Here is a 72089-nt window from a genome sequence, read left to right as displayed (position 1 = left end):
TCCCAAAGTGGTACTGTCTACATTTATTTTGGCTTTGTATATGCATACATCTAAATGTGCTAAGCTTCGGTTAAAAGTCCCCTTCTGTTTGCTGCAGCTGCCTTATTCCTCTCTCTAGGAAATAGTATTTTAAGAAGGACAAAAATTATTGCTTAATAACCATTTCTGTTTGAAAGTTCATTTAAATATATAGTTAGATATATTTAATGTATATGTGTGCATTATATTTACTTATTTCCAAATACGTTTTCTAACAACCACAAAAATGTGAAATATAACATATCAGATGATATAACAACTGAAAAGTAATTATTTCTCACCCCAGTGCTTGTGTCTTTTCTTCTGACATGAATAAGGTATAGAGAAGTTTGCTTTCTTAAACATGTTCTTTTTTGACTCACAGTTATCAACTACTTGTAGTGGGAAGTAAATGTAGATTTCTTTATTTAGAATATTGACCCTTGGGGGAGGTATATTTCAAAGGCAAAGCTTTTGCAGGCTTGAGTAGCTCCAATTTTAAAAATATAATTCCAGAGATCATTTCTTCCAATTTTCTTTCTTCAGTTAGGGAGAATTACAATGCAATTTCAAATTCAATTCAAGTCTCTGACCTGATCTACTAGAACATAAATATATCCAATCCAATTACATCAGTGACCAAAGAACACTTCTATTTCCTTGGGGATGATTCTTTTCATTGTTTCCCAAGAATAAGAGAGACTTAGTGAGTGGAAGACCTGATATATGGAGAGAAATAGCTAACAGGACAGGTTTTCCCCCAGGTTTTCTTCTATAGGAAGACATCACACTTTGATGATGACGTGAAACAAGCATTTCAGTCCAGCTGTTCAATCCACTGCTCCTTTTAACACATTAACCTCTTAATGTAATGGGGAAGCTTAGAAATTAACAATATTTTATTATTACTCAAATAAATCAATTTCACAGTAAATCAATTACCCGGACAGCAATATTCCACATATTTTCATTATCTACTAAGCACTGAAACCCAGAGAGTTATCTTGTGACAGAAAATAAAAAATACATCAAAGATAGTTTTAAAGGCTTCATGTCCAAACTACGGAACAGATGAGTTAAAAAAAAATACATCAGGAAGGAGAGCAACATGATACATGGGCCTATTTTTTGTTTTGTTTTGTTTTCATATTTTCAAAATATTTTTTGATACGTGGAGATTGCTTTTAAATAGCAGCATTTTTGTTTACATTTTAGAATGCATTTCCTTCAAATGGTAATTGCAATGGTAAATAAAGTTAATAGTACAATATGACCATTGAAATCCAAGTGAGGGTTCCAGCAGAGTGAGCCTTTGAAGAGTCTCTTGTGACTAAACCAGGACAATCACAGGTATGACAAGTAATATGTTCTGAGAAAAGATGGCCCATGTGTCCAAACGTCTGGACTCATTGGGTGATCTCTTTTCCAGGAATGATGAAAGTAGCGCATTCTTCTCTCATTTACTACCTATTTGACCTTTGTCCAATCACCAGGCCTCACTGTACTATGATTCTCTTCACCAAAAAATAAAATACTAACAAGAATATATATATATTCTTTATATATATATATATATATATATATATATATATATATAATATACATATAAATATATATATGAACCACTTTGGTGAACCCCTGAAACTAACACATTTGAAAATAAATTATACTTCAATAAAAAAATAAAATTAAAAAAAAGAAAAGAAAACTAACTTATTAATAAGAGACCAGTGAGAAGAACAATGAATGTTAGCAAGTTAAAGTGTATTGCAGGAGCATTGTTAAATAATGAATTATCTATTTATATGTGAATATTAGGACCCTTGAACGTCAACTCTAAACATATCCAGAATTTCTTTTATAAGACATAGGCCTACTGTTTCTCCCTTGAGATTCAAAAATCAAACACTCAGAAATCATATGAGAAAAAAGTTTTCTTTGAGAACATACTTTTTTTCCCTTTTTATAGAGTTCTGAACGAGTTGGAAATTCCAGCTATAATTGAGCAGATTACTACTATGCCTATTGATTTGAAGGACAAAGTCAGTAGGCCCTTTAGGTCCAACCAGATCAGTGATGACTTTGCTTGTGCATGGTTTTAGTTAACCAAGATTGTTTTTAGGACAGTAAGCTCCACACTTAGCTTTCAGTGGAATTTGACTTGTAAGAATAGATAAGTGCTTTGGAAACGTCATGTTCTTATTTTAATGAGTTTATAATTAAGCAGAACACAGGTTGTTTTCTTCACAGAATCTCACCCACAAGGATTCTATTGATTTACTGTTTCATTATATGAAATAGTACGTCAGGGTGAAGGTGAGGCAGAAAACAAATTATGATCTCATCTGAGATGTAGATCTATATTGGAGTGAGACTGCTGACGTGTGAAATACATGCAAGGAGTATTTATAAAACCATTCCTATTGTCAAAATGATGAAAGGAGATCTTCTTCAGTGTGCAGTCTGGACTGCAAAGTCAGGAAGTTTCTAAAGGTACTCCTGAACTTAAAATGCTAAAATAATTTGCATATATTTGCATTGACAAGAGAGGTTTTTATTTAATTGAAGATGGAATAATTTAGTGTCTCTTTATGTGTTTTTATGTACAGAAAAAAAAAAAGGTTTGGGAAGAACAATGTTGCATGGAGAGGAACTACTAAAATTAAATATATGTATGTTGAAGACTATGGTTTAGCTTTGTATATATTTTCAAATATCATTATTGTCACTAAAATTACTTTGGGACTATTATGTTGCCATGGACCTTACTCACATGGCAACCTTCCTCAGGCAAAGAATCTTCATCTTTATCAAAGGAAATTAAGTCAACCTATAGACAGGCATTTATAACTGTAAAGCAAGAAATTAGTTATCATTATTCTTTTATTTCTTTAATTATTTAGCCAACACCACTGAGTACCACTTTATATCAAGATATGTATAATTCCTGGTAGGAATTAGAATAAAGAAATTAACAAAATAGTTCCTGTCCTATAGAAGTTCATAAAATTTAACAATTTAAATGTAATTTGACATAAAGCAGAGTATTAGAAGACTACTGAGGAAGATCAAAAGAAAGTGTACAACTACTAGAAAAGCAACAAGCTTAGGAGTCAAGAAAACTAGATTCTATCATAAGTAATGTGATTAAACAATTCTAAGAACATAGATCATTTTTCTCATTTATAAAATTAGTTTGAAAGGACTATTTATAGGATCTTGAACCTTAAATATCCTGTAATTCTAGGATATTACACCTGCATCATAAAATTACATTTGATAAAATAATGTTTGAAAGTAAACTTATATCTGTGATAGAATAATTGATATTTTATTAGATTAACAAATGCATTTTACCTGCCCAAATAAATTTCTGATGTTATTTCTACTTCATTTAAAAGTGCTTTAATTAGATATATATGAGCACATTCTCAAGTTAGTTCTTGTTTCTGAAACAAGATTTGGGATCCATCCACAAATATATACTATTCCAAGAAGGTGCACTCTTGTCTTTACTTGTTTGTATTTGAATTGGAACTCTGATCAATGTAGAACATACAAATTAAAGATGTATTCATGGAAAAAAGAAGAAAGAGAAAGAAAGAAGGAAAGAAAGAGAGAAAGAAAGAAACAAAGGAAGAGAAGGAGAGAGAAATTATAAATTCTGTGTGATTCTCAGCTCAATTTATACAATCTATAGATTGCAAAAGAGAAAAACTGCTATTTTGTAACAATATTGAAATTAAAGATTTAGCCTATACTCAGTAATTTTCATGATAAATCAAGTTACAAAATTTTATTTGCAATCTTCCAAGGAGATTGTAAGGAAATAAGGGAGATATAGCATACTTAGGATTGAGGTGGTAGAGTCTCATTTGAATTTTGATGAAAAGCACCTGTATCGGGATATCTTTACCTTAAGTATAATTTTGAAAGATTGCTTGCTGTAGATATTTTTGATAAGATATCATGAGAATTCCACTTAAGTTTTATATATGATAAATACAAAGAAATTCCAAAGAGAAACTAATTATTATTAATTTGCCCTCTTGTGGAATGATGACTATAAATTTAATCGCAGATAAAAACACATAGAAAGAATATTATTAGTTTTGAGGAATCTGGTACCTCATATACTCGCCACAGATAGTTATCATCTGTGGGTTAAATGAGCTTCACCACAGAGAATGTTAAACATGTAAATTAGCATGTATTATAAAGATAATGTTTAATTAAAATCCCAGTTTGAAAATCAGTTTTCTTTAAAAACATTTAAAAAGATATTCTATTTGACGCATCTTTAAAACAGAAATTTATAATTTCCTTTAGTTTAAAAATGATTATTATAATAAAGTATATCATTTACTAAGAACCTTCTAAGTGCCAAAAATAGTCATTCATTCATTCATTCAAAAAATAATTATTTAGTACTTATTGTGTACTAGTTACTACCCTAAGCAATAAATAAAACTGTATCCAAATTCAAGGAGATTACATTCTACTGGGAGAAAACAGATGATAAGTAAATAATAAATATATATTGAATATGTCAGTCCAAGTTTTATGTAGAAGAATAAAACAGGATATAGGGAGGGAGACTGAGGACATGAGGAGGGATGATATTTTAGATAAGGATAGCATCTTAGCTTGGGCTGCCACAACAACTTAACATATACAGGGTGGCTTAAACAACAAATATTTATTTCTCACAATTCTGGAGTGGGAAGTCCAAGATCAAGGTGCCAGCAGATTTGGTTCTTGGTGAGGGCTCTCTTTCTGGTATGGAGAAGGCCATTTCTTGTTATGTCCGCACATGGCAGGTAGAGAACAAGTTTGCTCTCTTCCTCTTCTTATAAGGACACTAATCCCATCATGGGGACTTCACCTTCATGATCTAACTACCTCCCAAAGGCCCCACTTCCAAATATCATCACCTTAGGGCTTCAACGTATGAGTTTTGGAGAGACACAAAATTTCAGTCCATAACAGACAAGCAAAAAATATCTCTCTGATGAAGTGACATTTGTGCAGATATATGAAAGAAAGGAGGGAGTCAGGCCTATAGATAACTGGGAATGATTGTTCTGGAAAAGGTCCTGAAGTATGAGGTATGTTCAAGTTGTAGGAAGAAAGTCCATGACCAATGAATGGAGCCGGGGAGATTGACGGAGGGTAGTGTAGACAGGTAGTGAGCTTGCCAAAATGCCTATGGTTTTGTAAGCCAGGGAAAAGGCCTTAGACAAATAGGAGGTGAATTCTGGTTACATATTTAACTTAGAAAAGACAACTTAAAAGACTATGAATTGTGAGATTTGAAATAGATTATCCAATGATGCCTCCAAGGTAATGGTTGTGAAGCAACTGGTCAAAGGCAGTTACCATATACTCAGGTTGGGAGGATTAGAAGGGGGGCTAATTGGAAAAGACACTGAATTCAGCTTTGTAAATGTTGTTTTGAGATATCAATTAGATATCCAGGTGGAAATTTCAAGAAGGTAGTTGCACATGAGAAACTTGAGTTTTGAATAAGGTCAGGACTAAAAGGGTATATTCATGGATAAAGTCTCACAAAAATTATTAATGAAAATATTATTCTCCCCAATATGTAGATGAAAAAACTGAGGTCTACGTAGGTTAATTTATTTTTTAAGTCCACCTAGCTTGTAAATAATGGAACTATAAGTTGATGCAGCTCTGTCTGATGGCATAAGCCATGGCCTTTCTTTTAGAATGGTTTAAGTTACACAGATTAAATATTCAAAATGATAAAACAACTTCAGTATAATGCTGAGAAAAATAACACCTTAAATATTCATTCTCCTTCTTTGTGGAAAATCTGATCCGAAGGAACTTGAATTCATTCAATTAGTCAATAACAGTATATATTGAGAACCACTATATGCCAGACATTATTCTAGATAGTAACAATTTCATGGTGAATAAGACATATCTTCCTTCACGAAGCTTATGTTCTATAAATGCATAGCTAATAGTATACACTTTTAGATTCAATTAAGTGCTTTCATATCATTGAGAAAACGAATGCAGATTAGTGGTCAGAGAAAGCTTCTACTTAAGCAGATTACCAAGTATTGAGAAAAAACAAACATTTCTAGATTCAGGAGTGGACGTGAGAGAGTGGTTGAGGATGGGTATAAGCAAGATATTGCAGGAGTTAGGGATGACGTGGAGGGGGCAGAGGACTTATCAAACAGATGGAATAGCAAGTGAAAAGTTCCTGAACTAGAAGGTAGCTTTGTCAGCTGTAATTCACATTTATTTGCTGCTAAATATTTTTTAAAAATTCAGCACCATTCACATCTTTCTGGTGTATAGATTTTTTATTAAGGTTGCCTCCGATAGGTTCACAGACAAATTCCCACACCAAAACGCACATGTACATATCTAAGAAACATTACCACAACTTGTGATCTTCAATAACATGATATTAATCTTTACTCTAGCAGTGTGAGATGGTTGGAAATATTGAAAATTCAGGATCGGTATATTGTAAGTCGTGGAAATCAGAAAGCTGATAAAGCTCAGCAGAAGAAGGAAACCCAAATCTTGCCTCCTGCTGTGTTACATTAGGAGAGAAAATGTTTCTGTGACATATGTAATCTTGGGTCAAAATGAACTTCTTCGAGAAGATTGTGATATGTCACATTGCTCTCTGTGGAGTCCCTCTGGTAAATGAGGGCAATGAAATTCTTCTAGTTCTCAGCAGCCAGAGAGAAGTTTGTCTTTTCTGGATTAACGTAGGGGCCAAAGAATGTCAACAACTTCCGGGAGAAAGGGCACTGGACTGAAAATCCTTTCCGTTAGATTTGGAACCCTATCTAAATTTTCCTCCCACTCAGATATTTTGGATCTGGAATCTATGCCTTTGATTACAGTGCCAATTGAAAAGGGAACTCTGAAAAAAATTTTATAAAATAAATTGTTAGTAATGGATAAACATATCAATATGTACGAGTAACCACCTGAGAAATACATGGAAAATATATACTGGGTTGGGACAAGGTTCGTTCGGGTTTTTCCTTAACATCTTATGGAAAAACCCGAACGAACTCTTTGGCCAGCCCAATATATTCTGGGTCACAAAGAAGAAGACAACAAAGAAGACATCCGTTATTTCATACATCATTGTAAATAAATGTACCTAAATGTCAGTTGAATTACCTCAAGCGTGTTTACAGTGCACACTGCCAATAATTTTAAAATCAACTCTGCAATTTTTCCTTAGGTCAGAATATAATTAAATATTTCAAGCCTTATATGGAGAGGAAACAGAAGAAAATGTCAAGAAACCCAAAGACAATCTACAATTACAGAGAGCCTTCCAAATAACAATGCATGTGTTCATGTTTTATCTCACTAAGTTTTATAATAACACTGGTAAATTATTAGTCTCAATTTAAGATTCAGAGAGCATAACCAAGCTTCCAGATTTGAGAAAGTAGTAAATGATAGATCCAAGATGCTGGATTGGATCTTAACACAGAAGAATTCTAAATTTCACAATTCCTTCCATGGAAGAAAACCATTATTTGTTAATTGCACTCAGCATGCCACTTCACCGTGTTCTCTCTTCCTTTTCATGTTATATTGAGTAGGGGAAAAAAGGAAAATAAACACTGTAATGTTTAATTACAGTTATCTGTTACTTCCATTATTTTGTACATAATTTATAGAAATTAAAATATTATAAATTTGATAAACTTTATCTTTCATATTACACAACGGCATCCAACTTCTTCAGGATTTAGGTCATATCTAGATAAATAATTTTTTTCAGTTGATCATAAGAAATAATATATGATGCTTTCCTTGAAGAAACTCTTCATGTATCCAAATTAAGAATGCCAACATCTTGCTCAAACATAATAACATTTCAAAGTCAAATGAATCTTAGCATTTAAAGAAAAGGCTATTCTCTTAGGAGAATACCTGGAATTGTACAGAAAAGCCTACACAAACTAATAGAGAAACCAATTATATCCTAAATTTAAATTGGACTTTCTTTATAAGCTCTACAGTGGAGAAAAACCAAAAGCCAAAAAAAAAAAAAAAAAAAAACTGGAAAAAGAATAGGTCCTAGAAAATTTCTTTCTAATGAGAATGAATCTTCCATAAAGATTCTATTCTAGTCACATACAGGGACAGTGTGTGCGTATCGGGGTTCTATTATACTCCATCCCCAATTTTTGCAAGAAAAAAGAAACACAAAACAGGTTCTCCTTTGTAGAAAGAGGAAATAAAAGAAGAGAGCTAGAAGGGAGCTGAATGCACTGCAGGGAAAGGTGGTATATGAGGTTTTTTAATAGAACTGACAAAAACTAATTGCCTTTCTAGATTAGAGTAGGCTGAGTAGAAATTCTGCATATCAAGAGCAATTCATATTCAAGCCTAACTTCCCTTAAAATTTGAGGGAAAAAAGTTTATTAGTAATTGGATACCGTGGTAATTTTTCTTGGGTATATATATAGTATTAATCTTGTTTCTGTAAACTTATAAGTGTGATGTTAAACCTTTTGAACTTTGTGCTACTTATGAACAAATACGGATGAATTGATTCTTTCCCTATGGCACCAAGACAGTTTATAACTTTTTTTAGCATTGCATAGTCCTACTGCACTGGTTGCCAAGTATTTTCTGAACTAGGTTTCCAAACCTTTTCAATCCCACTTGTAATTTTTTATTTTGATTTCCTTCCAATCAATCCACTTAAAATTCAAGAGACTAATAATGGCATCGACCAGTTTTCTAAGACCCTGTCTACCCTGGTTTCAAACAGGGTATTCTCACAACCCAGACATTCTTTTCTTCAGGCGGCATGTGACTGATGACCAGGGTGATGTTAGTGAATTCTTCTGGGCCAGGATTAGGCCCATGAATTCCTAACTTTTTCATCTTGGTAAAGTCAGAAAAGAATGACCTGAACATTACCTAAAGAAATTAAACTGAAAAATTTCTTCCTCAGCTCCCACCTTGCCCCAGCTTTCAAGACAGAGCCAACTCCTGACTGGTCCACCTCTCTGCCAAGCTGTAATATAGGAAGCAGAGGCTCCTGAGTAATCATTCTATGTCCTTGTAAAACTAAGCCAGAGGAGTGGGTGTCTAATTACTATCTAAGCTCAATTGCTTTATTTTACTGATTGAGACAAAAAATACCTAAGACGAGAAAGAAAACTTTGATCTCTATAAAGTTATCTTAGAATCCCCCTTTTTTTTTTTTTTTTTACTTTAAAATAAAATATGCTCAATAGCTGACCCCAAATATAGCACTACTTTTATTTCCTTTTGACCTAAGTGGAAGTAAACACAATAAAAATATGTGGTAAATTGTCAGTAAACAGCTTGCCAGTTTGAATTGGTTTTCCATCTTCCTTCCTCAAGCTGCGGTAAACACAGACATCACACAGAAGAGGACTTCCCAATCTATCTGTGATAAGGGACTATTTCTTGTATGTTTGTTTGCTTTTTTAATTCCCTGTTGATTACAGACAAGACCAATACTTGTGTAAATACAAAAAACAAAAGCAGGCTTGAATTTTGAATTTTGCCCTTATGCAAAATCACTCTAGACGTTTCTGAATGCTCCCTCTCACAATCTGTACTAATCCCATGGCAGACCAGTAAGAGTTTGCAAATTGGAGTGAGGTCATGCACCATACTGTTAATTGCACTGGCAGAGAATATTGTAATGATTTGCCCTTGTGCTTCTCCCTACCATAGGACTATGGCACCTTGGAACTGGTTAGGGAGGGATTATATCTCATTTGTTGCATCCATAATAATAGAATAATGCCTGGAACATAGTATGCAACCAATAAATATTAGTGCATTTAATGTATGAGTTAAATACTCAAAATCCTTTCAAAATACCCAAGAATTTTGGACTTCCCTAACTTGGGAAAGCCAGAAAAATAGAATCAAACACCACGGTATTTTAAAAACAAGAATAAAACTTACATATTTACTCCCTTATCCCAAGTTCCATGTCCCTCAAGAGCACTTGATTAGAGCAATTCAGCTCTGAAAGAGCATTTGTAGCTACCAACCCAGGCTGTGAAATCAGAAACGCCTGGGATTGAGCAAGCCTGGACTGATTCTCATAGCAGGCACTCATGGGGAATGCTAGACTGAGCTTTGACAGGCTAATTTCCTTTTCTTTCAAATAGTCACATTGACCCTTACCTTGTGTATTAGTCAGCTAGTGCTGCCATAACAAAATACCACAGATGGGGTGGTTTAAACAGCAGAAATTAATTTTCTCACAGTACCGTAGGCTGGAAGTCCAAGATCAAGGTGTTGGCTGTTTTCTATTTTTCCTGGGTCCTCTTTTCTTGGCTCACAGATGGCCACCTACTCCCTGTGTCCTCATGTGGCCTTTTTCTCTGTGTGCACGCTCCTAGTGTGTCTCTTCCTCTTCTTATAAGGACTCTAGTTCTATCGGATTAAGGCCCTACATTTATGACCTCATTTAATCTTAACTACCTCTTTAAAAGCCCTATCTCTAAATACAGTCATATCAGAAGTTAGGGCTTCAACATATTAATATGGGGGGGGGGGAGAGCACAATTCAGTTCATGATACCTTGTCACATTATTGTGCAAAGTTAGAGATAATCTATAAGAAGCAAGTTTGATAGCATTCACCTCATATTGAGCTCTCATTACTAACAGCGAAATTTATTGTTACACTATGTGCTGGTTGTTCACCAATGGCAAAGTCATGTTCTATGTATTTTCAAACTCCCTTAAAACCAATATCCAATTAAATGAGTGCTTTAGCAAGGAGGAAACAAGGGTCACTTTTTATAAAGAAGAAATATCATAGTGACTGCAAGGATACATAAGCACTGTCATACATTAGAAACACCCATGGATAATAATAATATTATAATCATAATAAAAGCACTGGTTTAAATTGACAGACTTTAGAGGGGAAAGTGATGGTCTAGGTCATCTGATCTCATAGTTAATGACATTGACATCTTAACCTTCCCTTAGCCTGACACATTAGCAAGCATCTGAACCCACCAGGGATTTCATTTTGACTAAAGTTTTTTTTTTTTTTGAGAAACCATGATGATTACTAATCAACAATCATATTTTAATAGTGTCTTCATAGTGGTTTTCTGATGCAGCATGAATAATTGCCTACCATCTGTATCACTTGACTTTCATAACAAACCTCAGCTACTGAATTGAAAACTAAACGTGCTAATCTATTCACTGCCCTGAGCTCATGCCTGAAATACAAGAGAATGTCAGAGAAGTTATCCATTTCTTTACATAGCCTTTAATTTTTTTCTTGTCCTCTCTTAAAGCTTTTCAGGATGTCAATTCCATCACTAACTACCAATATGGTAGGTGACAGCCTAGGCTTCTAGCTGATCCTATTTGTGGACCCTTGATATCAATAGTTCTTGACTCATAAGCAGAAGTGAAAATTATTGGTAAGCCCCAAACTTTGCCCTGGAATAAATGTGTTTGCACCCCTCTGGATAATTTGTATTTCTTCACTCAAAACAGGACAGTAATTGTAAAGGTCGAGTAGCTAAGGCCAAACGTCCGAGCAAAATGGTGAGTGAGTACTGAAAAATTACTTACCGATGTATAGGGTAGTTTCTTCAGTTCAGAGCTATCAGTTTTTCCATATTACGAGTACTAAATTGACATAACTTTCAGGTGATAGCTGTGATTTTCTCAAAAATTGTTCATTTTTACACTTTGAAATGATAAAACTCCCTCTTTCCTGAGTATATATTTCCAGTGCATCTGTAGAGTCCTCAGAAAGCAGGGGGATGATCTTCAGAGTAAACAGTGTTTATGGATCTAAAAATACTGTGAGCTGTAGGGTATAAAAAATAGGTATTATGATCTAGTGATGAAAGTATCAAGTGCAGGGCTTCACCAAAGGGATTTGGGGCACAGAATTTATCGAGGACCAAACTAAAGGGCAGAGCCAAGTAGAATATTTGGCAGGGTGGGCTAATAATAGCAAACTCCCTTATGGAGCATGTCTTCTGCAGATTTTTGTCCCCTCACTTTGCAGTTTCATCCTCTCTCTGCTTACTCCTCCCTGAACCCGCCTCCACTTCAATAAAGAAGCTTTTCCCCATAGTAGTTTCATTCAGTGATTCAGTGTGTTTGGAGTCAATCAGGTTTAAATCATAGCTCTATCTATGACTACCTGAGTGACTTTGGTGAATTTTTATTGTTGTTATTGATCTTTCAAAGTTTGTTTCCTAACTTGGAAAATGTTGATAATTGTAACTCATTTATATAATGATAAAGAGGATGAAATGGGTTATTATATATGTAAAGTACTTACAAACTGCTTGGTATATAGCAGGTACCCAGTAAGTAGTGTCAATAAATACTTGACCTTATCTTGTAGAGAGAAAAACAGAATTGTCTATTGAAGACCTCAGTACACCTGGGGTTACCTAGCTCTAGGCTTTCTTGGTTTAGTGGCTTTTATTCTCATGAGCAAGAGTCATGGAATATTCTATTTCCTATGGGGTTAACAAGTAATATCAGCATTGGTTTACAACTTGCCTGGACAATTGGAATCAAGCTGTAAGACGTTTGTCTTTCTAACAGAAAACAAGGTCACTTTCATTAAAACAAATGACATAAGCTCAGACAAATGTCACCAGCACTTTTACAAAGTTCCTATAAAAATAAGAAGAAGGGTAGATCTCTCTCTTGGTGAACATTCTAAAGTGAATCCAGCTGTGCCTGGCCCCTGTGCATCTCTCCAAAGTTGATAGACTCCATCATGTTACCTGCAACTACAGACTGTGTCTGAGGTTACAAATGTGTACCCTTAGCAGTTACATTGTTACATTGTTGGCCTAAGACGTTTGCTGACCTCATTGTGATACCATTGTCATCACCATCAGCAGCAGCTGCAAAAAAAAAAAAAAAAAAAAAATCATCATTAGTATGGTGTTAAATATATTAAGAATTGTGAAAAGAATAAAAATGTGTAGCCCCTTTGTTCCTGCCTTCCAGGTGCTTATAGTTTAGGTGGCTATATAAGGATGAAAATGTATAACTCCAGACCAAACCAGCTCCCTATCTTCCAACTCCAATATGTGTTTGCCTATTCAGCAATTCCACTTGGCTTCCTAAAAGGTAATTCAGACTACACAGAGACAAAATCAAACTCTTAATCCCTTTCCATACCTCATTCCTGTTATCTTCTAGTTTCCCATGTGAGTAAACAGCCTCCCATTCGAATGAGTGCCCAGATCCAGAACCATGGGCAATCCTTAATTTCTCTAGTTTCACTATAATACACATTGAATCAATCAGAAATTGCTATTAACTCCAACCCCAAGGTATATTTTGCACACGTCTAATTCCCTCTATCCCCACTACCATTATCCGAGCCCAAGTCAACATCATCTTCTGGTCACACTCCCTGTTTTCATTCTTATAGCTATTGGGTTGGCTAAAAATTTCGTTCGGGTGTTTCGTAAAAACCCGAACAAACTTTTTGACCAACCCAATACATAATCCATTCCTTAACTACTAAAAATAACATTTAAAAACATATTTCCTGATTAAAACAGTATAATAAATAGCCATTACACTTAAAATAAAATCCATTACACTTAAAATAAAATTGCATTATAAATGCCATATGACCTGGCTCTTTTTCCATCTCCAAATCCATGTCTCGGTAGCTTCTCCATATCTTAAGAGAGCCTGGCCATGCTGGCTTCCTTTTCGTATCTCAACCATATAAAGCTCATTCTTACCTCAGTAACTTTGCACTTGCTATCACTCTTTTTGTCTGGAATGCTTTTATCCCCAAATCAAGCCGTTGGGCTCTTTCTCTTCCTGGTATTGTGAGCTCAGATGCCACTTCAACAGGACATGTTCTCCTGACCCCACCTTCCTGTCTAAAACCTACCTGTCCTCTGACACACACACACCCTTATCACATCAGTCATCAGAATGTGTAATTATCTTTTAATGTATTTGTTTACTTCTTATTGTAGGCGCCTATACTAGATTGTGGACTCTACGGGAAGAGAGAATTTGTCTGCCTTATTCAATGCTTTATTTCCACTCCCAGCAAAGAAGTGTACAACAAGCAGGTGAGAAAAACAGAAACCAAATAATACTAATATAGGAGATCACTTTGTTGTCAATAAACGCATGTTTAGGACTTACATATCAAAATGGCTTCCGTATTAGATAAAAACTCTTTAAATACCTTAAAATATGCAAATATCCATGGATGAGAGCTTATTCCCTTTGACATCAGCATTTGTTTTGTATTCACAATACGTGATCCACCTGAAATTTCAATAAAGAGCGCTTCAGAAGCAGCAGAACCAGCCAATAGAAAAAACCCTGTAACAAAATTGAGATCCAGGCCTAATCCTGGTTTTACCCCTACTTTTTAACCATGAGTAAATTGTTTAATTTGTAGAAAAAAAAAATTGTTTTGCCTAAATTAGTCTTTGCAAAATGTGCATATCACATTTGTATTGGAGGGTATTTTATTGTGTTTTTTTTTTCCTTGCTCTAATATATCAGATTCAAAAAAAATCTCATAGCAATTTTATCTTCCCACGTCCGTTTTCCAAGAAAAGTCATTCTTTAGAGCACCTCAAAGTGACTGGTTGGAGGGTGTGAAAGGAGGATTAAAAATTTCTTTATACTTTAAAAGTCTCATAAGACAACCCTCTAGCTAGATGCTTAGAGAGGAAGAAGTGAGTGGTCCAATACCAAAGGTGGGAGAACTGAACATTCAAATCTTCCTTGGCTACTGTAATGAATGATATTTTTCACAAAATTGTGAGTTCCTCATTTCCACTTACATACAATATCCTAGGTGCAGGATGGCAGACTTTGTGTTCTAAGCTTCTTGACTTGCAGACAGAATCCATGGCCCATTGTAAAAGAGTCTACAGTCAGAGAGTAGGGTTCCTGGGGGGCCTTCCCAGTTGCTTGCCCTGGGAAACATTGTCTGACAGTATGTGGAGGACCAGTTTGACAGCATTTTGCAACAAAAGTATATCAAGGATGGTGACCATCACGGACTAAGAACCATGCCCAGTTCTCATTCTTTTGAGATACATATAATTTCATGCAGTTGGAGGAAGAGTCCAATGATGACTAAATACTGGACTTCTCATCAAGTCTGGTGAATAGAAACTGAACCTGATATTTGAATAAAATTTAAAAAAAATAAAATGAAATAAAATAAATTTCTTTGATTAGTGAAGTCAATGAAAATAATTTTCAGTTCTGAATTTATGCCAGGCAACCCACTAAACATAGAGGTATCAATGGGATGTAATCAATAAAAACATACATAGGTCCTGTCCTTATGAAATGTATAAGTTAATAACAATTTCTCAGTTTATTTTTATCCAGTGTGCCTGATCCCCCCAATCCCAGATTTATTATTCTATATTTATTCAATCAATAGTTGACTTTTTTTCTACCTAATATTTTAAATAATTACTTCAGTAACCTTTCTCAATCAATTCAAATCTGTCACTTAGATTTCAAGATTCTCCATTAGCTATCTTTTGATTTCACTCTTTTTTTGTTTTATCCTAATCATCACTCTAATAAAGAGTTGGTTTCCATGCTCAGTGTTTTCATTCTAGTTGAAAGCAGTTTTGTGACATGCTTTGTTAATTTATGCCTTTCATAAAAAGTCTTTTCAATCTGCCAACATTTATCAATCATTTACTAAGAACAATCCTGTAGGTGAGATTATCTGTGGGACCCAATCTTAATTTTTTCAATGATTTTTGATTTATTGGTTTCTGGCATTGAATAAAAATGCTCAAGTGCCTGTTGTAGATTGTTATAGCAATGCCCCCAACTTATTCCAGCCACTTTCTAGCCACATCTTAAGGAATATCTCCCACACTGATTCTGAGCTTGACAAGTGATTTTGATCAATAGGACAGTAGAAGAATTGGTGAAAGCAGAGACTTGAAAAGAGATTTCTTATTGGTGTTGTGGACAAGGCCAAACTAGATTTCTGGAATAGGAGAGGCCACAGGGAGTAAAACGCAAGGCCCCCTGCTAACTGTCAGCTAACCCCCAGATAAACTGGAAACCACGTGCAGATATAAGATTGAGACCCAGCGAAGATCAGCTGAGCCTGGCCCAAATCAGCAGAACTGCCTTGCTGTGTCCAGGCTAACTTGCTAATTCTCTGAACTGTGAACTAAATAAATGTTATTTTGTTAAACCACTAAATTTTGAGGTGACTTATTATGCAACAAAAGCCAACGTACAGAAACCAAGAATTTAAGATAACACTATACAATGCCACCATCATGGAGTTCTTATGGAAATTAAATTACTACCAGGCTTACGACCTCTAGAGCCTTGAAGCTTCAAATATAATTTGATACAGTTCAGATTAAAATAAAACAGACTGAATAATTTAATGCATGATTTTTTTCCTAAAATAAAACCTGAATAAAATTTTTATAAAATTTAACCTTTTATGGCTTTGAAGTATTTTTCAGGTCTGAATGACATTTTTAGAAAGAGTTGTTTTTCATTATTTGTCTTTGTACTCTTAAAATAAGATGTAGACATTACAAGTAATGTTTAAATAGTTTATAGTTTAGCTTCACATTATTTGTCTTTGTACTCTTAAAATAAGACGTAGACATTACAAGTAATGTTTAAATAGTTTATAGTTTAGCTTCCTTAATACTTAAGATAGATTTTTCCCCACAACTCTACATTAAGTTATGTGTGTGTGCTTTTTAATATAATTGGGAGGAGTTTGAAAAAGCTTAGAAATATATCTTAGGATAACTTCAGCTCTTATATCTTCCAAATAAGTCCCAAATACCACTAATATCTTAGAACTTTTGTTTTACTTTTCTATTTTAGATACTAAGCAAAATTAAAATCCTTTAACAACTTCTCAAGTCTCTTGAAAATATACAGGAAACTAAAAATAACTCTAGTCAGTAAATCAAGAGTGAAATTTTGCATCTTGGACTCTCCAGAATGGGTTTTACTCTTTCAAATATACACAAGGCATATTAAAAAATGCAAATGCACAATAAAGTTCTGGCTATTTGGAACCAAATACTATATTTTAGAATATCTTTAAAATAAAATCTTGGTTTCTTTGATTTCCAAAATAAATCATTATTTAGTATTGGTATGTAATAAATGTTGTGAGGTTTGTTTTTGAGAATTAATAAATTTCAAATAATAAGTAATATATTTCACTTAAAGGATAAACACATTCCAAAACACTGCCAATCTAATGTCATAATTATCTAGAACTCATTGTTATTGCAAACCTTTTGGCTATCTGTCAGAATTTTTAAATTCTACACCAGTTTTCATGGCACTATATTATGAAATCTTAAGTGTGTTCAAACTATTGTTTTGCTTTTATTATCCTGCTTTTCTGAGAGTTTTTCTTAACCTTGAATTCAAGAAACAAATACATACTTAAAATATTTTTATAAAAATAGTTTGAATTCATAACATTGAATGTGAGGTTTTAATAATGACACTGGGTAATACACAGGGTAGAGTTCTATAGTATTTTTAGGCACCAAAGGGTTTTCTTTTACAGAAAGTCATATAGGCTGTGTTCTCTTGAATTATAATTATAATTTCTTGGGAAAAAAGTAAGTGGGTTTTGTGTATCTGTTCACACCATAATCTATAAAAGCTATTGGTAAGAAATTAGTTATAGAGATTGTGTGATAGATAGTCTGTAGGAAGAGTTTAAGATTTATCTCTGCCTTGTAGTAGTTTTCTGTTTATGATATATGTATATATGAAATAGTCAAAATGAATGTGCTAATGTATCTATATGTAAAACATTCTATTTATTTGATAGACCTTTCTATTTTTGGCCATAAAGGTAACAATTGACATTTAAGTATTACATGCCAACTAGTGTGCTAAGTGCTTTACACCTTATAAATGTATTAAGTTGTGCTATCATTACCATTTTACAGTTTGGTGCTCAAGGCAACGAAGCTAGTACTGATTGGATCAGGAGTCAAACCCTGGTTGTCTAACACAAGAGTCGTACCCTGGAATTTGTAGAGATGCAGTAAAATACTCATTCAAAAGATTTCTATAGTGTCAGGCCACTTGCTCTATATTTATACTATTACATATGTTAAACTTCATTTGACTTTAGATCATACAGAGACAGAAAAAAAAAAGGCAATGAGCATATAACAAGGACATGATTTTGTCATATGTTAAAGCTAATCAAGTATTTGCCACTCGGGTAGGCATTTTTTTTTAATTGGCTTGGCATAAGACTGGGTATAATGTCTAAATGTTTAATTTCCCTAAGTTGTTCATCAAATCTGGTAGATTCAATCTGTCCTGTATCCAGATAAGCCATCTACAGGCAGAACAATTGTTATTTGTTGTTACTCATTTTATAATATAATCCAGTATGCCAAGAATAGAAAAGTACATAATTTTAGTTCATTTTGTAAGAGAAGATTAAGAGGAAGGATCCACAGGCATTTCAGGACTACCTGAGACAAACAAGTCACAGATTGGATTTCTTTACTGGTAAGGCTTTTTAGATGAAATAGGATTTTAGAAGCTTTTAGTAACATGATGGTGATGATGTTTGTAAAGGCAAAGTTAGGGAAAAGGAGACATTTCACAGATGGGGCAAAAATTATCAAGTTTGGTAGATTTGGCTAGAGTATCATTCTGTGTGATGCTTTGAAATTCAGCCTGTTTTGAGTTTGTATTATAATTAAACAGAAAGTCATTGCTGATCTTTAATTGTGTCACAAGCAAGTTAACAAAATGATGTAGCTCAAGTAACTTTTGTACTAGTATTAACCACAATTATTAATATGGAGAAAACTGCCAAAATATGCTGAAATAAAGGGAAACTTTTTCTTTTTGGTCTTGTTTTTGTTTTCATGTAATGATCTTAACAAATTCTCTTTGTAATTTAAGTATAAATAAAAGCTATAAAACCCCTTGAGGATGTTTAGGTAGAATTCTTCAAAATCCTCCAAAATCTGTTCTCTATAGCCAGTTACTGTTCAAAGAATCAGCTTTCTAGCTCGAAACATCTATGATAATACTGTGGATTATTTTTAGTCAATTCTAACTCGTTATTTTTGAGAACATAAAGAAAGTTTATTGTGTGATAAAACTGGAAATCACAAGATGTGTATTATGTCAGAAAGTGATGGCAGATAAATGTCTGATAAGAATATCTAATATAAAGAGAGATGGAACTGAAATATAATAGACAAGAGCCATTTTAAAAAATAAATTACATCTTATTCCACATTCTCATGTTCTTCCCCTTTGCTGCAGATATTATATGCTCTATTTCTGTTCATAAAATGTTATTTAATGTAGTATAAAGGTTCACATTTACCACTCCATATTCTTTTGCATCATAGCGCAATATTAACTGAAGAGTGCCTAGTGATTGATAGGAGAGCATGTTCGTTGAACTTTTCAAGCAATTTCATTTTCTTTCAGAGATGTGCAAAAAGAAGGCAAAGATTTAGAGACACTTATTTGTCATTAGTTCACTTGTCACTGTTAAAGATGACACTCTCCAGGAGTTATTGCTGATTATGGATCATGACCTACTTTGTGATTCCAACTTAACCCTTAGGGTGAACTGGTCAACTGATCAACTAGCACCTACCTAAAAGTCAGTTTCAAACTGATGAGACTGGTATGTCATCATGATAATTCCAGAAATATATTCTAAATGAATTTATAACGAAGCATCTGGATTCAGTCCCTTATCACTAATTTTGATAATGAACTTTGCAGATTCAGCTTAAAAGATATGTATGTATTCTTTTCTCTCGTTAAATCCTGATGCCTTAAGACTGGCACAGGTTCCTATTATAGATTCTCATAGTACCTGTGCTTACCGAAGATTTGTCAAGTTGTGCAGTTGTAGCCTGTTTATTTATCTGTCTCCCCTACTAGACTGAAGTTCTTGGAGGGATTTTGTCAGTCACAATTGTTGTGAAATGAAGGAAGGAGGGAGTGGAAGAAAATGGAGTGGATGAAAAGGAGAAGCAGTGAAAACAGAGATGAATATGAAGAAGAGGAATGAATCAAAGTCTATTGCTTAAAAAAAAGAAAAGGAGTAGGCAACTTTTGATGAGGAGAACCAATATTAATCATTTGGACACAGGTGCTTCTGAAGGTAAGTGTTTGGAGAAAGAAATATGTAATGCTGGTAAATAAAAGCAGCTGTAATGAAAGATGGAGCTGGTGATGGTTGATTGTTGACACAAAAATGATGATGATGATGATGACAGTGGTGATGAAAAAGAAGAAATTTAAATAATAGCTTTGATTTTAGGGTAGTAAATTTTTCTGTCAGTAAATGTTTTATGAAATTTCCAAAACCTCTGTAGTCTTTTTAAAATATATTTTAAACTCTGCTAAGTATAATAAATTAATTCATACTCGGAGATCTTGGAGACTAAGACTCTTATATTTCTGACTGTTTTAAAGTGCGACAATATGCTTTATATACAGAGATAGATATAGAAGATTATTGAATCGCAAAATCAGAAAAGAAAATATTTCAAAAGCCTTTTAAAAATACTAAAACCTGGGGAAAGCACTTTTTCTACTTATGCACACATCTTATTAACATACTCTTATATATTATATACATATTATTTTAAGCAAATACATATCAATGATATCTTTCTTTCCCATTTAAATAAAGCAGTAATTCTGCAGACAAATTGTCAAGGCCACCAACTAAATATAATTGTATAATAATATAAATATAATTTATATTTTATAAAATATATAAATATAATTGAGGGAAAAATGTACTATGATCTTATTAATGAGTGTGTCAAAACATACTCCTGTAAGATGTCACTGTGCTGTCAGGAAAGGGCTGTGAATGACTCAACTAATTTTCTGACTAACTTATAGCAGAGAGGGGCTTGCAATGATGGGCAATGACAATGAAAATCAAAAGAAAGCAAAAGAAGAAAAAGAAAAATCAAAGAAATTTTAAAATGCATGTAAAGTCTCTTAAAATATGTTTTCTTTATATCCTTTTTCATCACATCCCTGTAATCCATTTCTTAGAAGAATTTGCAAACTAGTATGCTTTTCATTTATATTTAAGGACAAAAATAAGTCTTCACTAGATCAACTCCACCTAACAAACACAAACTTGCTCGCATCTTCCATCATATGACAAAATAGTTTTTTTGTAATGAACTTTCATCGTTACTTTTTGTTAAGGTTATTCACATTTAATTAAAAGAGTTTTTTGAATTTTAGTCTTATTTTTTTAAAGAATCCGTTTCCAGTTGCATCACTTGCAACAGGAATCTCAAAGCACCATCTTCCTAGTAAGATGATGGTTACCCAAGGACTAGCAGCCTCTTTTGTCCTTCTTGACTTTCAAAACAACTCAGATCCACAGGTTTTTCGATGTCTTGGCTGAAATCATCTTTTATTTTTTTGAAGTAGGTAAGAAAACATCTGAAATGACCTAAATGTGCTCTCATCTCTGAGGAAAAATTCTTCTACGTCATGACAAAGTTTTTCTGGGGCTAGAGAAACTCAGTAAGGCAAAAATATAAATTGTTTTGCCTTCTGAACCTAGTATATATATACAAATATGAGTCAATATGAAGCAGGACAATATAAGAGTTAATGGCATAGAGTGTGTGATCATACACCCTGGGTATGATTCCTGACTCTACCACTACTAGCTGTGTGATCTTAGGCAAGTTACTTGGCTTTTCTCTGCCTCATTTTTTCATCTAGTTCTTAGAGTTATTATGAGCATTAAGTAAATTAGTACACATTAGATGAGTTAATATTTGGAACAGTCACTGGCACATACTAGGCTCTCAGTAAGGGTCTGCTGTTATTTTAAATACAGATATGTTTATTAAACAGTATTAGTGGCAGACCATTTTTAAAACTTTTAGTGGTTAGCTGAATTTTGGTGCTGAATAACTATTAGTTCCTTTTCACTCTTTTACTCTTCTGCTCCGCTTAATAACAAATACCAGTTAAAAGTTAATGGACATGAAATCTATTTTATAATGGTTTGTCTCTCTGAAATAACTGTATCCCAATGACCCATCAACAACTGATCAGATAGACTTAGAAATATTAACTATTATTTCTGTGCTAGATTTTAAAACATTAATATTTTCAATTTGTTTACGTGGACAGTTTTGGGGGGGATATAATGTAAATAATTTGCTTATGGATTTCTATTCAGTTGGTATATAAATACTTAATTCTGGGGAATTAATAATAAAATAAATCCAAGTTTGTATATGCAGATATGCATGTATGTAAAGCACTCTTAAGACTGTCACAAGCACAGCTAAGTTGTAATAAATCACTCCCAAAATGCTAAATTCCACAGAGAGAGGAATTTGTCTCCGTGTAAATTGCTCTTTGCTCCTGATTTGGAATTCCCAAAGAAGACTATTCTAGGGTCTAGCTGGAGAAGGTCACATCCATAAATCATGGATTTCCAATTCAAACTCTCAGGAAACAAGATCATCTAACTTGGGAATAAAATTGCACCACAACTAGTAATTTTCAGTTAATATTTTCTTCAGCTTCTATAGCATACAAAGCCCAGACAAGACCTAAAGAGCAAAGCATTTTAGAATGAAAGTGAGAGATGAAGGAGATGAAAAGATAGAATTGGAGCAAAAGGAGGTCAAATACACCTTAATTTCCACATTCAAGCTACTTTCCTTTTCTTCAATCTTTTATAGCAGCTAACATCTGTAATCCTTAATCATACTGAGATAATTTTCTATTTCTGTTTTACTCTTTAACAATAACATTATAGGTAGAGCGGGCCTTCTGTATCCTTGGGTTCATATCTCTGGATGTGGATGTCCAACTGTACTACTCCATTTTGTATAAAGGACTTGAATATCTGCTGATCTTAGTGTGAGGGGGTCCTGGAACTGTAACAGGGAAGAATAAATCTGACCCATATTGGATACACTTATTTTACTTTAATCTTTGTATTCTATTGCTTTTGCTACAAGTTAATCACTAAAGTGATGTTGCCTGTAGTTTAAAGTATAAGTAATGGCCCATCTCTGGGAACCCTGCCTCCCATGCTTGAATGTTAAACTAAAATATCTTTGTTTAAGCTCACAGGGAACATCCTAACCAGGCCCTCCTGTGAATGGTTGCGGGGAAGAAGAAACTAACACATCCTCTCCAGAGTTTGACTGGAACCAGAAAATATCTGTAACAACTTACTGCCTTTTTTACTTGACCTCCTCACCTCTCCCTCTTTGTTCTATAGAAGAAACTAGCATCCAAACCTGGGCAAGATCTTTCTTTGAGACAGTAATCCATCATCTTCTGAGTCTACTGGCTTTCCAAATAAAGTCACTATTTCCTGCCCCAACAACCCATCTTTCAATTTATTGGTCTACTGTGCAATGAGCAGTATGACCGTGGACTTGGTAACAGAACTATTGCTCATCTAGTTTTACGTCTCTGGAACAATAAACACATGTATTTCCTTTTAGTTAATTCTATACCATATCAATCCCTTGACTTCTAAAATATCCTCAGAACAAATACTAAATAGCAGATTCTGCATCATGTTATGTCCTCTTTAAGCTGACCAATCAAACTATTATATTGTATTTAGGAATAAGGCCATCAGTGAACTCTTTGAATTTGGAGTGTAGTAAGGGGTGCTCACTTCACTAAAAGCACGTATTTGCAAATGTGCCTTGAAAGTCTAGTGTTTTAAAGACTTCATAAATATTATTTACTTAGTAAGTTCTTACAAAGTTCTTACTATATGGCCATCTAAGTAATAAGTATGTTATTAACATAACCTTTTTTCCTCATTCAATCTTATTAAATTATTAAGATCTTATTATCTTCAGTTAATAAATGAGGAAAACAAAGCACTTGAAGATTAAGTCCTTTGCCTAAGTCCTTGGTAGAGTTAAGATTCAAAACTGGGCAGCTTGACTCTGGTTTATACCCTTAAGGTACTAGCTATATCCTGTAATCAAGAAATGGGAGACACAGAAAGGCTTTTGCGCCCAGGAACCCCACAGGGTCCTGCTTGGTATCATTTCCAAACTTAAAATTCAGTCATTTTATAGTAAGAAATGGTAGGCATGAGAATGAAAATAAAATTCAACACTAGCAAAAAAGTGACCAGGATTTTGACTGGCTGAGAAACTGTATGAAAACATGTTAAACTGAGAGAGTAAAAGTAAAGCCTGTTAAAAGATAAACTGAAGCAGATTAAAATTTTTAAGTTTATTTGAGCAAAATCCATTCCCTTTGTGCAGCACCAAACTGGAAGTGGTTAGGAGGGCTCTGCAGGCAGGAGCTGGGTGGGATTGGGGAGCGGGGAGAGACTTTTATAAAAAAAGGCAGAAGCAAGGTAAGAAAACTATTGATTGACTGTAGCTTAGAGCCTAGTTGGATATTTGTGATTGGTTGTACTTAAGTTTCATTTTGTAACCTTGAGGCAATTTCAAGATCAGATTTTTATTTTCTTCTGCAGGTCACCATGGCATTAGAGCAACCCCAGTCTAATGTCCTCCTTGTTTAATTGGTTTAACAAGCCTTTATAATATTAAGGAACAGTGAGAAGCTTACTTTTATAAAATAAATTATCACTTTAAAAGGAAGCATCTACCCATGTCACCAGACTACCTAGAATTATGAATAACTTTAATATTAAAATATAACTCATATTGCGTATTAATTGAGCACCTTAAAATTAAAGTTAGTCCCACATAATCCAGGCTTACAGGTTTGAGACTAGTTGCTCTTGTCATTAATTTTAGAAGAAATCCTGAAAGATACTTGGGGTCAATGACTTGCCACCATGATGTATAGGGTTATTATTTTTACTTGTCTCATCAGCAGTAAAATGGACACACCTTAATAAATCTGAATTAGTTGAATAGCATTGAAATGCATTTGGAAGGCTGTCCCCTAAAATTTCCCTGCCTGATTTTTTTGCTTCCGTGCTGGTTAATCCATAGAAAGCTCTGAACATAATTATTCATGTGTAAAGGACAGAAGAGATGGGATTGCATGAGAAAGGACGTTGTGACTGCCTCTAAATGTCTCACTTTGCATACCTAAAATCTGTTTTGGCCCATATCTCTCAGAGTTATCTAAAAAATAATTGAAATGTTTTAGAAACACCTACCCATTTCAAGTTACAAAGGCTTTATTACATTGGCAAGTGCTCCTTTGGCTACAGCAAATCTAAAATGTGAATTGGAGAAATGTGTTAGTGTTTGCAAAACTTGTCCTGCTAAATTGTTTCTTTAAATAAAATTGAAGTCAGCAAAAATGTGCTTCTGCAGCTGCTATTTCATAGTGCGTTCCACTACTTACCAAATTTGAGGAATTCTAAGCTTTTAAAGGAGAATCTACCTCTGTTTTGTTAATAATTCCTTTCTTTCATATTCACAATGGAAAAAAAAGAAACCTAGTTTTTACAAATATTTGACTATCTTGGAAGCTGATGACACACAGAAAAAGAGTAGTGTTTCTGTCTGGGATATCTATAAAGTCAAGTTTTAATTTTTTGCATGGAATTTATGTGAAAATTATATCAAGCTTTTTAAAAATGTGGTTGGCACTAAGTCCTTGGTTTATTATAAATTGGTTTCCACATGAAATGCTTTATATAGTATAATAAATAGATTGCCACTGTATATTGGTTTGTGTTTATAATATATTGGATTGACTGAATAATAAATCTTTCTTTTTAGCAATTACTTTTATTCGTGTGAGTAAATTATACTGGTTTCACAGTGAGCCAAAATGTTTTGCATATAAATTATACTGTCTTTGGTCAGGTGATGTTGAGTTTAACATTTAATTTAAAGATTGGAGAAATATATATAAATACACATATATATAGAATATTACATTTCTTATGACAGTTACATCATTTTTTGCAGATAACAATAGTTCACTCCAAAGTCTCATGTTAAACTTGAAGAGATTTGATTAAGTTATATAAATCTTTTCATTCTCTATGTCAGTTTGTGTTTCAGTGTTTGATGTAAAAGCTGCACTGTATGTAATTTATTGTTATTCTGAACTCCTATCAAGGTGTGTAGAATATGGAAAATCACATTTCAGTCTAATATAAGGAAGAATTTTCTAAGAATTACAGCTTTGCAAAAATGATAGGAGTTTCCTCAACTTTTGAGATAGTGAGTCTTTGATACAAAATGGCTATGTTTGATAACAATATCATATTTTATTACAGCTCAAATACTTGCACTTGTTAAAAGTTTGGTTTAGGTGGCATTTTAAGTCCTTTAAAATGTGAAAATTGTATCATTTTCTGCAGTTTATACAAGTCCATAATTCCTAAATATCACTATGTATTTAATTATTTCAACCAACAGTAATTAAACAACTTTTTTGTGCCTACTGTATTGGATATCACAGAGAGAGAATATTTCCATTGTTGCAGAAACTTCCATTGAACATCATTCATTAAAAACAAGGAATTTTAAAAAAAACAACAGATTTGTTTTATTATCTTATCCTAATCTAAGTCTGTATACTGCAAAGTATTTTTCCGTGGAAGAATTGTTCCATGGCATGTTACATAAGTGTTACATAAATGATGGGTTTTTTTTTTGTAGTAGAATAATGGAATTTTTTTGAAAAGACTATGCTAGACAAAGTTAAATAGTTTTACTAGAGCAGGACTCCACTGAGCCTTAATAAATTTCACATGTTTGAGCACTGTGGCTCTTCAAGAGGGGTTATATTATATAATGTTCGCTAAGTTTATATGACTATAGGAGTGTCACATCTCCTGTTTCTTTTTTGAAGGGTCTCTTTTAGAATAGTATCTGTGAAATATGTTATTGTAACGAGTATCAAAGAGAGAATTTTTTTATATTTTGGAAAATATTTGCATCAAGACATTTATATTATGCTCATTTTAGGCAATTATGATTCTATTTTATAAAATTCTTTATTGCATTAATGAAGATCTTCCTAACTACTGTAACATTTAGCAGAAATCTTTTATCAGATTAGAAAATGAACGGCATCAAATAGAAGCTAACTTATTACAATGTGCTACTATTCATTAAATAGACTAGATTTCTTTTTTTATTGAAGTATGGCTGACTTACAATGTTATATTAATTTCAGGTGTACAATGTAGTGGTCAATATTTTTATAGATTTATCCATCGACTATATTTCTAATGGAATATGATAATGATTTATTTCAATTTACAGAATTAATAGTAAGAATACATGACTTACACATCTTCTAATCAATTAATGCTTCTCTCTTTCTTCCTAAATTTCCTCACAGGTTACTTCTTCATGAAATCTAACTTTTTTTTCTCAATAACAACTTAAATATTTTGTTGTTATCAGTAGCTAATATTTATAGACATTTTTTATGTTTTAGGCAATGTACTCATCTTTTTGTAATATCGTTGCTTTATCTTCACAATATTCATCATAAAATTGTGTCCTTACCCATTTTATGGATCGTTAATCTGGTACTTGAAATGGTAAGTGTGCCTCTCTTTATATGTGCGTATATATATTATTATTATATATATTATATATTATGTATATATACAGAGCTAGTCAGTGGAAGTTATGGGTTTTGAAACTAGATCTTTTTGACTCCATGTATTTTCCACCCTTATATAGTGCATCAAGTCTTATGTAATTATTTCCTTTTTGCTGATACATTTTTATCTGGCTAGATAATATATTTCTGAATTATTCCAAAGTTTACATCATATTTTCACTACTCCTATGTATGCTTCATGCTTTGAGGCTTTGTGACTCTATTCTTGATTGTTCTCCCAAAAAGTATGACCACCATCCTCCATCTTAACCTTTTTCACACTATTCAGCCAGATGTGTGTAACTCCAAGACCTGGGCACTGCTTGCCTCATGCTCCTCTCTCTCCATCTTCAAAGCCAGCAACAGCAGGTCGAGGCCTTTTCTCATTGCATCACTCCAACCTCCACGTCAGCCTCCTTCATCCACTATGGAAGAAATTTATGATTATGTTAGGCCTACCCAGATGACCCAGGATAATCTTTCCAAGGTAAAGTCAGTTAATTAGCAACCTTCATTCCATGTGCAATCTCAATTCAGGTTCCAGCAATTTGAACATAAACATCTTTAGGGAGCCATTATTCTGCCTAACACAGGGTGGAATGTGTGTGTGTTTGTTTTCTGTCTTTTTACTCTTGAATAAAATATCTAGAATTTGGTGTATCTATTTAGTCTGCTTCCTTTCCTAATGTAGTAAACACGTTTGGACAAACTCAGGAAAACCTGAATATATGCCATACATTTTTTTTTTATTAGGCTTAAAGACTAGATTAGTGACAGAGAGTATACAATCCATGAGTCATTTACTTTCCATCTGACTTTGTATGTGTCCATGATATGATTGCATAGGGAATACTTATTTTAAAACCTCATATTGCTATTCCTTATTTATGTCTCAGTATTAATGTATGGCAAAATGCAATATCTATTTTCTCATTGGAATGCTTCTATTTGATAAATTAGGTAATCTAAGTTGTGAGAGTATTTTCCTCAGGAAGCAAAATAAGTCATTTTTATTTTAAAAGAAAAATATGTTATATGCGTATTTATTTATAACAAACTAGAATTTGGCAAAAATGTGTAATCTTTGCTCTCCGTTTTCAAGCCCCTTTGGGAAATGTCTTAAAATGTGCTAATGTAACTGAGATAAGTTGGATTCTACATTTACAGAATCCCTTTCAATGTATGTTCCTGGCTTAGAACTGGCCATTAGAATTTATGCAAGATTAAGGGATGGAAACAAAAGAGTGGCTCTTGATGTTAGGAATTTATTTCTAGTGATTCATGGAAATAGAGTGCTGCCGGGAGTCTTCAATGGAAGCCTTTGTTGTGGTTGCTGAGAAGCTTGCAATATGGGTACCTCATATTCTCTTTAACCCAACTTCTTAGTTGCTTCAATCTGTGGGAAAAGACCTTGGCGATTGAAATCAGAGCACAAGCTGGGTAGGAAAGAGGAACTTATCCAGCCCCGTTCTGCCATGTACTATTCTTCAACAAGCACTGTAAAGGTTATCATAGGTCCTTATACTGTTCTTGGTATTCATCATTTTTGAAACTGAAGCATCCTAATAGATAAATAATATCTAATAATAAATACCTGACTCTTCAACAGGTATTTGAGGGTTTTTTTCTTAGTTGAATACATCTGCCTGCTTTGTATCTTTAAGGAATTTTCATTTTCTAGTATTTATTTAGTTTTCCCTGAGAATGTACTTTCCTGTTTTTTAAACTACTATGCTTTTAAAAAAAAACCTTCTTTCATTTCTAGGCACTTTCAGAGAAACAAGAACTACTTTTATGTACCCTATCTTTCTAAAGTTCAATTTCAATATTTATTGACAAAACACTCTTTTCTTTTTAAAAGTGGTTATAAGAGGAAGTAGCTTTAGTATATGAGGTGCCCCACAGCCTGCTAAGAGTCCTTTAAATTTATGATCATTTGGGCAAAGTGTTCAGCTTGCTTCTTTAAGTTGACTGTATTTATCTCCAAAGTAATGTATACAAATCAAAGTGAAAAAATGTTTTTAATAGTGACTTTGTGATTTAACTTCATTTTGAATACTTGAGATAATCATCTATTTATTATTTCCTCCTGATTTTCATTGACTTGAAGAATTTAAAACTGATTAAATCTCATGTGGAATATTGTGTTTCAAACACCTACCTATATAAATTGTATCTCTGCAGACGGAAAATTGTACTGCAATCATGGATTTTTTTTTTTTTTTTTTTTTTTTTGTTTTTTGTTTTTTTTTTAGCGATGCTACTTAATGCCAATGCAAGTTCACTTTATATTGATTTTTGGGATCTGGAGCTCCTTCATAGATTGATATCTCCACAAAAGATTAGCTGTAAAGTCTTATTTAGACTTTTAAATAAATAAGATTACCATGTTCTACACCATGCTCAACTACAGGCATTTATTGTGAATATATAGATCACACATTGTAAAAATCAGTATCAGAATCATATACTTTAAAGACTATAGATACCAAAACAACTGCAGACTTACTAAATCTAGCTGTAGTCATTATCATTTGATCTCTCTGTCATCTAATTTCTGATCATTTACTGTTAAAGGTAGTGGATCACTATAGACTTTAGATGGATTGTATAGAAATATAAACGTTCCTCAGTATTTCCAAAATAGGGGTGTGACTGTGTATCACACGTTGACTGAAAAGAAGCGATGACATCTCTCATCCTTTCCATTCTTTCTTCCTTCTTTTCTTCTTTCCATCCTTCTTTCTTTGTTTCCTTTATTCTTTCATCGCTGGCTTTTTTTTTAAAATGAAAATGTTCTAGAATTTTCCCTACAGAATCCCCTTCAGGTTATATTAGCCAAAACTGGGCCAAATACTCATTTCCAGTACATAAAATGGAACCATGCTGATTGGCTTAAACTTAGGTTAAGCATGGTTTACGCATAGACCAGGGACAGGGGTTACCTTTCCTGAGTTATACAGAGGAAACCTGGACATACAAATGAGAAGGGCAGCAAAGAAAGCAGGTAAGTGCATGATGACAACAACCAACGGCGTTGGATGTACATTTTTTCATATTCGTATCACCAACGTCTACAAGCATGCATAGCATAAGTGAAAAGCTTATTAAATCCATCCTTCCTCAATCATAAAGACATGTTCACGCTGCTCTGACTCATGGTATGGCAATAGAATAGAATTCACCATCAATTTCTTTTTTAACATCTTTATTGGAATATAATTGCTTTACAAGGGTGTGTTAGTTTCTGCTTTATAACAAAGTGAATCAGTTATACATATACATATGTTCCCATAACTCTACCCTCTTGCATCTCCCTCCCTCCCTCCCTCCCCATCCCACCCCTCTAGGTGGTCACAAAGCACCGAGCTGATCTCCCTGTGCTATGCGGCTGCTTCTCACTAGCTATCTATTTGACATTTGGTAGTATTTATAAGTCCATGCCACTCTCTCACTTCGTCCCAGCTTACCCTTCCCCCTCCCCGTGTCCTCAAGTCCATTCTTTACCTCTGTGTCTTTATTCCTCTCCTGCCCCTAGGTTCTTCAGAACCTTTTTTTTTTTTAGAGTCCATATATATGTGTTAGCATACGGTATTTGTTTTTCTCTTTCTAACTTACTTCACTCTGTGTGACAGACTCTAGGTCCATCCACCTCACTACAAATAACTCAATTTCGTTTCTTTTTATGGCTGAGCAATGTTCCATTGTATATATGTGCCACATCTCCTTTATCCATTCATCTGTCGATGGACACTTAGGTTGCTTCCATGTCCTGGCTATTGTAAATAGTGCTACAATGAACATTGTGGTACATGTATCTTTTTGAATTATGGTTTTCTCAGGGTATATGCCCAGTAGTGGGATTGCTGGGTCATATGGTTAATTCTACTTTTAGTTTTCTAAGGAACCTCCATACTGTTCTCCATAGTGGCTGTATCAATTTACATTCCCACCAACAGTGCAAGAGGGTTCCCTTTTCTCCACAGCCTCTCCAGCATTTATTTTTCGCAGATTTTTTGATGATGGCCATTCTGACCTGTGTGAGGTGATACCTCATTGCAGTTTTGATTTGCATTTCTCTAATGATTAGTGATGTTGAGCATCCTTGCATGTGTTTGTTGACAATCTGTATGTCTTCTTTGGAGAAATGTCTGTTTAGGTCTTCTGCCCATTTTTGGATTGGGTTGTTTGTTTTTGTGATATTGAGTTGCATGAGCTGCTTGTAAATTTTGGAGGTTAATCCTTTGTAAGTTGCTTCATTTGTAAATATTTTCTCCCATTCTGAGGGTTGTCTTTTCGTCTTGTTTATGGTTTCCTTTGCTGTGCAAAAGATTTTAAGTTTCATTACGTTCCATTTGTTTATTTTTCTTTTAATTTCCATTTCTCTAGGAGGTGGGTCAAAAGGGATCTTGCTGTGATTAAAGTCATAGAGTGTTCTGCCTATGTTTTCCTCTAAGAGTTTTATAGTGTCTGGCCTTACATTTAGGTCTTTAAGTAATTTTGAGTTTATTTTTGTGTATGGTGTTAGGGAGTGTTCTAATTCCATTCTTTTATATGTAGCTGTCCAGTTTTCCCAGCACCACTTATCGAAGAGACTATCTTTTCTCCATTGTATATTCTTGCCTTCTTTATCAAAATAAGGTGACCATATGTGCGTGGGTTTATCTCTGGGCTTTCTATCCTGTTCCATTGACCTATATTTGTGTTTTTGTGCCAGTATCATATCGTCTTGATTACTGTAGCTTTGTAGTATAGTCTAAAGTCCGGGAGCCTGATTCCTTCAGCTCAGTTTTTCTTTCTCAAGATGGCTTTGGCTATTTGGGGTATTTTGTGTTTCCATATAAATTGTGAAGTTTTTTGTTCTAGTTCTGTGAAAAATGCCATTGGTAGTGTGATAGGGATTGCATTGAATCTGTAGATTGCTTTGGGTAGTGTAGTCATTTTCACAATGTTGATTCTTCCAATCCAAGAACATAGTATATCTCCCCATCTGTTTGTAGCATCTTTAATTTCTTTCATCAATGTCTTGTAGTTTTCTACATACATGTCTTCTGTCTCCTTAGGGAGGTTTATTCCTAGGTATTTTATTCTTTTTGTTTTGAGGGTAAATGGGAGTGTTTCCTTAATTTCTCTTTCAGATTTTTCATCATTAGTGTATAGGAATGCAAGAATTTTCTGTGCATTAATTTAGTATCCTGCTACTTTACCAAATTCACTGATTAGCTCTAGTAGTTTTCTGGTAGCATCTTTAGGATTCTCTATGTATAGTATCATGTCATCTGCAAACAGTGACAGCTTTACTACTTCTTTTCTGATTTGGATTCTTTTTTCTTCTTTGATTGCTGTGGCTAAAACTTCTGAAACTGTGTTGAATAATAGCGGTGAGAGTGGACAACCTTTTCTTGTTCCTTATCTTAGAGGAAATGGTTTCAGTTTTTCACCGTTGAGAACAATGTTGGGTGTGGGTTTGTCATTTATGGCCTTTATTATGTTGAGGTAAGGTCACTCTATGCCTACTTTCTGGAGGGTTTTTATCATAAATGGGTGTTGAATTTTGTTGAAAGCTTTTTCTGCATCTATTGAGATGATTATATGTTTTTTTCTCCTTCAGTTTGTTAATACGGTTTATCACATTAATTGATTTGTGTATATTGAAGAATCCTTGCATTCCTGGGATAAACCCCACTTGATCATGGTGTATGATCCTTTTAATGTGCTGTTGGATTCTGTCTGCTACAATTTTGTTGAGGATTTTTGCATCTATGTTCATCAGTGATATTGGCCTGTAGTTTTCTTTCTTTGTGACATCTTTGTCTGGTTTGGTATCAGGGTGATGGTGGTCTTGTAGAATGAGTTTGGGAGTATTCCTCCTTCTGCTATATTTTGGAAGAGGCTGAGAAGGAATGGTGTTAGCTCTTCTCTAAATGTTTGATAGAATTCACCTAGGAAGCTATCTGTCCTGAGCTTTTGTTTGTTGGAAGATTTTTAATCACAGTCTCAATTTCAGTGTTTGTGATTGGTCTGTTTATATTTTCTCTTTCTACCTGGTTCAGTCACGGAAGGTTGTGCTTTTCTAAGAATTTGTCCGTTTTTTCCAGGTTGTCCATTTTATTGGCATAGAGTTGCCTGTAGTAATCTCTCATGATCCTTTGTATTTCTGCAGTGTCAGTTGTTACTTCTCTTTTTTCATTTCTAATTATATTGATTTGAGTCTTCTCCCTTTTTTTCTTATGAGTCTGGCTAATGGTTTATCAATTTTGTTTATCTTCTCAAAGAACCAGCTTTTAGTTTTATTGATCTTTGCTATCATTTCCTTCATTGCTTTTTCATGTATTTCTGATCTGATCTTTATGGTTTCTATCCTTCTGCTAACTTTGGGGATATTTTGTTCTTCTTTCTCTAATTGCTTTAGGTGTAAGGTTAGGTTGTTGATTTGATGTGTTTCTTGTTTCTTGAGGTAGGATTGTATTGCTATAAACTTCCTTCTTAGAACTGCTTTTCCTGCATCCCATAGGTTTAGGGTCATCGTGTTATCATTGTCATTTGTTTCTAGGTGTTTTTTGATTTCCTCTCTGATTTCTTCAGTGATCTCTTGGTTATGAAGTAGTGTATTGTTTAGGCTCCATGTGTTCGTAGTTTTTACAGATTTTTTTCCTGTAATTGATATCTAGTCTCATAGCGTTGTGGTCAGAAAAGGTACTTGATATGATTTCAATTTTCTTAAATTTACCAAGGCTTGATTTGTGACCCAAGATATGATCTATCTTGGAGAGTGTTCTATGAGGATTTGAGAAGAAAGTGTATTGTATTGTTTTTGGTTGGAATGTCCTATAGATATCAATTAAGTCCACCTTGCTTGATGTGTCATTTAAAGCTTGTTTTTCCTTATGTATATTCATTTTGTTTGATATGTCCATTGGTGAAAGTGGGTTGTTAAACTCCCCTACTATTATTGTGTTACTGCTGATTTCCCCTTTTATGGCTGTTAGCATTTGCCTTATGTTTTGAGGTGCTCCTATGTTGGGTACATAAATATTTACAATTGTTCTATCTTCTACTTGGATTGATCCCTTGATAATTATGCAGTGTCCTTCTTTGTGTCTTGTCCTTCTTTGTCTCTTTAATTTAGGGTCTATTTTGTCTGATATGAGAATTGCTACTCCAGCTTTCTTTTGATTTCCATTTGCATGGAATATCTTTTTCCATCCCCTCACTTTCAGTCTGTATGTGTCCCTAGGTCTGAATTGGGTCTCTTGTAGACAGCATATATATGCGTCTTGTTTTTGTATCCATTCAGCCAGTCTATGTCTTTTGGTTGGAGCATTTAATTCATTTACATTTAAGGTAGTTATCGATATGTATGTTCCTATTACCATTTTCTTAACTGTTTTCAGTTTGTTATTGTAGGTCTTTTCCTTCTCTTGTGTTTCCTGCCTAGAAGAGTTCCTTTAGCATTTGTTGTAAAGCTGTTTTTGTGGTGCTGAATTCTCTTAGCTTTTGCTTGTCTGTAAAGATTTTAATTTCTCCGTCATATCTGAATGAGATCCTTGCTGGGTAGAGTAATCTTGGCTGTAGGTTTTTCCTTTTCATCACTTTAAATATGTCCTGCCGCTCCCTTCTGGCTTGTAGAGCTTCTGCTGAAAGATCAGCTGTTAACCTTATGGGTATTCCTTGTATGTTATTTGTTGTTTTTCTCTTGCTGCTTTTAATATTTTTTTTTTGTATTTAATTTTTGATAGTTTGATTAATATGTGTCTTGGTGTGTTTCTCCTTGGATTTATCCTGTATGGGACTCTCTGTGCTTTCTGGACTTGATTGACTATTTCCTTACCCATATTAGGGAAGTTTTCAAGTATAATCTCTTCAGATATTTTCTCAGTCCCTTTCTTTTTCTCTTCTTCTTCTAGGACCCCTATAATTCGAATGTTGGTGCATTTAATGTTGTCCCAGAGGTCTCTGAGACTGTCCTAAATTCTTTTCAGTCTTTTTTCTTTATTCGGTTCTGCAGTAGTTATTTCCACTATTTTATCTTCCAGGTAACTTATCTGTTCTTCTGCCTCAGTTATTCTGCTATTGATTCCTTCCAGAGAATTTTTAATTTCATTTATTGTGTTGTTCATCATTGTTTGTTTGCTCTTTAGTTATTCTAGGTCTTGTTAAATGTTTCTTGTATTTTCTCCATTCTATTTCCAAGATTTTGGATCATCTTTACTATCATTACTCTGAATTCTTTTTCAGGTAGACTGCCTATTTCCTTTTCATTTGTTTTGTCTGGTGGGTTTTTACCTTGCTCCTTCATCCACTGTGTGTTTCTCTGTCTTCTCATTTTGCTTAACTTACTGTGTTTGGGATCTCCTTTTGCAGGCTGCAGGTTTTTAGTTCCCATTGTTTTTGGTGTCTGTCCCCAGTGGCTAAGGTTGGTTCAGTGGGTTCTGTAGGCTTCCTGGTGGACAAGACTGGTGCCTGTGTTCTGGTGGATGAGGCTGGATCTTGTCTTCCTGGTGGTCAGGACCACGTCCGGTGGTGTGTTTTGGGGTGTCTGTGACCTTATTATGATTTTAGGCAACCTCTCTGCTAATGAGTGGAGTTGTGTTCCTGTCTTGTTAGTTGTTTGGCATAGGGTGTCCAGCACTGTAGCTTGCTGGTCATTGAGTGGAGCTGTTTCTTAGCCTTGAAATGGAGATCTCTGGGAGAGCTTTCGCCGTTTGATATTACATGGAGCCGGGAGCTCTCTGGTGGGCCAGTGTCCTGAACTTGGCCTTCCCCCTTCAGAGGCAGAGGCCTGACACCTGGCAGGAGCACTAAGACCCTGTCAGCCACGTGGCTCAGAAGAAAAGGGAGAAAAAAAGAAACGAAGAAAAAAATAAAATAAAGTTATTAAAATAAAAAATTTAAAAATAATAATTAAAATTTTAAAAAATTAAAAATAATTATAAAAAGAAAAAAATGAAAGAAAGAAAGAAGAGAGCAACCCAAACAAAAAACAAATTCACCAATGATAAGTGCTCAAATCTATACTAAAAAAAAAAAAAAAACAGACAGACAGAACCCTAGGACAAATGGTAAAATTAAAGCTATAAAGACAAAAAGACAAAATCACACAAAGAAGCATACACATACACACTCACAAAAAGAGAAAAAGGAAAAAAATATATATATATCGATATATATATAAAAAAGAAGAGAGCAACCAAATCATTAAACAAATCTACCAATGATAATAAACTCTAAGTACTAAACTAAGTTAAACATAAGACCAGAAACAAATTAGATACAGAAAGCAAACCCCAAGTCTACAGTTGCTCCCAAAGTCCACTGCCTCAATTTTGGGATGATTCATTATCTATTCAGGTATTCCAGAGATGCAGGGCCATCAAGTTGATTGTGGAGATTTAATCCACTGATCCTGAAGCTGCTGGGAGAAATTTCCCTTTCTATTCTTTGTTCGCATAGCTCCTGGGGCTCCGCTTTGGATTTGGCCCCACCTCTGTGTGTAGGTCGCCTGAGGGCATGTGTTCTTTGCTCAGACAGGACGGGGTGGGGTTAAAGGAGCAATTGACTAGGGGACTCTGGCTCACTCAGGCTGGGGGGAGGGAGGGGTACAGAATGTGGGGTGAGCCTGAGGCAGCAGAGGCCGGCGTGATGTTTCAACAGCCTGAGGCGCGCCGTGCGTTCTCCTGGGGAAGTTGTCCCTGGATCACAGGACCCTGGCAGTGGCAGCCTGCACAGGCTCCCGGGAGGGGAGGTGTGGATAGTGCCCTATGCTTGCACATGGGCTTCTTGGTGGCTGCAGCAGCAGGAGCCTTAGCATTTCATGCCCGTCTCTGGGGTCCACGCTGATAGCCACAGCTTGAGCCCGTCTCTGGAGCTTGTTTAGGCAGTGCTCTGAATCCGCTCTCCTCATGTACCCCGAAACAATGGTCTCCTGACTCTTAGGCAGGTCCAGACTTTTTCCTGGACTCCCTCCCTGCTAGCTGTGGTGCACTAGCCCCCTTCAGGCTGTGTTCACACAGCCAGCCCCAGTCCTCTCCCTGGGATCTGATCTCTGAAGCCCAAGTCTCAGCTCCCAGCCTCCACCCGCCCTGGTGGGTGAGCCGACAAGCCTCTCAGGCTGGTGAGTGCTGGTCGGCACCAATCCTCTATGCGGGAATCTCTCCACTTTGCCCTCTGCACCCCTGTTGCTGCGCTCTCCTCCATGGCTCTGAAGCTTCCCCCCCACCTACCCCCCATCTCCGCCAGTGAAGGGGCTTCCTAGTGTGTGGAAACCTTTCCTCCTTCACAGCTCCCTCCCAGAGGTGCAGGTCCCATCCCTAATTCTTTTGTCTCTGTTTTTCCTTTTTTCTTTTTCCCTACCCAGGTACGTGGGGGAGTTTCTTGCCTTTTGGGAAGTCTGAGGTCTTCTGCCAGCGTTCAGTGGGTGTTCTGTAGGAGTTGTTCCACATGTAGATGTATTTCTGATGTATTTGTGGGGACGAAGGTGATCTCCACGTCTTACTCCTCTGCCGTCTTGAAGGTCTCTCCACCACCATTTTTAAAGTAAATATTTAGTAAAGAGTGTTCAATAAAATACTAAAGGTGAACTTAAAAATTAGGAAGTTATTTCACAAAGCTACCACACTATTTGCCCAATGTCGAAATACCTTCCTCAGTTCAGTCAGTTTGAGAGAAGCTCTATTTCACATAGTAAGGGAGTTCTAGGACGGAAAGAGGTGAAGGTTTGTCAGATGTTTACAGTATGTACCAGACAGTGTGTTAAGCTCTTTGAAGAATGCTAAGGAATAAAAAGTCTATTTCTTTCCCAAACTCTAACTAATTGAATTTGCTCATAGTTTGGCAATAAGATGCCATAGCAATTTCCAAGCCAAAAAAGAGAACCCTTAATAATTTCCAAATCTAGGACACAGAAGACAATTTATTCTCTATATCTTTTATTGATTTCAATAATTAACAGAATAAATTTGTTTTTTTTCACTCAAATCCATGTGTTCTTCAGGAAGCCAAATTTAAAAGGAAATTTATTTTCATCCAAGAATTTCTTCTTAAGACTCTTGACTCTGCTTTTCTAACACCTAGTTTAACAATCTGAAGCAATATCACTGACAAAAAAAAAACTGTGAAAGAACTTAAAAGCAGTTACATTTTGCTGATTTTAGATAAACATATTGAATGGCAGAAGCTAAAGTCTTATAGAAATAAACTTTCTGTAGTGTTTGCAGAGGTGCGTGCGTGTATATTATAATTTTTATTTGTTTTGCTTGATTTTGTTTTGTTATGTTCTGTTTTGCTTTTGAAGGAGTAAGAAAGAGCATAAAAATCTCAGATTTTTTACAGACATCTGGCTTTAAATCATAGTTCTATAAACATGGGCAATTACTTCTCTGTTGTCCAATTTCTTCACTTATAAAATATTTTCACTAATATCCAAAGAGTTTTAAAAATTTCAAATAATATGCATTGCATTGCATGGGGCATAGAATATGCTCAACAAATGATAGTTATTTGTGTTTTATTAATTATAACTTTCCCAACAAGAGACCAAACCATTAATTCAGTCTGATACATATTATTAAGGATGTATTTTGGCCCTTCCAAATATGCACAATTTTGGACAACTACTTTATTCATGTTGATTTCCCAGCAGATCACATCACAACCTCTTCCAGCTAAACTGATTTTTATTTCAAAAATATTTTGCTGAATTGTAAAACTTTTAACCTGAATCTCTAAGCCCATAGTACTTACTTAAAGATAAGCTTTGATGTAGGATTCCATTAACAGTAGAATGAACTGACACCTTCACTATACAGTATTAAAGGAAAATGAAAGGGGCTTCCCTGGTGGCATAGTGGTTAAGAATCCTCCTGCCAATGCAGAGAACACAGGTTCGAGCCCTGGTCCAGGAAGATCCCACATGCTTTGGAGCAACTAAGGCCGTGCACCACAACTACTGAGCCTGCACTCTAGAGCCCGCGAGCCACAACTACTGAAGCCCGCATGCCTAGAGCCAGTGCTCCACAACAAGAGAAGCCACCACAGTGAGAAGCCCGCTCACCGCAATGAAGAGTAGCCCCCGCTCACCAGAACTAGAGAAAGCCCGTGCGCAGCCACGAAGACCCAACGCAGCCAAAAATAAATAAATACATTAAAAAAAAAAAAAAATGAAAGGACAAAATTACCTGTACGGTTTCAAAATATTTTTCTCTAATCAGTTATATTTAGGATGAATTAATAGGATAGTTCTAGCTTTCCAGTTTTTTAAGAAGAACTAATTTAAGACTGCCCACCCTACTAGCTTCTGACTTGGAGGGTTGAATTCATCAATTAAATTCACAGCAGATTAATTAGCCAGTAATTTGGGAAGTTAATCATCATTCAATGGTACTTATTAAGTGTCTTTGTGCTCATGGAACTTGTGTTGGAAGATTGGTTTGGGAGGATTGAAATCTTGCTTGAAGAAACATTTAAGTGGTATGGACACTGCAGCTTCAACCTAGTAATATCCTTGGTGCTACTCGTCCCTTTCTTCCCTGTTTAAGGGAAGATATTGAATACAATACAAAAATGTGTAAGAAACATATGATGTGTATTAGAGCCGTCATGACTTTCAGGAGGGCCTGATTAAATTATATCCCATGTTAAATATCCTGAATAATTTTCAGTGTTATGTTCATAACCGACAATCTTTCTTTCTTTCCTTTCTCTGGGGAATTTTTCACATCCTGTCTCCGTTCACAGGTGAAAATCAATTTTGTGATTTCTTCGTAGAAGTTAATAGAAATTTTTTCAAATCACAAAGCTACCACAGAATTTGCCCAATTCAGCAGAAATACCTTCCCTGGTTCACTAAGTTACCGAGAAGCCCAATCTGGAATAGCAAGGGAGTTTGAGGTCACGATTGAGGTAAATCTTCAAAGTTTGTAAAATATTTATGTAAATTGTGGCCAACTCAAGCCAGCCTCTTAGTTCTTTATTTTTAATGCTGACGTTTTCTTAAAGATTTATGTAAGAGTTACTGCAAATCTAAGAATAAAATATACTTATAATCATATATATATATATATATATATATATATATATATATATATATATATATATATATATATATATATATATATATATACACCCATGCATGCAGAAGCACATGCACGCATCCTGGGTTGCCTTTTGAAAACCGCATATTTACATTGTGACTGCGGAGGTGGGAGACACTGCTGCCTAGCTGTGAGAACCCTTCTGGATTTCGCTGAGTTGCATTGTCTTCTTTTTCTTTACTTCTCTATATTTGTGAGAACTGATAAAAGAAAAGCACCTCTACATTTAGTTTGCCATTCTTGAGCTCTTTGAAATTAGAAACATCTTTCAGTGAGGGTGCTAACTGTAAGATTTGTTCTTATATGTAGGGAACTCTAGCAAAAGGTTTTCCAGAACTGTTTTCGTTGGTAAAACTTTACCCACTTTCAAGAAATATTTTATTTTCTCCAACCTCCTTGGCACATGGTGCAGTGCAAGCACGCTGTTTCTTATGCGGGCTTTAGTGCAACTACAGAATAGCAGGCTCAGCACCACCTTTAACCTCACGTATCCTCTTGTATAAAGTGAGCGATTACAATATATTTGCTCTTTGAGGTCATTCCATAGAAGAATTTCAGAACTGACAACTTCAGATACATAATCTCCCAGACCAGCTTGCTACAGTGCTTTGAGCAGAATATTTTTTGAGATCTATAATTATCTGATTCCCTCCTGGGGAGCTGGAGGAGCGGGAAGAGAGAAGTGCAGGCAGGCAAGGTGACATGACATTCGGTACATTCTTACCAGCCATCAGAGCTAAGATTTCCAGCAACACTGATTAGTGCCGCTGGTCAGGACACTAAACAGTTCTAAATTTTACGCAAAGAAATCTACTGTGACAATTTTACACGTGATTTAAACAGTTTCTTTGCACTTAATAAATCCTATTATTCTTCTTCTAAAAATATTAATAAACTAAGCAATAAAGCAACCTGAATCTTCTTCTGCTTCAAACACAGAGCAGAAATCTTCTTTACAGAATCCTATATTAATTTTCTTTTAAGTGAGTGTGCTTCCTGCACATTTTATTCTATGAGGAAAAATAAATTTTGTGAATATTTGGATAAATATTTTTTACTTCAGATACTTGTCAGATTCATACCAAAATAAACACTCAACATATGATTATCATTTCAACAATCAAGGTTTAACAAAGTATGATATTTACTATTCATCTTTCTTTTTGAAGGGTAAGAAAAGATATTTAACATAGCAACATTTTAAAACAGCTACTTGTAAAGCCATTTTTAAGGAATTAAGGACAATGGATAATGCTTTGGGAATAAAGGGTAAGATGTGGGTAGAAAGGGCTGTCTGCCAGATGTACTAAGGAACTCAAGGTTGCACATGTGGGCCATTGACCAATAACCATTTTTTGCTATCGTTAAATACCCATCTACCTTAGGCTGCCCTTTTGTGAAAGTCCTTTCCTTTTGTGGTTGACCTTGTTGTTCACATTAACCTGATTTTGTCGGTTTATAAGCATCCAGTAAGGGAAAGGTTGAATCCATGTTGTGATTTACCACTAGCCTAATTCAGAGGGATGCCCTTGGGCAATGCACTCTCTGTGTCCACACATTTGTTGGAGAATTAAACTAGAACATGAAATTACTTCAGTTTTATCTGCCATGGTTTATCTCTAACCATACTCCCCACTAAAGATACAGACATGGAGTTTTACTACTTACACTATTTTTGACAGCCTAAGGTAAATTGGACATTTTTGTAATCCACCTCTAAATCAATTCAGATTTAACTTAAAGAAAAAAAAACTATTGTTGCGCATGTAAAGAAAAAATAATGTTTTATTTTGCAACTTCTAAAGTTTTATGAATTTGATTTCATAATATTCTCGAATGCACATCAACTCTTCTTGTTTTTCCCAATGAAAAAACTTATCCATATGAGGCCCAAGATTTTCTTATATGTCTGGTTATAGGATTGCCACAAGGTTTCACAATAGCTGAAAGTATAGTTGTTCTTTGCGCATACTTTCTAGGGGCATGTAAAGGGTTGTTACAGATCCACCCCACCCCTACACAATCTCAACCAAAAGTCAGGCAATATTTATCACTCTTACCAGGGAGTAAAAATTATGTACAAATTTCAAAAAATTTTGTAGAAGAAAAATAGTTTTCGCTTGGGGTATGACTGTTCGAAAATATTGTAAGAATTTTTTTGTGTGTGGTAAATTACATCTGTACTATTTCCTGAAAGTAAAAAAAACCAAAAAATTGCCTGATGGCCCCTTTTCTTTTTTTTTTTCTTTCTTCTTTTTTTTTTTTTACTGTCAGAGGAAAAATCAGAAATTATTGTGGTAAGGAGTGCAAACTGGTATGCAAATGAGCATACGCCTATTAAATTTTCTAGAGATTCATGAATTGGTTGAAAACAGAAATTTTAAATTATAGATAGGAAAAAAAAAAAAAAAACCAGGGAATTCCCTGGTGGTCCAGTGGTTAGGACTCCGCACTTTCACCGCCGAGGGCACGGGTTTGATACCGGGTCGGGAAACTAAGATCCCACAAGCCGTGTGGCACAGCCAAAAAATATAAATAAATAAATAAATAAATAAATTAAAAAAATTATAGGTAATTCCGAGATAAGTCATGATGTTTGAAACATTTTCCTGTATTTACAAATTCAAAATATCCTAATTCTTTACAAAATAACCTTAATGAAATTAATTTCCTTCATCCCTCCCTCCGTCCCTCCCTTCCTTCCTTCCTTCTTTCTTTCCTTCTTTCTTTTCCAGAATACTATACTCTACCTAGTTCATTTATACTTATTCTTCCTTTCAAAGACCCTGGGTGCGGCCCAAATAGTAAACAGAAAACCTGAGTAAAAGCATGTGAAACCTCTATTCGCACAAAGAAATTACTCCAGATTTATTTTATAAATTTATGTTTTCTTTTCCTTCTCTTTTTCCCACGTTTAGTTAGTTGATTTGTCTTCTTTATCTTTAAAGCCCTATAGTTTGGGACTATCTCCTGTAAGCTAATTTTGGACTGGAATTTATTTTTAGGATTACTTGGCCTGCAATAGCTTCTTAACTCCATGGACCACACATCTAAGATCTTGATGAGGTGTACAGGACATTGACCTCACCTAGCCAGAAAATCACCAGAATTTTTTCTTTTGTGTCAAGCCAGGAAATTCAAAGTTGGTGAAACAAAATTAAAGTACATAAAAGAAAAAGAAAAATAATGACCATGCGGAAGTTATATAACTCCTTTGGACCTCAGTTTACAAACTTGTATATTGAGGAAGAAAGGGCAATGGACTGGAATTAACATTTGTTTACTGGTTTCCCTGTCACCTTTTTTGTTCTTCATAATACCTGTTTGAAAAGTTATTTTATCCTCATTTCATTGAAATGGACTAAGAGAAATATTAAATAACTTGTTCTAGATAAAGACACAATTAAACAACAAATTATCTTCATATCTCCAAAATTTATGTTTTTCTCCATTTTATGTCATTATACAAAATAAGATTGCCTGGAATTCTATATGTAAAGTAGAAGAAACAAAAACTCCTCCTTTTTCTGACAGAAGTTAAGAAATTAAAAACCCATGCTTAAGAACTTCATTAGACAGGGCTTTATAAACATTAATTCTGCTGTGTCCTTAGACATACAGAGAGAGAGCCAATGGTGAGATTTGATAAAGGATGGAAATGAATTTGAAGACATAAGAAAAGATGAGTAGGCTTAGGAGAGGGCAGAGTGAAGAAAAGATGGAGACAGTGAACCAAAGGTGAACCTGATTTTAGAAATTATAGAGAAAATTTTTTTAATAACTGGAATAGCTAATATTTCAATTTTTAAATTGTTATAAGTCGGCTTTGTTTTTATATCTTCCTGAACATTTAATAAACTTTATTATATGGATGATTTTGCTTCATTTAGAAAGTAAGGTGATTTTCTGTTTTCAATTTCTTGGTTACTGGACTTCAATTTACATAATAAATATACTCGGTACCAAGTTTGATGACCTTGGGTACACTTAAGTGATCTGTGTTTTCCAGACCACTCATTTCTATGATTAAATATAAACAATAATAGTCACAAACAGTACTTCACCGGCTCTATTTCTATCTCCTGGAGGGATTCAATTCATCATCAAATTTGTGTAAAAAGTTTTGGAAATCTGCCAGAGAGTCTTATTTGTTCAGTGTAGATGGAAAACCCTTAGCTGTCACTGGTATTTTCCAAAGCTTTGCCCTATTTTAAAACTAAAGCTGTCACTTTGATGTTGCTGACCAATGAGGACACTGCTCCCGCTGGTGCCTGTTGATGACAACCAAGCCAAATTAGTAGGTTTCGTAAGTCTGCTGATATTGGCTTTCTGACTGCCCATCAGCAATATTGAGCATGCAAGTGTCTATATCCATCACTACTCCTACACAAATCTCTTCCATTCTTACAAGAACGTTCAGCACCAGAATGATTAACACTTTACACATAGAGCTCCTATTATACCGAAAGCCTTTATAGCAAAACAATTATGTCCAATTAAAAGCTTCCTATACAGTCATCTTAGGGCTCAATCTGGGTTATGTGCCTGAGGACAATCTGAATAAGACCATCCATACTGTTCTCAAATTAGTTTGTAAACAGCCCTAAAAACTTTGACAAATCAACTTGGCCTATTGTTTTCCAACAAAATGTATTCCTCTCAAAAGCAAGGCATAATTTCCCTAGAGAATCATTAATTATATATGTAAATAAGAATCATGGTGAATGTGTCTACTAATAAATTCCCAGAGAGTACTGAATTCTGTGGATAACCTGATGTCCCTGCAAAATGAAAAAAAAAAAGTGCAGCAGCAGTTCATGTCAAGGAGAAACCACAATGTCAAGAGCACCTAAAACAGCTTCATGACAGAGGTGAGGTGACGGTGTGAATAACTGGAGGTGGAAATTCTCTATCCTCAAACACTCTCCACTGCCTTTTTCTATTACTCACCCATAACTCGCTTTACCATTTTGGTTAAAAATCAGTACGTTTATTTTGATTTAAATGAATTCATTCAGCTCCAATGAGTTACAATGATATAAAATAAAACCACATTAAAATGCACATTTAATAAATTGTTCCTTGGAATTAATAAATTATGTGAAATCAAGTGAATTGAAAAGACTAGAATCTAAGATCATGCTACTTAGTTCGTGTATGCTGTTGAAAATTTTGTCGGATGAGCTATTGCAATTTTATATGTATCTTAAATAAAATGATTAAGTACTCTTTAATGGGTTAGTTAAAAAAAATAAGATTATTTTGTAGGAACTTGGACACAGGAACTATGACTACAGACTCAGGGAGAGAAGGAGGTTGCATTTCTTGCATCCTCTTTCAGATTATAGCTTTTATTTTGGAAAATATACTGTTTTTGTGTTACCACTTATTATAAATTTTCATTCCAAATGTAGCAGCAGGGCACTCAAAAACAAGCTTAATGAGTAAGAACTAGCAAAATATTGAGTGTGTAATACATTAGGCAATATATCATATCTGGTGAATTATTAACTGAGCACAGAAAATTACTAATTTTTGAACACCAGAATGTTTTGGCCCAGCATCTTTGCAGTTACGAGGTCCTTATCAAAACTCCGTGTTAAAGAAGAGGAGGGCTTCCCTGGTGGCGCAGTGGTTGGGAGTCTGCCTGCCAGTGCAGGGGACACGGGTTCGAGCCCTGGTCTGGGAGGATCCCACATGCCGCGGAGCAACTAAGCCCGTGAGCCACAACTACTGAGCCTGCGCGTCTGGAGCCTGTGCTCCGCAACAAGAGAGGCCGCGATAGTGAGAGGCCCACGCACCGCGATGAAGAGTGGCCCCCGTTTGCCGCAACTGGAGAAAGCCCTCGCACAGAACCGAAGACCCAACACAGCCATAAATAAAAAATAAATAAATAAAATAAAATAAATTAATTAAAAAAAAAAAAAAAAAAGAAGAGGAAGTAGAGGCTCAGAGGGTTATTAGCAGAGCTGGCAATTGGATGCAACACAACTTTGTTAATATTGCCATGTTGCTACAGAGCTGCACCAAGATCATTTACAGTGTGACCTGAGACAAGTTATCTAAAATCTAGGCCTTAACTTTCCTTTCTGTAAAGTGCAAATAAAAACACTACTTATCTCATACAAAAGTTTTGAAGATGAACTTAATATGTATAAAATACTTTAATGTATGGCACTTTGAAACCACTCACTATCAGCTATTACTACTCTACAGTTATAATGCAAATTTAGCAAATATTTATAAAATAGGCTTAATTTCCCTCCCTCACTTCCTTTTGTTCTCCTTTCCCACTTTCCTTTTTTTTTCAAATATGCTAATTCCCAAAATATTTTATTAATAATAACTGAACTCCTTTCCACACACTGGATTGCTACTTTGTATATTTTGTATACTTTTTCCCCCACAAAGATCTCATGTGGTCTTATCTTTGGCAAGTGTGCCTTGGAGCCCCTGCCTTCCAATATATTATTATTGTCTGAAATAGCTATTGTTATTTTTGTTATTTCATAGAAAAGAAAGCCTCAATGACACTAAACACTATATCCAAAATTATACCATTTATGAGTGATAGACCCAAGATCACTAAGAGAGTAAACTAAGTTAAATAAGCCAAGTAAATACATGCTTGTCTGTTTCAAAGATAGATCTTGCTTGCTTGCTTGCTGGCTGGCTTAGATTGTAAATGTCTTGAAATTCAGGAAAATTTTCTATGTCTTCAGATTTGATACACAGTGTTGGTCCCAAAATGGAATAAGATATGTTTTATATATTTATATATATATATATGGCCATGTATATTTATACATGTTACATATTATATAGACTCACATATCTTTATATATTTTACATATATCAGTAATATATGTGGCCTATGTGTATCAGGTATATAGATAGATAGATGTGTATGTGTGCATCCAGTATACATATATATATTAATTGTGTTAATAGTTAAGTAGTAGTCACTTTAAAAAGTTACAAGTCAAATTCTGTCATTTCCCTGATGAAAACCCTCCAATCTCACTTAGAACTTCTTATCACTCTTAGAGCAAAACCCAAAGTCTTTACCCTGGACTAAAATTTGTACATCATCTGGCCCCTGAATAACACTCCAAATGTAATCTCTACTCTCCTATCTCTAAATCTGTCTCAGCCATACTCTCCCTCATGCTGCTACTTTAAAATGCCAAGTGTCTGGCGCCGGCCCCCGAATTCTTCTGTCTTGACCAAGCATCTTAAAGGTACGGGTACCAGATTCGACCAAGGGAAGAGACAAAAGGCAGAGAGTGGAGAGGGCAGGCGCATCACTTCCTTTTGGGCGCCAGATGGCGCCAAAGCAAAATGACGGCGGGGAGCTCCGTGGAGAACCCCAGAAATAAAGGGTTTAAATGAGAAAGGGGAATTTATTAAAAGGATACAGGAATGTCTCCAGGATACAGCTGAGCCTGAGGAATGAACTAGAACTAGGGTAGCTGTTTCAAGCATTTTACAGATTTATTAATTTTTTGGAGGCACTGCTAAATCTATAGTTTCTTTTTTTCTTTTTGTATTTTTATTTCTTTTTATTTTTATACAGCAGGTTCTTATTACTTACCTATTTTGTGCATATTAGTGTATATGTGTCAATCCCAATCTCCCAGTTCATACCCCCCGCACCGCCGTTTTCCGCCCTTGGTGTTCTCTGAGTCTGTGTTTCTATTTCTGCCTTGCAAACTGGTTCATCTGTACCATTTTTCTAGATTCCACATATATGCGTTGACATGTGATATTTGTTTTTCTCTTTCTGACTTGCTTCACTCTGTATGACAGTCTCTAGGTCCATCCAGGTCTCTACAGGTGACCCAATTTCATTCCTTTTTTTGGCCGAGTAGTATTCCATTGTATATATGTGCCACACCTTCTTTATCCATTCGTCTGTCAATGGGCATTTAGGCTGCTTAAGCATTTTACATATTTAATCCTCACAGCAACTCATTCAGTCCTCAAGTCAACCCTCTGAGGTAGGTAACACTATAATAATCATCCCCATTTTACAGATACGGAAACTGAGAGATTGAGTAGTTTAACTCAACACCTAGTAAAGTGGTAGCCAGGTTTCAAATTCAGGCAGTTTGGCTTCAGAGTCTGTGTTAACCCCTATGTCATATTGTCTCCAATGGTGATAAGTACGATGAAAAAAGAAGCTGGGACTGGTAGGTAGCAAGATAGAAAGGACCTGGATCCTTGATAACATTGTTGAGCCACTTACTTTTACAAGTTACAGAGATGCCCTGATTTAAGACTCTGGTTATATAAGATAATAAATCCCTTTATTGGGGGACTTCCCTAATGGTCCAGTGGTTAAGACTCCGTGCTCCCAACGCAGGGGGGCTGGCTTCAATCCCTGGTCAGGGAACTAGATCCCACATGTTGCAACTGAAGATCCTGCATGCCACAACTAAGACCTGGCACAGCCAAATAAATAAATAAATAAAATATTAAAAAAAAAAAAAAAAGCCAAGTGTCCTTCTGCCTTAGGGCTTTCATGCTTGCTGTTCTCTCTGCCTTGAACCCTGTACCCAATTTTTCATGTGGCCCACTCCCACGATTTATTTTGTCTTCACATGTGTTCGGTATGCACCAGCTACTCTTCTAAATACTTTAAGTGAATTATCTTATTTAAAATAAGTTATCTGTTTGGTGACCTGGGTTAAGGATAGTGAGAAAGACAAACACTGCATGGTATCACTTACATATGGTATCTAAAAAAGAAAAAAGAAAAAAGTCAAACGTATAGAAACAGTAGAAAGGTGGTGATGGGTTGGGAGTGGGGAAAATAGGGAGGTTGATAAAAGCAAAAAACTTTCAGTTATAAGATGAATAAGTTCTGAGGACCTAATGTAAAACATGACTATTAGTTAATAATACCACATCATATATTTGAAATTTGCTAAGAGAGTGGAACTTAAATGTTCTCACCAAAAAAGAAAAAAAATAGTGGCAATGTTTAAGAATTCAAGTACAAAATGAAGATCTCACCCAGTGTTAACCCAGTATCAAAGCAACTAATGCATTGGGTTACAAACAAAAATTTAGATGTTGTATTTAGTTAGCTTCCCATCCCTTTATACACACACACACACACACACACACGCACACACACACCCCTCCCCTCAAGCTGCGTTATTTGAAGAAATGTTTATTGACTCTTAGCGTAGAATGACAAAGACACCTCAAGGTCAGACACTCTCAATAGGAAAAGCAGTTCTAGGGAATAGAAATCAATTATATAAACTATCAATTGATTATGAATCCAAAGTAAATGTCAGTCCTGTTATGTACCTCTGAGAAAAGGATGCTGAGATACAGAATAACAGCACAGTGGCTGGCCAATTTCTCACAAACTCTGATAAAACAAATGCCCATAGATAACTCGTTAACGTGCAACATAATGAGCCATAAAACAGTGAAATCAGGCATTTTGTTTTGCATAACCAAAGTCCTCATTAATTTGGAAGGATATATGTGTATCCAGGATGGGATCTTAAACTACAGTAAAACTTTCCATCTTTCAACATCACCTTCTATGCAATGCTTCCAACTTCTCTGGCCATATCAAGGAAATTTGGGGTAAGATAGAGTGCCTTGGAGGAATTCGCTGTAATTAAAGGCTCAGCTTAAAGCCAGTCTTTTCTGTCCTATGGATCTTTGTTTTAGCTATTTATAATTGAGAGGACAAATCACTCTGAGCATTTAAATTTTATATGCTGGGGGTAGTAGTAATTTATCCCCATCTGCATAAGATTCAAGAGATTTTTAAAAGATGAGTTCTGCACAAGCTTTTTAACCAGAAAAACGTGGGTTCGAATCCTGACCCTGCAGTGTTGTTGTCAGAAAGTGGTCACATTTCTTGGTTTACTCCTCTCAAAAATGAAAATGATAACTACTTCATGGAGACAATTAAATGAGACAATTATGAGAAACTTTTATCACAGGTCATGACAGAGTAGATATTCAATGTATTAGTCCCCTGCTCCTTCTTCCCTTGTGGAAAAATATAAAGTGGCCACTTACCTCTGTACAATTATATGGAATATACCAGCCTATTACATCATTCTATATATATTCCCTACATGGTGATTATGTCAGAATATTTATTGTGGGGGCTTCAAGTACTTTCTTGATTCTTAATGAGCAAAGTGCAAACTGCATCACCTTCTGCTTTTTGCTCAATTGATTCCATCTAGTTCCATGGATTTCAACCCATCTCTGTTGAAGGCTCCTCTTGGCATCCCCAGCCCTGCTCTAACCCTTCAGCTACAAACTGAACTTTGAGTTTTTGGACAGTATCTCCCACATTATCTGCCCCAAAAGGACTATCGATCGACCTGCACACCCCACACCTGCCATCCCTCTGTAAATCTAGCCATCACTGTAATTGACGCTATTTCCACACAGTTGCTCAGCCTAAAAGCTGAGGAGGCTGCATGATCTCGTTGGATTCATTCCTTCTGATGGTAAGTTCAGCCAGGTTTACCTTAAAAAGTATATCCCCAAACAACAATTTCTTCCCATTTTCTCTGCTAAAGCTACTATTATCTCTCACCTAGACTAACATAATAGTCTCCTAGTAAGCTTCTCTCCCTTGGCTCTTCAGCCCCCTTAAAGTACATTCTCTACCCAGAGATTTTGACAGAGACTCTCTTCTTGACCAAATTAGACAGTCTCCTCTGAGCCCTCTTTTGGACTAGGTCTCATCCTTTGGCCCTGTTCTTGGCCTACTGAAGCAAGTTTTAGCAAAGAATCTTGCTAAGTCAACTTGGCAAGAATCCCTCACCCTTGGTATTTGATATCTGATCAAGTTCATTATCCCTCACCTTGATGTATAAGACCTTGGCCTGTCTTTAGTGAGAATCTTCTTAGGTCAGTTCAGCAAGAATCTTCCTATTCTTGATGTCTCCTCTTAGTAATTTTCCATCCACTGACTTTCTCACTTGCCTTGTTGGCTATCAATCCTCAGTTGTCTTTGTTGTGTTTGGAGGCGAGCTCAATTTTCTTACTGCAGGAGTCTCTCTCTTCAACTGCACCAGTTACTGAATGAAATCTGTCTTTACTGCTTTAACTAGTGTCCAGCTGTGTTTCTCTTGGAGATTAGTCACCTTTCTTTAGAAAGTAGTCACACTCTCTAAAATATGACTCACCTCTTTGTTAATGCCTTTTATTATTTCCCAATGAAATCCCGTATTCTTTGCCAGTCTTCAAGGTTATTGCATAATCTGAACGTCTTTGATTTTTCTTCCACTTTTTTCCTTCTTTTCCTCTTAGATTCTTATATGACTGCCTCTTTCTCATCAGTTAGGACTTTGCAAAGTGTCAGTTTTCTCAGAGAGCCTTCAGTGAATTCCCTATCCAAATTCATGCCCCCTCAGTCCCATCACAACTGTTATTATTCTATTTATTTTCTTTGTTGCCATTCCCAGCATTTTAAATATTCTTCTTATTTATGTGATTATTGCCTGAGTCCTTCCCATGACAGTGCCAGGCTTTTGGTGGGTACTGAGTAAATATTTTTCCCTAACTATCTGCCTGCCTGCTTGTTTATTCTGTAGAACTAGGAGGTGAGAATCATTAAGGCAAAATAACATAAAGAAATGAAGAAAGAAACCACACTTACAACCTAGAAAAAAACAACAGTTTGCTCTTCAATAATGAAAACAATTTTTCAGAGGTTTCCATCAGGAATCGCCCCATTAGAAATGAATAAATAATATACAGAGCAGGATACACACATTCTTAATTCAAGGACAGATTTTTAGTTCAAAAGTTTGACTAACCTCTTAAAGTCCTTAATGTTCTAGAAGAAAAGTCACTTCAGGGGGCAATTAGAGGATATACTCATTAAACCAATTGTACAAAGGCCATACAGCATGGGTGTAAGAGGTTAGGCAGTACCATTAAGAAGTAACCTGGAAAACCAGTCATTTGAACGACTTTGCCTTTGAGGTTACCTCGCAGCAAGCAGACAACAGGCAATTGCATTTGGTTTCAAGTTCAAAGGTACAGAGTACCAAGGATAAAGGAACTCTGCCCTCCCTTCTTATTTAACTAGCTTCAATTTGAACTTTAATATGGAAGTTGGGTGACAAAGAAGTATGTCATAAAGACTTTACAAAATGCTAAGGTTATTCAAGTTGCATAGGGTATTAAATGCAGGTAAGTAGCTTAAGAGCAAGGGTAAGAACTCCTCCACATCTCCCATCAATAACATCCAAAAGTGAACAAAAACATTGTTATTTAGTGGCTAAAGTTGAGCCCTTAAGTCATAAAATTGATATCTCCTTTTATATAATTGTCTATTATACATCTAGAGAAGAAAAATCAGGGTTAATAAACTTTGCATGGCATGACAGGGACCTACAATAGAGACAAAAAATGATTTATCTTTTTATCTTGTGAACAAGATCTATGGCAAAGTAGAGATACAAAACCTTACACAAAGCAATCATGGAAATATATCAGACGAAGTCAGAAGAAAAATGTTCATTTCTCCATGCCTTTCTAAACTCTTCTACTAGTTTCAAAATTAAATTGCTCTCTCTCTATCACTCACTTTTCTTTTTTTTTTTGAGTTAGTAATTTGTCCCTTTGATTCCTCAGTTATTGAAAAAACAACAAAATATCATGTCTCTGAAACAAGCAGAACTTCTTCCTTTTCTGAAGGAAAGAAGATACTTCCATGGAACAAGTCCTGGAGACAGACCTGAGAAATAACATATTTAGTAATTCTCTGGGGCTAGATGACCCAATCAATAGCACTGATAGTTTTCCACTTATAAGCTTGAATTTTCCCACCTAGGATCTAGAGGCTTAATAAAACTATGGTGCAGACTCTGTTTCAAACAAGGCTTCAATTGACAAAGGTAAGATTAAGCGGGATGAAGACAAATCATGATTCCCTTCTTTCAAAATTATTTCTTGTCACACCAAGTGTAAGATTTCAATCTCTGTGTGTGTGTTTTAACAACTATATCTGGTTAATATTTATGGTCTTTGAGAAGACAATAATGAAATAGCAACATGAGTTATATCTCTGGCTATGTTTTAATGACCTTGGGCATTCCTAGTGACTGATGAGCCAATGCATTGACTAGCCAATGCAGTTCACATCACTGAAGTCAATGTAAATGGAAACTCCTGAAGTTATGCAGTCCTTGCTCTACATGCCTGTACTGAGTGGACCTGGTCATATGCCTCAATATGTATAACAGTCACTGATAGAATGAGGGTTTGGAACTCTTTAATTTCTAAGGTCCCACACAGTTCTAAAATCATGGGTTCTTCACGCTTCTTCAGCGCTTTATAATGTTATCAAGATCTCTCAGCAAAAGGGTTAACCATTCTAACATTATAACAAAAGATTCCAGATTTTCAAGGATTCATTCCTTTAATTTTAGAAAAGTCTCAGCCTCTGTCCCTTTGAATATTACCTCGTCACTATGCTATTTTCTTTCCTCTGAAACCCTAATTATTTTTAGATTGAAATTTTTTAGCTGTTCATGTTTCATGTTCTGTGTATTATGCCTCATCTCTGTACTATATGTACTTTCTTTAGATTGAATAACTGGTTTACCAATTTTTTTTTTTTAATGTGGATTTACACCATGGTTTAGCATTCAAATGAGTAACTTAAATTATTTTATTTTATTTTTCTTTTTGAGGATTTGAGTATATTTTTTGTTTTTGATTTTTTTAATTTTGCCCCATTTTTATGTCTCCTGTTACTAGTAAATTTTTAATAGTCATTTTTAGTTATTTAAACATAGACATCATTACACTATGTATTTGGATTACAAATTAAAACACAAATCACACATTGGAAAAAATATTTTCCATACATTTCGTAAAGGATTAGAATTGAGAAATTACTCCTAAAATTCCTAAGAAAAAGATAATAATTAAGCCAATAAAAAGAATGCAATGACAGTAACCATTATAGAGAAGGGGAGTCATCATTGATGACAGAATATATTTTATATTTTAAATTAAAACTACAATGAGACAATTTAAAATCCAATAGATTGGTAAAAATTTTTAAATTTCTAATAAGGCCAGATGTTTTCAAATATGTGATGTAATGGCCATGGTGATATCAGTACTGGCAGAAGTGAAATTATTAAAAACAATTTACAAAATTACTTGGTATCTTTTGTAAAGTTCTATATTCCAGATCATATAACCTATCAATCTACTTGATTGAAGGTATACACTTTAGAGACTCTTGCACATGGACACCAGAAGGCAAACACAATAATGAATGAGTTTGTAATAGCAAAACAAATACAAATCTAACCCAAATGTCCAATTGTTACCTGAAAACTAGGTTCGCCCTGATGCTGAAAACTCTCTGTGCACTGCTGTTGAATTGAATCTCAGAGACGGAGTTTTGGGTGAAGTAGAAAAGAATAGCGTTATTGCTTTGCCAGGCAAAGGGGGAGGGAGCAGACTTGTGTATCAAAAACTGTGTGTCCCAACCCGGGGGATTTGATGAGGAGTTTTATAGCGGGCTTCTCACTGTGGTGGCTTCTCTTGTTGTGGAGCACAGGCTCTAGGCACGTGGGCTTCAGTAGTTGTGGCACACAGGCTTAGTTGCTCCACACCATGCGGGATCTTCCCAGATCAGGGATCGAACCAGTGTCTCCTGCACAGGCAGGTGGATTCTCAACCACAGCACCTCCAGGGAAGCCCAAAATTGGGTTATTTTTAAGCTAAGGGTACATGCATATTCATGAAGGGGCATGAGTGGTGTCATAGAATTTGGGCAAAGGTTGACAGAGTCCAGGCTTTAGTTGATTGAAATCACCAGGGTGAAAAAAGGTCAACATCATCAGTCTTTAGGTTCCAAGTGGTCTGGTGGTTGAGCGCTTCAGGCTAATCTTTACCATTGAAACAGAATAGGGAGTCTTTACAACTGATATATTATCTTTGTTATTGTGACTTCTCTTGCCTGATAACAGTCATTTGTTCTTGCATTCTTTTGTTCCCTTAAGATCAGCAATTACTGAAACCTGTTCAAGGATAAGCACTGTAGCCAGGCTTAGATCACAAAATGGCTTAGGTCAAAACTGGTGTCTCTTATGTCATAAAGCCATGCCTGCTTCTCTTTCTCCAGGGACTCCCTACCCCATCTGCTTACAGAACAAACGAATGGGTAAATACATTGCGGTATATTCAAAAAATTGAAAATTCTGTGATAGAATGAAGGAACAGCAGCTACACACATGATAGATGACTATTAGAATATGAATGAGTTAAAAATGCAAGTCTCAGGAAAACAAACAGAAACTATATATTGTTTATAGATACATATATACCTGGTAAAAATATAGAACAAAACGAAACAAAAAAACCCCAAGAGAATGATTTAAAAAATAAGCTTAAATCAGTATTCGGTGTTGTCTTTGGAGAAGAGTTAAGGCCATCAGGGGACAGGCAGGTGTTAAAAAACAAAATTCAACTGAGTATATTTATAGATCTAATTGGCTTTATTCAATGATTTATGAATTGGGCAACATTCCATCTAACAAATAGAAAGGAGCTCCAAGAAGCTGTATAAAGGAAACAGGACAAGGAAGTTACTAGCAAAGAGTGGATTATATTAGGCAAGGTCACCTTCCTTTGGGTGAAGGCAGGGGACTATCAGGCAGGTTACCTCACTAGTGGTAACCAGGTAATTCTGCATTGACTGGTTTAAGGTTCTACTCCTGGGAAAGATTGAAATTGTAATTAATTTAGGTATTAATTCTCAGTTTGATGACGTGGGCTTAGTACAGTGACTCCATTTTGAGCCCATTTACTCTTTCTTAACACATGGAACTTTACAAGTTTGCATAATTGTTCCTTTGATTTGTGAGTCTACAGGTGTTAATTTTATTGTTATGCTCATTTATGTTACACGTTTTATATGTATTAACTTATTTAAGCTAGATTATAGTTTTCAAGTTCAATTTTAGATTAATATACAACAGTCTATTAACTCAGTTTAATTCTAAGGATGGGGGCTTGTTATATTATAAAGAGCTTTCATTTGCTATGTATTATCAATCATCTTAACTTTTGCTCGTATATATGTTATTTGATAGTTGATTGTACTTTCCAACAAACAAACCTGTTATTCATCATTCCATTATGTAACCATACCAGTATCTTCTTCCTTTACTGGGAACAGTCTCAATAATCTCTTTCTATTCCTACAATTTTAAACTAAGAACTGTGGACTGCTTTGGATATATAGCTTCATGTAGGTCTACTTTCCCTAAAGATGCGTATTTACTGTCTGCTTCTTCCTCTCTGACTGCATTTCTACTTATTTGTTCAAGAAATACATAAATTACCCATTTCTCTCTTCAAATTATGTTTGTTTTGTACAAAACCTAAAATTTCTAACGTTGTTCTTAGATATGTAATAACACTAAACTGGGAATCCCATTTTAGACTTCAGAAGCAGAGATGCTTGGAAGGCCAGGAATTCCACAATAAGATAATTTGAGAGAGTACCGTCTGATGCAAAACCATTCCTTAGAGAAAAAAGAATTGGAAGAACCATCCACGCTATCTGCACCCCAAACATGTGTATTTAAATTTATCTAAGACTTGTTAATTTCCAGACTTTCCCTCAAACCAAATCCACACTCACATTTCAAATATTCCCTCTTTGAATATATTATGAGATTGTCCCCAGGTCTCAGGAGGAAAATCAGACCCTTTGCTACTTTAGATGCTTTGAAGGTAAAAAATAATGCAAACATTTTTCAATCATAAACGTGCTAGCATTTTTCTGAAAAACAGTGACCAGAAAATTGTCATAAGAATGGATGCTCCGCAGTTCTGTAAAATTATTCAGTTACAATGTTGTTTCAAGTACCTGATATTTTAAATTAAATTAAATCCATTATTTTTCTTAAGCTAGAATTTTTTTTTTTTCTTGAATTGCTTTTTCAAGGCATCCAATAAATAAGCCAGGTTCTCTTTAGTTACTTAACTCTAGTTATGAAAGGAGAGTGATCAGAGGGAAGGAAGTTGTAGTTGGCTTTCAGGGTTCTTTTGTTATCTCGTCCTCTGTTTCCTGCTGTGATACAAACGATTCCCTTTAGCTTGCTGACTGTGGCATTTGCTTTCGGCAAAAGATAAATAAATAAAATAAAATAAATAAATAAAAGAGTAAAACCACCTCAGAACACTAGCTAGAAAAATAAATATTTGTTATTTCAGCAAATTGCAACATCTCCAAAATTCACAGTTGTAATGGTATGAACAAGTGTAGCCTAACCCTCTGTTATGGAATATCCTTAATGCTCGGCTTCTGGATGAAGTCAAAGATGTATTATCAAGAACACCATGGTTGTGAAGTTTGAAATGATTAAGTTAATTGGGGTTAAGCTGAAACATATAATACAATAATAATTACTCCCTCCTTTTGAAATCATTAAGCAATCCCTGGGTCACTCCTTATTCTTTGAAAATGTATCTCCTGGCTTAATGTCACTGTCTCTGACACTGCTTTGGTCAGTTTTAATTCTAGCTTTTTCAATGTCTAGACTTATCCTCATTCTTATAGTCTTGTCTCTCAGTTTGTTTTTCTTATCATTCACTCTACATCAATTTAAGTAACACCAAGCTTGTGATCTAAACCTTGTCATTACAAATAATTGCAACTTTCCAAAATTTAAATATCAACTATTCCATTCTCTACCATCAGCTCCTCTCTCTCTAGACTCTGTCTCTGAAACTTAACTCCCACAATGCTTTGACCCTATATCACTTGTTTCTATTACCATTCACTCTCCCTCACTGATGTCCTTACTTCCTTCTTACACAACTTAAATATCATGGGTAATCATTATGTCTTCCCATGCATATACTCTTAGCAATATTTTCACCCTTGTTTTCTTGTAATGTCTTAGCAAGGCTCCAAATCTGGTTAAAACTAAACTCTTGTTTTAGCTTGCATCCTCACTTGACTGTTAGCCAGGGTAAAGAATAAATTGTTTGGACAAGACAACCTCCAAAATATAAAGACCTAAATAAAATAGAAATTTATTTTTTTCTTAACTAAGGATATCCAGATGAGTTGTCCAGTTTAGTAGGGACTCTGGACTCCATGCAGACAACCAGGGACCTAGGTTCCCTTTCTCCTTTCCCACTGTTATAGCATTATCCTCACCTTCCTGATTAGAGTTGGGTCATAGGCATGACCATGGCTCATTTCATATAATTTGGAGAGGATGTGTAGTTTAATAATGTTCTTTTAAACAAGTGAGGCAGGAGTTTCCCATATCACTTCTGCTCATATTCCCAGGTAAGATTTTGCCACATTTTTACATTCGCTAGGTAAAATGGAATCTGTGAAAAAGAAATCTCTAAGCAGGATGGACATTTGCATAACATAGCTTGATTAGTATGAAAGGAATTTTGGTGAAAAGTTAACAGTCCTTTTATCTGAACAAAGCTGGAGAAAAACATATAACCATGTAGACAATTATCATGTCAAATTCAAGACTACTGACCTCAAGTGGTTTCTTAATTTTGTTTGGCAATTATAATATTTTTCTTAGGCTTTTACTTTCTAGACTCATTTTTTTATGTACCTATAACCTTTTTTTCCCCTCTTATGTCACTGAGTAAATAAAAACCATCAGAACATCAATCCGACACACTCACAGTACTACATATACTCATCTCCCTACATTAGCTTCATATTCTCATTTCCTACTGCATATGAATTCTCTGCGATTGTAACCTAAACTCATCCATGAGTACATTAGATCTCATCTGATTTCACCTATCTAGGGCCATCTTGTTAGGAATTTTTCCTTTCTCTCTTGCATTATCAATTCCCTCTTTTTATTGGATAATCCATATCACCATAAAAATATATTTGTGGTATATATATGCTATATATTTATGGTATATGATATGGTATATTTATATATACCATCTTTAAAATAAAGGAATCCCTCTTGATTTCATATATGACAATAGTTGCACTATTTATGTTCATAATTACTATAAAGTGCTTTTGAAATATTGGTCAATAAATGTCTTTCTTTCTTTTTCCCTCTCTCTCAATATACATACATATATACATCTTTGCTTGCCTCCAACATTTCATCAAAGTTACTATTCTCAGGGTTACAAATAGTATTCATCTTGCTAAATCTAATGGCTGCTTTTATTTTCAGTGCTCATCTTATGCGACCTTTCAGCGTCATTTAACACAATCACTCTACCTAGAAACATTACATTAGGTATGCATGGTATCACAATTCTCTTGTTTTCCTTCTACTTCACTAGCTAGTCTTTCTCATTCTCATTCCTACTTCCTCCTTATCTCCCTGCTGCTAAAAGTTGGCTGTACCCTTGGACTTAGCATTTTTTGATCCATGCTGCTGCTTGTATTAATCTCATCCAGTTTCATGGCTTTAAATATTATCTATGTGCTAAAGAACCAGACTTGTGTATCTTACAATGCACTTAATATTCTCCCTTAGAGGTCTAATAGGGATCTGAAATATAACATGTTTAAAACTAGCCTCTTCACCTTCCTCCCTAGATATTGTCCTTCATCTCAATTAATGGCTGCTATATCCTCCTAGTTGTTGAGACAGGAAACAGAGTTATCTTTGAAAACACTACATCATACCACGCATTCATTCTTTCAGCAAATACAGTTGGCTTTAATTTCACAAAATATACAGATTCTAAATATTATTTCACCATTTTTTTTAAACTATCATCTTCACTCTTCTTTTTTTTCTTTTAATTAATTAATTAATTAATTTTTGGCTGTGTTGGGTCTTCGTTTCGTGAGAGGGCTTTCTCTAGTTGCGGCAAGCGGGGGCCACTCTTCATCACGGTGCGCGGGCCTTTTACTACCGCGGCCTCTCTTGTTGCAGGGCACAGGCTCCAGACGCGCAGGCTCAGTAGTTGTGGCTCACGGGCCTAGTTGCTCCGTGGCATATGAGATCTTTCCAGACCAGGGCTCGAACCCGTGTCCCCTGCATTGGTAGGCAGATTCTCAACCACTGCACCACCAGGGAAGCCCCATCTTCACTCTTGTCTAAGCTACCACCCTTGCACACTTTTACTACTACAAGTGCTTCCTAACTTTCTCCCTGATTCTGCCCTTTTCCCCACAGTCATTCTTAACAAGGTAGGCAGAGTGATCCTGTTCAGGCTAATCATGACACTCCGCTACTCAAAATCTTTAAGTGGCTTCTCATCTCAAATTAAAGTCTTATATGTTTATATGGTCTTTCCTCCCCTCCCCTTTCTATTTCCATCTCCTACCATGCAGTGGTTCAGTGCATGGGCTCAGAAGCCTGACTTCTTATGTTCAAATTATGGCCCCTCACTTTCCAGGTGTTATTTAATCCCTGTATTCCTCATATCCTCTTCTGTATAATGGTGGTAATAATACCTGTATCAATGGGGGTTTTCTAGGATTGAATGAGTTAAATATAAAGTACCTAGAATATTCCTGACACATTGTCAGTGTTCAGTAAGCATTAGATTCTACTGTTTTCTTCTCTCACTCAGTCCCCACTACCCAGTGACCTCCTTATTTCTCCTTAAATATGTGGAATGCATTCTCACCTCAAAACCCTCGAACTTGTTTCGTTTTACTTTTGCTTGAGTTTCACATCCCCATATATTCTCATAACTTCTATTCTCATCTCACTCCAGTCTTTGCTCAAATTTCATCTTACTGTAACCGAATGTGGGGTCTGGCTGCTCGCTGCTCAAAAGCCAATAAAAAGGCAAGGTTGGTGGAAAGGAAAGTCTGCTTTATTTTGGATGTTGACAACCGGGGGGGAGAGTGGACGCCTGTCCAAAGGTCGACTCCCTCCTCACTGATAACCAGTGGGCAAGAGCTTTTATAGGCTGAGGGAGGGGGGTACATGCAGGAACAGCACAGTCAGCTCTGACAGTCATCTTGAAATTGGTCATGCGGTGGTCTGACCAGCGTCATCTTGATTGTTTTAAGTACAGTTAATCTTCAGTTCCAGGGTCAGTTTGTTCCCATTTCTTTGAGGCCAATTCTTGGAATAGTGGCAGCTTAGGTCATGGCTACAGTCTGGTCATCATGTAGTTAACTTCTTCCACCTGGTGTGGGTTTCAGTATCTACAAGACAGCTCACAGGATATGTGTCAGAATATCATCTATAGCCCTTGAGGAGGAACTAATGTCTTTGACTATGCTTAATGACTAAACTATTACTATGTGGTCTCCTTTGTCTGTCTTCTTTTGTTTCTGTATTTTCTCACTTCTCTGATTAAACTTAATCTTTGGGTAAAGTTTTTCCACAGACAAAAGGCAGGCTGAGGACATAGGGGCCAAGGACCATAGGGTCCTGCTCCCTTTCATTATTAGTGAGGCTCCTATGGCTACCATATTTAAACTTGAATTTCCAACCCTACACTAGTCCTTCCCACTCTCATCTCCTACATGAACTTGTCATGGTTGTGTATATATTCAATATTTTTTCCCTAAACCTAGTAAGAGGTGCAAATTCTAAATAAATATCTGTTGAATAAATGAATGAGCAAAATATAATTTATTGCATGTTCACTGTTTCTCAGTCTTTGTACTCAGCTTACATACATTTATCATATTTTATCCTTACAGCCATCCATTAGGCAGATATTATAATCTCTGTTTTACAAATGTAAAACCAAAACCTCAGAGAAGTTGTACAATTTGCCCAGGATCACAAAGCTACAAATGGGTATGATTGGACTCAGACTACTGTCTTTGCAACTCTGATATACATTATACATATACATTATGTACGGTCCTTCAAATAGCATAGCAAGTTGTTTTTTATGACTTTATGTTGCAAAAAAATTAAGATCTCATATACTTTACACCTGAATGTTAATATTTATCCTGGATGATATTTAAAATTTGAAACTTGTATTTTAGTTGGCACCATCTTTAAAAATGTTTAAAGATATCTTGTATATGTCGACTGAAAAAAATGCACAACATGAGAGCTGTGAGTTTAGCTTTATTTGGGACTTGAGAGACAACCACTCAGATATCTCTGAGGAACTGCTCCAAACAGGTAAGGGGGGAGATCAGTATATATGGGATTTTGGAGAAGGGATGCGTGCAACCAGGCCCATATCTCAGTCAAAGGTCGCTACTAATCACGAGGAGAGGATGTCTCCATTAACGATTTTGGTGCTTTTCTAGGTATGAGAATATAAAAGAAATTGAGTTCATAAAATTTTCTACTGAAAATATCTAACTGTCTGAAGGTTTGTTCTGCCAGTTTTCCCAGAGCACAGACTGCCTCATTCCTGATCACCACCCTAAACTCCTTTCAGGGTGTGTTGAAAGTCATCGACTGCAGTGTCTAGTGACTTCATTCTTGTAGAACCAGGTGGCGAGCAACATTTTTTAGTTGTCATATATATGTAAAAAAATTTAAATCTTATCTCAAAAGGAATTGACTGTTTTAATGAATTACTCTGATGAAGAGGCACACACCACAATCATCAGAAATGTATTACTATACTATACAATAAACATTTTTACTATTAATGCAAATACATTTCATGTGGTGAAAAACTATACAAACATTTTTGAAATTCTGAGACCACCCAAGTTTCTGTTCTGTGTTCCTCACAACTCACATGTCTCAAAAATTATTAGGTCCTCAACCCCCATTGCACGTAAAACAACACAAGAACACAGTAGCTTTCCATCTAATTTCTAGCTCCAAAGCTACCAAGTTACTAAGTAGGAATGCTTAATTAACTATTTAAAACCTAGAACCAAAATAAATAAATTATTTGTTTGATCACTATCCGAATGTTACCAAGTCCAAGCTTGCTCTGCTCACCACACGACAGGCCAATAAATCGGAGACAAAGTGTTGAGACAAGGAATATGACTTTATTCGGAAAGCCGACAGACCGAGAAGATGGCAGACTAAAGTCTCAAAATAACCATCTTATGGGTTCTGGATGCCAGTTTCTTTTATAGAAGCAGAGAGGGAATTAAAGTAAAAAGGCAAAATAGAGAGGGAGAGACGGTGAGGAAGGAAAGTAAAAAGGGTCATCAGTCTTGCAAAATATCTCCTGGAATGGCGAGCCTCGGTGAGGGGATGTGTTAATTTCTCCTTTCTTGCAGCCATTTACAGGTGGGCAGGGTCAGATTGTCTCCCTGTGAGCTGAACAAAGCACTTTAGTTCAACATTCAGGCAGAGGGGCAGGGTTCCCTGAAGCAGGCCATTGTGTATGATTATAATAACAAGAGCAACGAAAAGCAAGGTTAAAGTCAAAGAAACAGATCTAACATGGAGTCCGATTTAGCTCTTCCCTGTTACACAAAGAATAACGTTTCCCCAGAATTTGAAAATAAAGACTATAAGCATAAAATCAGGGATGATTGTATCAAGTGTTTCTAGAAAGAGGAAACTTAGTTTAGTTAAAAATCAGATGAATTAGTTTGAAACTGATATGAGTTTAAAAAAGTAAATATTTCTAGGTAGCTGACCTTTACTATTACTGAACTAAATAAATTGGTTCTCAGAAATATGACAGAAATCAAGAAGAACTGTAATTTTCTCATTAAGGAGATAATTACCCAAATAGGAATGCAATTACCCAATGATGAACAGTTGGAAAAGATAGATTCAATTTTACTAGTGAGAATTGAAAAGCTGTAAGAGAAAGTTCCAGAGGGAACAAAGGAAGCACTCACCATGGTCGCAGATCTCCACTATTGTTAATGACAACTATGAACATTTTACCTTTGAAAAGATACCTGCTGAGCCGCACAATGCAAAGAGATCTGGGAGGAATTGATGCTTTCACATATTCAGGGCATTTCAGTACTAGCTGATGGGATAGATAAAGTGAGAACTAAGAAAAATTGTCGACTACTCCATCTTCAAATATATCATATTACCTCATAGCGAGGAATTTTTGCACTTTACTGACTAATCTCTTGCCGCTTTTTTCCCAGCCATTCTCAAGATTTCTGGTATGTCAGCAATTATTTTAGATTTTTATTTTCTTATTCAGAATACTTATATATTTAATTAGGCTTAATAAAGTAAGATTTATAAGCCTGGCTTATAATTTTGGAGAAACCCTTTTGAAAATAATGGAATTTTACCTATTTAGATATTTGTTAGATATTGGTTTAGATACTGAATTCTCCACCAAAATACAAAAAAACTTGGATGGACTATTTTGCAGTGAAATATTACAATGAAGGGTACCAGAATATGTCACCTCAAAATATACCTTTTTGGCATATGGATTATTTTGAGCTAAAGGCCATTTAGAACCAGCAGACCAGAAAATTCTCTAAATATAGGGCACTAGTTTTGTTTAAATAAAGAACAATTTCTATTTGTAAAGGTGTCTCCCTCTCCCATACTAAGAAGAGGGAGACTCAACAACTCTTATTAATGGAAAGGCACTGACTTAAATCGGCATAACAAACTTCACTAAACAACTCTTGTTCACCACATTTTTCTTGATCACTTTCCTGTAACTTTCCTCCTCTGCCCAGAATACCAAAACCCCTTTTCCATTGTTTAGCCTAAGATGGAATATAAGCCTTAATTATTTGACCACTGCCTTGAGCCACATTTTTCTGTGTGAATACCAGTGCCTAGGTATGTAATTAACACTGTTTTTTTTTTTTCCTCTTGTTAATCTCTCTCCTATCAGTTTGCTTCACAGGCCCCAGCCAAGGAATCTAAGGTAGGTAGAGAGGGAGAAAGAATATTTTTCATTCATTTTTGCCTCCTATCTGCCTTTAACTCACCTGTTTCACTCCTTACTTCATCATGTCCAGGCTGAAATATCATGGAAAGACCTCTTTCCAGTCTACTTTCTCTACAATAACAGTCCCTGCCCTCTCCAAATTTGTCACTCTCTACCTTTTGCACTTATTCAGTTTTCTCCATACCACTCATCACTATATAACATTATATTATACACTTATGTGCTCATGGTCTGTCTCCCCTTCTAGAATGCAAATTTCAGAAATTCAGGGTTAGGTTCACTGATTAGTCCCAACTACTGGGACATTGCCTAGAATGTAGCAGGTGATTAATATATAAAATCACCTAAAAGTGAATAGATGAATGGATCTCTTCTTCCCAATTAATTCTCATAAGCAGTTTGTTTTTCTATCTATTAAAAATAAATTGCACCCATTCTGCCTGCCGGCCCTAGAGTGAATCCTCTCTAGAAGAAAATAACTTCATCCAGATCCCTCTTTCAGGCACAGGGATGAGCATCCCATCCAAAATTACCAGGATCCAAGAAAGAGAGCCAAGAGAAAAAAAGCATAATAGAAATATATTCACATGTGTCCCAAACCATTGCAGTTATCACACACAGATTGAAAAATAATTGTAATTAATGTGATCAAGAAAATAAATGAAAAAAATGAAGACTTTAGTAGAGAACTGGAATCAATATTTTCAAAAAGCAAACAGAAATTTTAGAACTGAAGAATAGTAAACAAAATTTGAACTCAAAAATGGGGTTTAACAGCAGATTGGACACAGCTGAAGAGAGGACTGGTGAGCTGAAGAGGGATCAGTAGAAAATATCCTGACTGAAGCACAAAGAACAAAAAGGATGGAAGTGTCAGAGACATGTGACATGGTTTATCATATGAGATATTCTAGCAAACATAATAGGGGTTCAAGAAGGGAAGAAAGAGAGAATGTAGAAGAAGCAATATTGAAAGAGATAATGACCAAGAATTTTCTAAAAGGGTAAAGAAATTTGAGTCACAGAATCAAAAATTACTAAGAACCCCAAGCAGGATAAAGGCAGCAAATACTACACTTTGGTACATCATCATCAAATCAAGAGAGGAAAATCATAACAGCAATTAGAGAAAAAAATGCATTACTTTCAGGAGCAACAATAAGACTAAAAGCTAACTTCTCAGCAGAAATGATGGAAGCCAAGTGATGAATGAGAATTTTAAAAGGCTGAAAGGAGGTAACAGACAGTTTAGAGTTCTATAGCTGGTGAAAATATCCTCCTAAAGTGAAGGCAAAATAAACATATTTCCAGAAAAAAAAAAAAAAGATTCATCCACGTTGTTCCACGTATAAGCAATTCATTCATTTTTATTGCTGACTAGTATTCCATTGTGCGACTATACCACATTTATTTATCCAGTCTTCTGTTAACAGACATTTTTATGATTTCCAGTTTTTGATTATCATGAATAAAAGGGCTGTAAACATTCTTGTACAAAATAAATAAATAAATAAATAAATTGTACCCGTTCAGAATAAAAAAAGAAAAAACTACAGAATATTACTAAACGTTCAAGGACAAGAAAGATAAAGAGTGTAAAGGTAAAGGGATGAGTATGTTTTGAGGACAAGAGTATTATGTTAAAAAAGCAATTATCCATAATTAGTGTTTTTCTTAGTAAAGGGTAAGATGTCATCCAAGCCAAAGAATAAGAAGAGAGGCAAAGAGAAAAGGGACAATAAATCTGTTTGGCGATGCCTATTATGAAATAGCACCATGCTTGTGTGTTTTAGGCATCTTACTTTTTTAACCTGCAGAGTGGTGGTCCACAAGAACAATTTTCAAAATGAGAACCCTGACCCCTAACTTGTCCAGTAATAAATTTTTAAAAGTGATGGAGACAGAATTCACACTAGACTCAGCTGACTCAAAAGGCTGAATCATTTTCACTAACTCTAATGCTATTTCATCCAACTCAAATGATCTTTAGGCAATTCTTAGACAGCATTTAGACTATGTTTGAGAGGGAGGAAGAATAAAAGACTAAACAAAAAGAATTTTTAAATAAGGTGATATCATAGAAATAACTGATAAAATGAAAATAAAACAGTGTACTTTACTTTCAGAAACAAAAACATGCAACACAATCTTTCAATTTTCCACCCTTATTTATTCCTTGTTTCTCCTCTTTTGCCAGGTTATATGGTCCACCAAAACTGATATCTGGAATTATAGATTTAAGAGAGCTAAAAAGGGAAGGGTTGAGACATAGATTTTCAGATGTTTACAGTGAAATTGTAGGAAACCTGGAAGGACTAAGAATTTTCCAGTGTGACCCTCACATGTCCTTTTCTCCAACACTTCTTTCTCTTCATTTCTTCTTACAAATGGTTTTACCTCCAAAATCTTCCTCCTCATATCACTTGATAAAAGCCAAATTGCCAAAACTCTGGCTGCTAATTTACAAAAAAATATTTCTCCTTTTTCCAGGAGATCTCTTCGATTAAACAGTTTCTGAAGTCAGCTGGAATGTGACTGACAATTTCCTGGCCCCCAGACTAAATGAAAAATTTGTACCCACTTTCTCCTAGATAGAATGCTCTTTCAGAGATGTCTCACATCTGGCATTTAAAAATAAGAGCTCATGTTAACAAGGTTCTGGTTGATTTTCATCCAGAGTATGTTTTCCCATGAGAGTTTATTGATAAGACAGAGCTTCCTCTTCTGTGAAACATTGCCCTCAAGTTTGTCCAGAGTGGGTTACAGGTGTAACCTCAGACATTGACTTCCTCGGGTGCTCTTCAGCGTGGCCCTAGCTGACAGGCGTCTGAGGGCACTCCCAGCTGTCCCAGCAGGCAGGAAGAATGATGAGCAACATCTATTCCACTGGGGTGTGCTGCACACTTCCCAGCAGGGGCTCTGTCTGCCTCAGCAGCCAGGATCATTTTGTGCCTCTGTCCATCAGTGCACAAGGTCCCCGTGGAGTTCCTGGACAGTTCCTTGGTCCAGGTGTTAGGGAACCATGGACCAAAACCACTTGCCTTGGCCAGGCATTAACCACTTGCCTGAGTTGTCTCATAACAGGAGGTCCCAATAAAGAATGAGGTACTGCCACTGAAAAATAACCAGAAGAATTCAGGAGGGACCAAAAGGAGGAGGGAGGAGTGACATGTCCTGCCCTAATCTCCCAGAAACCCTCACACTGGAATCCATCTTGGCTGAGAGCTGTGCCTGCCACCAGGGAGGGCTCTGAGTCAGACCAAATATGGGCCAAGCAAGATGACTGGCCAGAGACAACCCGGAAACTAACCCCATTATTATAATACCTGAGACTGTGAGCCATGTAGCAGGGCAGTTCCCTTACCCTGCTGCTCTCTGCCTGGGTGCCCCTTCCCAAAAGAGCCTCTTGCTTTGTCAGTACCTGTCTCCTTGGACAATTCATTTCTGAGTGTTAGACAGAGCCCACTCTTGGGCCCTGGAGGGGTTCCCTCTTCCTGCAACACAGGTGCTGGAGGGGCATGATGTATAGGATGAAGAGCAGTCAGTCAGAGTGGGGGGACAGACAAAGCTCCAGCTAGTTCACCTGAATGGCTAAATTCACACTTACTAGATGCTTCTGCCTCTGTCTTTAGAGACATCTATCAGTGAAAGCAAAATAACAATTATTATTAGATTATTTGAATAAAAATTCAAAAGTGTAAACTTTGAAATAATTTTGAAGATCTGTTTGAAAATTAAAATTGCTTTTGTAACCCATTTCTTGGTTTTCTATGTCTGATTTTTCTTTTTCTTTTTTTGTTGTTAACAGTGTTTTTGAAAATTCTCAGGATATCATTATTAAAAATCTTCATCAGGTATTATAAATAACTACTTCAATGATCACTGATATAAGCACATTTTTCTCATTAAAATTTTAGGAGTGTTTTATTTTAAAACTCGCAGCAAATTAAATATTAATATATTTCTCAAAACTGGACTTATTTTATTAGAAAATGAAGTGAGCCTTTTCTGCAAACCTCTTATAAATGAAAGTTCCCAATCCTGTCTATCCCATTGTACCAAGTACATTTTATTATTTTCTATGTGTGGCACAATGTAAACTACTTTGTGAAACCTGGACCTCAAGAATTTGTGGAGGTTCCTGGTCTCTGGGCTTTGAGCATGTGATCACACAAGGTTGTACATCTCTTGGCTGGAATGATCCTGTGAAAAACACAGCCACTCCACACTGGGATAACATAGTGAGACTCACAGAGTGCATGCATATGCTGTAAAATCACATCTAAACTTATTTTAAATAGTTAAGAGATAGCTAGCTAGATGATAGATAGATAGATAGATAAACAGATGGATGGACAGATAGATGGATTATGATAGATGATAGATATATAATAGAGAGATGAAAGAAAAAGAAAGAAAGAAAGAGAAAGAAAGGAAGGGAGGGAAGGAGGGAGGGAGAGAGGGAGAAAAGAAAGAAAGAAAGAAAGAAAGAAAGAAAAGAAAGAAAGAAAGAAAGAAAGAAAGAAAGAAAGAAAGAAAGAAAGAAAGAAAGAGAAGGAAAGAGAGAGAAGGAAAGAAAGAGAGAGAGAGAAAGAAAGAAAGAAGAAAGAAAAATAAATATACTCTCAAAAAACATTCATATTCCACGGGTTCATTTTTCCATCTTCTAGAATTCAAGTTCAACTATTCGAGGACATGCAACCCTCTGCACCACCACCACCCCCAAAATATAAACCCAACTAGCATGATTCACCCCTTGTGTAGGAGTCAATGAGCCAGTTATTTTACTTTATTTTATAAAGTTGTAGTTCGTAGCTAATTGTATTGGGTCACCCTCTGTAGCCAAATAGACGCCACATGGTCCATGGCCCAAATATTGCTCTTCAGTTGAAAGAAATAGAGAGAAAGAAATAAAAGGAAAAAGAGGTTAAAAGAAGCTCAAAGTGTATTTCTAGTAGCACAGCCCACTCCACTGTTTACCAGTGGAGAAAAACGGAGGTCTCTATGTCAGAAATTCAATTTCTAGAAGAAGTAATTATACTTGCAGAAATTTCTCTTGGTTTGTGTCCCCTGTGAAACAGAGCATGTGATCTAGGATACAGGAGAATAAGGCAATCCAACCATAGAAACAATGACTATCAAGCAAAGTTACTAAATACCTGTGTAAACCATTAACTAATGTAATTGAGGCTGAGGTGTTAATCGCTGTTATATTCCAGAAGCAATAAAGTATACAGTGGACTATGGATGACATAATGTCTTAATTAAAAGAAATAACTTTATGGAGAAATTTTAGGCATCTTGACTAGTTGGTAGCAGAGAGATTTTCAATAACTACACCTCGCCCCGACAACCTTCCAATCATGCGATGTAAATGCTGCCATTTCCATCCTGTATTTCAATCATGGCTCACTCACTTCTGTGGTGGTTTTGGAACTGCTTATGTCCTACATTGATGTGATCTTGTTGGTATCATTTCTAATTTATGTTATTGTTGTTTTGTTTTGTATTTTTATAATTTGACTTAAGGTTTACTTGCACAACGAATCAGGTAAATAATAACTATGTGAAAATGATTAATTATGCTGTGAGTGTGGCAAGTGGTAAAATGAGTAGGTAGCACACAGATGATGTGGTCTGTTTAATATTATTTCAGAGAGTGAATCAGCTTTCAAGTTCATCTCTAAGATAAGTCTACTTACTTAAATCTTAAAATGCCTTATATATGATTAAGCTGCCAATGTGATTAATCATTAAGCTTTGAATAGCCTCCAAAAAGATGACCACAGAGGAATTATCAGTCCCTATAAGCAAGTAAAATCTTTGATAATATCATCACCAACTCTATTTACAATTAATCTGAATGACAGACTAGAGTTAATGGAAAATGGAGAACCATGGGGCTTCATTATTTTAAAGGTTGTGAATGAATGCCCACAACATTTAAAGAAATGGTGGCAATATATGAAAATCGAAATACATTCTATAGTGAAATCAGCATGATTTTTACAATGTGCATCATTTTAATCTTTGATTTCCTTTGTTAGGCAAAGAAACTGAAGTTGTTAGTAGATGAAAGATCAGGCCAATTCATAGACTATATTTTTAAATTCTGAAAAAAGTTAGCCTAGATGAAAAGCAAGAATAAACAAAAAAAATCTTAAAATTCAAAAAATAATTTTCCACTTTATCATGCTGCCAATACTCACTGCCATTGGGTGTATCATAACCATGATTGTGAAAAGCAAGAGAAGGTCTGCACAGGATCGGTTATGTGAAAATTTTTTTTGCTAAAAGCATTCTGGTTATCAGTCATCAAACAAAATATGAGGGAGTAACTTGGGCCGCTTGGAACAGACAGCTCAGTAAATATCATTAATATATACCTTGAAAATAATTAAATCAAATCTAATGTTTACCCATTTTTTGAGCAAAGCCCAACATAGAGAATTTAGCTCAACTGCGTACTTTAACCTATGATGAGAACTTTCTTTTCACTTATTAAATCTCAGTGTAAATGTTAATAAGTAACTCTAGGATATGATGAAGAATC

The sequence above is a fragment of the Eschrichtius robustus genome, chromosome 4, assembly GCF_028021215.1.
Source record: "Eschrichtius robustus isolate mEscRob2 chromosome 4, mEscRob2.pri, whole genome shotgun sequence".
Taxonomy (NCBI): Eukaryota; Metazoa; Chordata; class Mammalia; order Artiodactyla; family Eschrichtiidae; genus Eschrichtius; species Eschrichtius robustus.
Note: the sequence above shows the minus strand (reverse complement) of the source record.